The following is a 72,089-nucleotide window of genomic DNA, read 5'->3' on the forward strand; positions in this document are numbered from 1 at the left end:
TGTTGGAGCAGGTCGTCTGACAGCTGGGAAACGTTGTCACCCAGCTCCCAACTCCCATGACTCATATCCATGGGTCAGAGCTTTTCCCTCGGCAAAAAGCCCGCCAAGCAAATAGAGTTCTCTCTCCCTTTCTTTCTGTCTTTTTTTTTTTTTTTTTTTTTGGTTGGGGGGGGGGGGGATAATGAAATAGGATTTGCATTTCTGTACATACTTTTATGCATGCATTGCTGTCATTTATTGCTTTATCTCATCTCTCTAGGGCTATGTGCTATTTGCTGGAATGTCTCATGTGAATTGAATTCATGAGCCAGAGACCCCATACTATCTAGTGAGCTATGTATGACCTGATGACCCAGCAAAGACAGGAATCAAAAAGCCACTGATATTCATAACTGAGCAACTGAAAACTCTGAATAAGAGAAATTAGAAGGTTACGTTTGCTTCTGTCTATCGGGATTACTCACATGATGAAAGCATCACAAACTGACTAAATTTCATTGATTTATTAATTCATTCGTTCATTTATTAACATATTTATTAATTCATTCTTGTATATTTTAATGTGTTTGATTCCAAGTACTTCTTTTAGTCTACTTGCATTATCAACTTGCTTGCCCGTGTACACCTTTACGTAACAACATCAGTTTGCACGATTCATCAGGTTGTACATCACACACCTTCTAGACACACCCAGAGCCATGCACAGTTGAGGCAAATGTGCCTTTTGTGTTACAGTCCCCAAACTGCCCTATTTGCCAATCCACATCGATTGGTTTTTACTAACTCATCCTTTGAACTTCCAATAATCATTATTTTTGCTAAATGAAAGAACTTCAATTCAATTCAATGAGATTTGAACATAAAAATCTGTTACATCAAGTGATTGTTCTGACTGAATTTCTTATGTACATAGACAATAGTGGCAGCAGTGCTTTAGAGAACAGGGAGTTACTATGACACATCTGCAGGACATAGAGTTTATTTATATACATGCTGTATTGACTTCAAGAACTTAAAACCAGCTCCACATTGTAATGAATATGGGCATATTTGATCTAGGCTATCAGATAAGAAATGGCATTTCCGCTGGCATAGGTCTTGGTGCTCACTCCCAAATAGCTTTGGCTGCTATCCTGTTTTTAGCTATCGATAACCTCCTTTGGAATGTGACATACATCTCTTGTCTTTGCTGAAGAAAATAATAGAAAGGAACATTTGCAACTGTAAACCAAGACTATGAGAGGAGGGATTTAAAGTCTGTTATATTTATTGAGTGTAATCCTACACATCAATCTATTCAGCGGGCTTAGTCCGTGTCAGGCAATGACCCAAACTGCTGTGGCAGCTGTAGAGCACTACCAGGATTATTATTTGTATGTGGCCACTCTCTATTTTCATAGATAGTCAGACATTTTAAGGCATGTCTGGACTTCTTGAGTGTCGTTATGATTCATCATGTGCAAGACAAATTTTTCAGCAAAAATATTGTCTTTTATTTTTACTTTGACATGATTTATATAGTAGGCCTATGTACTCAGTGTTATATAGGGCTACATTGTACACATAAGTCACATAATCTGGCATTCTGAATTTGTGAGATGAAATCTTTAATTTTGCCCCTGTATTGAAAGTAATGACATAGTCATGTGATCAGTGTATTTATAACAATTTAAGGTGCTCTTAGAGTGCTACAGTTAATAACTTGCTGATACGAGTGTAGTAGATGGTCGTAGCTTTAGTGCTATTTCCAAATTATACTTTTGCGCCATTGCTTTCCCTTGAGGTAGTCTTATTTGGCAAGTGAATTGCATTGTATCTTTTATATAGATCTCTGAACCATTAAACATTCCACAGAATTCAGTCAGAATTCCTGTGATGAAAAATTTGTTCACAAAGTCGGCCATGTTCCTGTGTGATATAAGAAAAACATGGAATATTTACAATATAATAACCCATATTGTCTGAGCATGGATAATTTATGAACTCTTTTTACAAGTACCAATTCTTCATCAAATGGTTGTATGTTAAACTGTATCAAGGACGTGCTTGCTTGTCTACAGAATTTCTATCTAACCCTCAATGCACCTCAGGCAGCACTATCACAAAGCACTGTCCAACTGCTATTTTAGCATGTATGCCATGTTGTTACAAGTATGTATAATTGATGTGTGATGTATTTTGAGATGACTGTATTTCAAGTATGCACATTACGACTTCTGAATGGCTGGTGATGCAATCCACGGAATGTGTCAGCTGTGCTGACAGATGTAGGCCTATGTCTGTGAATTGCATAGGAATAATGTAACTTCAGGAGCGATGAGCAAGCATGGGGTGTGGTGGGAGGGGGAATACTGTTCCTGTGTCATCTAGTTTTGGCCAGTTATATAGTCTAAGTGTAACATGCCACTCCTGTAGTTAGTTACAAATGTTTGTAGCAGTGTTTCTGGCCTCATGTACTGTAGGCCCATTACAAAACCATGAGCTCCCCCATACACCCTCAGCTGCATTTGGAATTAATTGGCATGTACATGTAGTCATCACTGCATGGACAGCCAGGCCTTGGGTCAATGGCTTGCAAGCTTTGCTCTATTCAGGAACTACCTTCCTGAAAAATTATCTTATGAATGAAAAACAACAACAAAAAAACCCTAATAAGGCACAAAACAGTCAATTATCTGTTTTCACTACATCTGGAAAATTGCCTCCTGTTTCATGGCATGAAGAACCGTGATCATAATAAGCACGGTGCAATATTAGTATTTATGGAGATATGACAAAAGTCATAATTTATGAGCTGTCATGGGATTTGACTATGCAGGGGAAGCTGATATGTGGTAAAGTGAGCAACAGACTTTCATCTCGAGTGTCCTTGAGCAGTAAGTAGTATGGCAGTCTGGAAAAGTATTGCACTCTGGACCTGAATGCCAGTGGGTGATCAATAAGGTATTGACAGCTGAGACCTGAAATGCCAGTTCACTCATATTGTGGAATGTGTCTGCAGATGAAATGTGCAGCAGTCACCTCATACCGTGGCCCTTTTGCTCCATGCTAAAAAAAACAACAAAAAACAAAACAAAACAAAAACTTACTTGACCTCTTTTTTCTTTATTTCTTTCTGTTTAATACATGGTTGATGTGGATGGTAGAATAGGAGGAAGTGACAAGCATGAATTACCCTATTTTGTTTATTCTGGCAGTGTGTATTAGTTGAGGATTCTTTGTTTCAGTGAATATGCTGGACAGCACTGATTGAAACCGACTGGTTCTAAAAAGATCAGCAGAGCAGTGGAGTTGCAGCATAGTACCACATTAGGGTGTAACAACCATATATTCCCAAACAGCTGTGCATGGTGGTTAAAATTGTGGAAGAATGGTTAAGGACTGGTCCTTTTTGATCAAATTTCCTCCTTAGTGGAAGATTAAGCATGGCAAACATGAGAGGATTATATTAGTCATGCGCTGCGAACAAACAAAAGGATTAGGGTATTCATGCTCAGAGATGCGCATGGATTACAGCCTTTCAGTTCCATCTTTGCGTCTGGCAGAATGAAGGCGTTACTCACTATCTGTGAATGGGGTGAGGGGGGGGGGTGGGGGTTGAAGATGCTTACCTGCTTCGCCAGGTCATTGAAGTCATGTGGATTCCGTTTGGTGCGTTCACATGACTTACAGCAATTCTGAGTGTAATATGTGCCTCACATGGGTTGAGTATACTTAATTTCCAACCTTGTTTTATGACAATAATTTATGATAATATTCCTTGACATTAAGTTTACGTAACATTGTAATATACAAGACATTTTCCCAAACCTGCCCCAATGGTCTTTTGTCAAGGACCTTATACTTTGAACAAGTGAGTGGTCATTCATTTACATGCCTGACAATGAGTTTAAGTTGTCCTTGGCAATGGGCAAATGGGTATGAAGCATCCAAACATCATCAAAAACCGTATGGAGAAGAAATTACTTGCCCTGACATATTCTACCTGTATTGCTAGAAGTGCAGTACATTGAGTATCACTACCACATTTTCTTTTTAATCATTAGATACAATTGTATCTATGATTATCCCCTAGTCAGAGCTGAAAATTAGGATATTCATATGCTGCACCTCATTAACTTTGGGTAATTTTATGTGCAAGTTATTATTTTCTTGTCAGACTTTGATGCACATGATCTTCTACATGGAATTACTTCTGCAAGAACAGATAAAGGACTCCAGTGCGTAAATTAATGCCAAACACATGCGACCTCATTTACAGTATGGTTGATGCTGTCATGTTGGGCAAGGGATTTGTTTCCGTCAATCCCATCAGCCAAGTGAAATATTGCACCATGATTATCATCTAATCACAGTTCTACAGACCCATTGCTAACCCACATATTTTGAGTACAGACTTTGTCCTGTGCATTATTTAAAAATGTCATCTGTTCTCTGGGATTATGTGAGATAGTAAATCCTTGGATCGTGTCTTGCAATAGCTTACAGCAATCCCTCAATCACATTTTGTGTCTTTTCTGTAACTGACTTTACCCTCGCTAAAACTTCTTGTCTTATCATTTGTCTGACCTGAATAATTTGTCAATTACCTGTCATACCTTTGAAGTTAGTAAACTGACATATCTTCCTTCAATGCAAACATCTCTGCATTATTTGTTTCTCTGTGTCTGTGCACCTAATGTTTCTCTCTTTATTGCATTTTAGTCTTGTTTTTTGTTGTAAACTTTATCGCAGATGTCCCCCACCATTCCTTTGTAGCTTTTCGATAGTGATAATGTTATAATTTACATTGAGGATGAATGTAACATGGCAGTCTGTGTCTCATGTGATGTGAGTAGCAACCTGTTCAGATTAGTTGTTGTGGCCATATGTCGTTTGGCCAGGTGTACATCTCTTTTGGCATCATAAGTTTCATCAGTCAGGCACTGTCCGTAGTAATTTGCCATGTGTGTGCAATTTGTCTTTCCGCAAAGATGACCTCAGCAGGGTAGGATAGCTCACGCACACACCTGTGTGCCCAACACAGCCTTTCTCCGTTGCCTTCCTGCTCGTGTCCCCTGTGATTTCATGCCTAGGACAGTTGTATTGATAATATTGGATGCTATCACGTACGAGAACCTGTTATCTTAGTATGCGTTAGAGGCTGCATTATCATCTTTTCCCTTGTTTGAAACACGTTTCAATACTCACAATAAAAACGCATTTGCAAAGGCCTGAAAGATTGCGAGTTGTTGTGTTTATCATCCCTGTCATGAGTTGAGAAGGAGGCGTTGTCACTGCGCAGCTCAATTGTGCAAAATTACCGGAGGAGCAGAGATCATTTAGTTGACAGCGGTTGACTTGGGTAGGTTAGAGCTTTAAAAACATTTCAAAACAACTTTGCATTAAATTATCTCCACAGAAATGTATGTTTGATCGCACTTATGACTTTTTTCAGCATTTTAGAAAGGCATGACTAACCCCATACTCAAAACAGCTTTGCATAAATTTACCATCTGATCATTTGCCCAAATCTCCCTAAAAGTTGTTTGGAAACCTTAATTCTACATCAGAGTGAGTTGATAAATGTGCCCATAGACAGGCCTAGCGTGCAGATGACATTTTAATGCAAGTAGAAGTTCAAAGGTCTTTACTTATGGACTGCTGTACAACCTGCAAGTTTTGCAGATAGCATGAAACAATTTGACACACTATTGAATACAGGAAGTTGGGTTTCGCTATCAACAAGAGCCTTTGCAGCCTGCAGGTGTCTTATACATTTAGCACACGAAGCATGCCCAGATGGCTTGGCAGTTGTGGAATATGTACATATTCTGTGTGTCTTCTCCGTTTTAAGTATACAGCGTGTATGCGTGATAATATGCAAATGAGCGATATCCTTGTGACATCACATATAAAGCTGCTCATGTGTTGGTCCAAACTGATGACAGCGTAGGTGTGTCTTCATCAGCCCGAAGTTCAAACTAGCGGGACATTTTGCGGTCTTAGAAAATAGCCCGATACAGCGAATGTGCGTCTTCATCAGCTCGAACAGCCTGCTTCGGGAAATTAGTCCGAAAATTGACGCATGCGCACTTTGCAATATTACTCTGCCTGGCTCGCGGTTCGAAAGTGGATTTCCCCGCTCAAAATCTCCTATATCACCGTATGTACGATTCTACAACCAGGGAGGTGAGCAGTACAGCAAATTCTCTCCAAAGGGATATTAATAACGCTGCTCTTTCTTCTGTCCAGTGAGGCATCTTATATGAAATTAACGAATTGCAATGTTTAAACAAATCCAAAATGCACACAATCTGCAAGAATCTTCAGCTAAGGCAAAGTGGACCAGAAGAAGAAGTTAAAAAAAAAAAAAAAAAAAAACAGCTAGCATGCATGGCACTGAGTTTTAATAGGGAGGTGAGAGAAATCACCTCCCTGGTTTTAAAGATGACAACAACAGTGGCTGCGTCTTCACTACACAGATAGCGCGCTATTTTGACATCGGACTAGTTTGGTAACCGCAAGATAGCGCGCTATTTTGAAACTTCGGGCTGATGAAGACACGCCTCATGAGTATAGTTCAATTTGAATATCTCTCAACCTCTACTTCAAGCGCTGTTTTTTTTTTTTTTTTTTTCATTGTCCAAAATAAAAAGGGTTGCAGAATTCGTAACATGTATACCTGATTATATAAATGAACAAAATGTAATCTAAAAGACTGAACCCCTATAATAGTGCCTCAATTTAGACGCCTAAAAATGTTATGCACTGTTGCTGGTATTGTAGATGTCTTCCAAGTACAGAGTGTTATGTATATAGTCAGTGGGGCATTTAGTAGTAAATAACTGGAAGCCGCAATGAGTTTTGGATGTATACCAAGCTCCACTTCTCATATGTAACATGTAGCTATACATTTTGTTACATGATTGTGCAAAATGCATGGGGAATCATTCTTCTTGTAGAGTCATCAAGTGGCAGTCCAAAGAACTGTGATTACATTATCAATTATGTTTCAGTCATTGATATCTCGTTAGGTTCAAATGTGGATATTTATATAAGGATCGTGTATAGATATGAAGCAGTTTATCAGTTTTGATTGTGTCTCCCTTGTAATCTGTAAGTATAGAACACAAATTTACCATGATGATAATCCACCTAGATACCAAATAGGTTTAATACGAAGTGTGAAGATTTTTGAGTAAGAGGGCAGCAATGCCACATATGGAGTTCATTTGCTGCGATAATGTCAACATTAAGTTATGTGTATACAAATTACAATACTCAACTGTTTAATAAAGTTCTCAGATACAGTAAACAAGCAATTTTGATAGAAAATTTGTTACTGTGCTATCACAATAATGGCATGATTTCATGAGTGAGTGGGTCAATCTATGTATCCTACTCATGTCCATGTACACCGTCATAATTTCAAGCTGGAAAAGAAGAGCCGAAAAGCATGGATTCTAGAACTCTGAAAGAGGACAGATTCTGAATAAGAGAGGACAATAACAATAAAGTCAGTAGAAGTTGTCTCTGGAAATGTTGCTGTTAGTTGGATTACTGAGATAGCATATTTACATGCATGTACCCTATGTAAAAATTTATTTAGAAAGAATCTATATATAAAGTGAATTGACACCTGAGAATATGACAATCATAATGAATGCACTTACTGTCAGGGACAATGATTACATCACTTTTCTCCTGTCTGACCCTCTGACAAGCACAATTTTATCTGTGAGTGTGTGTAAGCATGTGCACTTTGATAGTCCTGTGTACGTGCTCATTTAGCTGGCTGGCCTTGATTGTTCAACAAAAGAAATCCAATTTAATCTGCCCGACATATGGCAATAACCAATGTGTACATTATCTGCAGAACACACAACTGTATGTTTAACAGAGGCACAGCTTGACTTGGCTGGGTTTTCCTTCATGAGTGGCCCGGGCTATCTGCACCAATTAATACAGGCACGAAACCCTGGCCAGCATGACAATCATGACGTTGTGCGAATTCATCACAAGTGGCTGACTCTCCTCTTCTGTGACTCATGAATGTTTTATGATTCACATTAAGTACATCCTCGTGGGTCACACACGCGAGGCTCAATGGCGCATCCAGGCACATCCGCGACTTCGTGCCTGTAAGGCTAGTGTCGAGGAATGCAGGGAAACAGTGCACAGGGCATGCAGGCTCAGTGTGATCCCTCCTTGTGATCCAATTTACACTTTGTGTTTACAGTCTATCGAACATATTTCCAAATTAGGACATACTTGATATTGGTGAGGGGCAGAGGAGGGGTCTGTGGAGATGTTGGGAGAGGGGGCTTTCTTGAGAATTGAAATGGTAGGTGGTAGAGTGTCTAGAAGAATGGTCGCACAAGTCTGGAAATACACCTAAACCTTGCAACACAAAGTTGCTTCTTACAATCTGGCTACCTGTCAGATATGGATTCATCTGTCAAAGTGACTCGAAGGGGCTCCTCGGCCATGGCTGACATTGTCTTGCTGCAAGCAGCATGTAAACTCTATGCCAAGAGATATTCCTGCATAAACACGCACTTGTTATTGTTTGGGTATATAAACAGCTTTATTCCAAACACCCATCAACTGACGTTGAACTCCGATTGACAATAGGCATGACATATTTACTTGCTGTGTGCTGTGTAGTATTTGTCTGAATTGTTGTGTCCTTGATGGGCTGTTTGGCCCTGGCGCTATGACAGTCTAAAAATACCTAGAGTTGATGTAGCCTTGTTGGAAAATAATGGGATAAAGAGGCCTGGGTTTCCACAGGGTTTTCTCCTTTTGTCCTATTGACTTCATTTGCTTGAGTTATCAAAGCTGTTTCAGGGCCTTTTAGAACATAGAATAACCACAATTTCGCAGACTGTCATGATAATCTTTGTGTTTTTGCCAAAGTGATATTGGTATTATGATGGTGCCAACTTCTTTTTAATCTTATTTTGTCGCTACCATTGGCACTACATAGAACCATACACACTGGCACTTTCTTTCTTTTCTTTTCTTTTTTTGTTGTGATTAAGAGAAATGCCCAGTTGTATTTTGGTTTAATTGTTCCATGGTCTATTTCATGGCTAAGACATCTTACATGTAAGAAGCTGTAGTGAAGCATGCTGCTTATCATTACTGTATTTATAATTAGCATAATATTTTTGGCTGTGGGTAGTCACGTGTTTAAAGAATCAGTGATTGTTTATTTTGTCTTTTGTGTGTGTATGTATGTGTGTGTATTATGAGAGGAGACGTATTACTGATTGCTGCAAGAGTTTATAGCTTTAAACATATTAGCATAATCCCCATCAGTAATACATCTTTAGGACTGTCGCTAAAAACGAGACAACGAAGATACTCAGGTGTAATTTGGTTGGGAATTTATGTGGTTATGTGTACTTCACATGCTTATAACTTAGGATTAGGAAAGTCAATGAAAAGTGCATGCAGGATGGTTGTGAGATGTCACTGAAGGGGCACTCCCTTGACATGCCTGGAATGCTTGCTTGAGGAAGATGGTGTGAAAAGCATGTTGACCTGCCATGTGGAAATTGAATCTTGCAGGACTAGGCAGAGGGTGAAATGCTATACTGCCTTTATACACCAACGCTGAATAATGAAGTGTACACCATTGCATTGGCTGCAGCATGCATTCTTTTCTGCTGAGAAAGAAGTGCTAGGGGGGGGGCAGAGCATATACTTTCCCCCTTTCTTCTTGCTCTCCTGTCCTTCTCCCTTCCTTCCCTTTTCCTTCCCCATATCCTCTTTTCCACCCCCACCTCCCTTTCTGCATATTTCTTCAGTCACCAGGCAGTCAAGTTCAGGAGTATTGGACCGCAGGCCAGGGTGTATTCAGTTTCGGTTGTAATTAGGGCAGCACAGGGCACAAATCTAAACAAAACATCTAATCCAGGAGCCACAAGGAATTTTCTACCCTCCCTCCTTTTCTACTTGAACTGTATTCTGTCAAATATTGCTGGCTTAGCCGTCATTTTGTGTGCATTGCCATGGAAAAATGAGGAGGTAATTGGATCCAATGCCAAAAAGCATAAGAGTGTAAGTGACAGGAAGGAGTGGCAGCTAAGCATGCGGTAAAGAATGCGTCTTATTGACGAAAGACATGTATCACTATACTATTGTTGCATGTGCTTTGTACACATGAGTCAGTATTGTTCAAGCTATCTTGCTCGTGATGCATGTATCTCTTTGTGGAGTTCCTTCGTAGAGCGCTGGTAAGAAATCACAGACAAAGCAGCCCACTCTCTCTGACCGAAGGAAGAGAGGGAAGGAACATTATCAGTTGACAGTCGTCAACCCTTATTTTTTCCCAGATAGAGCTGTTCGGCTTTGAGGTAAAGTGATCAGGTAGGAAGCCATGCTTTCCTGGCATGGAAAATGGATAATCCAGTACCTGGGCCAAAGTGCATCTGCTTTGCAGTTTCCCCTCATCTTCGAATGCAATTTTGAAGAGGAGTGTTCAGCAGGGGACACAGTGCTGCCTTGTCTGCTGGCCTTGTCCTGTGCTGCAGGCAGCAGAGAGAGGGGGAAAAGAATTGATAGTGCATGTCAACCGTGAATGGTCATTAGCGGATCTCAGGTTCAAGTCAAGGACAACTGAGAGCAATAGATTATCAGCACGGCATCATATGGTGTTTGCTGTTACTGCACAGTGAATTATACTGTGCCCACCTTCAGCTTTGTATGACCAACAAAGCCAGAACTCTAGGGTCTTGTGACATTTTGTGGGGTGATCTTGACGATCAATGATATTATTGGCCTCACTTGCAGAAGCTGAGGTTTGCTTCCATTGTCTTGATTCGTCAAAAACATTTGAGAGTGATTTTAGTGTAACCAGAGTTAGAAGCCTTTGTTTGATTGTGCCCTTTACTCCTTGCCAAGCTAGAATTGTAGTCATTCTCGTGATTTGACCTTCATTTTTTGAAAACAAATTGGAGCCAACCTTTGTGTTCGGAAGTCTGTGGGGGGGGGGGGGGGGAGGGAGGAAGAAATGATACCCGATTTTAGCATGGACACTGCACTATGATTGTAAAATCATTGCTAGTGGTATTCAGTGGAGTGAGAAAGGATGATGGTTTGGCAATGCCCCAAACGCTCAGCTTTTATTGGCACATTCAAGAGTTCTACAACATCCCATATTTAGAATAACATCAGATTTGTACCAGCATTGTTAATGTACAGTAGGAAACCTATTTGTGGTGCATGTCTAAAGTGTGCAAGTTTGAATGTATACATTGATAGTGTTTCTTTGTGTTTGTAGCATCATAGAATCATACACATGTAACTCTCCATGGCCTTTGACCTTTGAAATTGCTAGATTGGCTTCAAATAAGAGGGCAATTCAAATATGAAATCTTGGCAGCTGTACGAATTTGGTTTCTGACTTACGACTGAAGTCACATTATGGGTTGTTTTTTTTGGGGGGGGGGCTGGGGGTTGGATGAATAGTAGTGAATAGGCAGATCTTTACTTCTGACAACTGTGGTGTGTGTGATGTGTGAATCATGATGAAAAACCAAAAAATGAGCAAGAAAGATGATGTGGAGACAGGGTAATTAATTGAATGGGACAGGCAGAAGAAGTCGGTACATCAAAACACTTCATGTGGCATCTTATTTTTGGATAGAAACAATGTTTCACTGGTTTCCAGTTACCCAAAGATCCTTGGTATGAATTCCCCCTACGCTCTGGCAGAAAGTGACATTGGAAAACAACAGTTATTCCAGGGCTGCTGTGTGGTGACCCTGGCTGTCATAAGGTCAATCATGGCTGCGGTCTATGGAGGGTTCATGACCATGCCAGATGCTTGATTCCATACACATAGCTGACTCATTGCTATCTCCCCTGCACTTGTCTTTATCGTTGCACAGAATTAATTTTCGTCTGGTGAGGGCTGTGAAGATCGATGAGCCAGTCATTGAGTTGGCAGTGCTTCCATGTAAATGAAGCAGGTGTAAGTAACTACATTATGCAAAAGTTAAGATGACTACATATATGCGCATACACATACTTGTACATGTTGATCCTGGCATGTATTTCTGAAGGATTCCTTTTGTGGTAAAAAATTTTTGATGTGCACGGAAATGGCTCCCTGCTACCTTCATTGCACATTTCCTACAGATATGCAAGGAAGTGTTACACAAAACCATAACAGCAGCAAAATAGACCAGGGCCCTGTTTTATGAAGAGTTGAAATTGATTATATAGGCCTAGTTGATTTCAACTGCAAGTCTATGGCAGACTGTGTGGTAAGGAAATTTATGATCAATCTTATCTTTTGATAAAACGGGGCCCAGAGTTCACTAGCTTTATCAAATATTATGCATACCTGTAATACCAAGATACACTAGTAGCCCTTACACCAGAGTGGCAACTAGTGCTTGCAAACTGCATTACAAACTGATTCTCAGTGCTCTGATGTTAGGATCTTGTGTACTTTGAGATCTGTAAGAGTAGGCCTATAGAAGTAGAACTGGAATCATGCAGATTACCCTACACATATGCAGGATATCACTGAATGGCAGACAAAAGGCTTGCAGTTTATGCTCCTCGTGTGAACTTTTCAGAAGGGGTTATGCTTACCTGAATGAGCAAAGGTCAAATCAATTTACAAGTGGTACTGTAGTATGCTTTGATTTTGTCTGGACATGCTTGTAGCAAGCTAGGCACTACTGGTAAAAGTAGGGTTGGAAGTTATTTTGTGTAGCTTTAAAACAGATATGTTGATGCATCTTTGAACACTATTCAGTGGCACTTGCACAGGAGGCAGACAGTTCAACAAGGAGAGGGGCGGGTTCAGACTTCACAGAGCAGACTTTGCTACTAATTTCGGCATGAATGCTTCGCCATTGTTTCCTTAGAGAATAGCCGTTCCATTTAGAGGACCCTGAGGCTTTGTTATGCACAGCAGTGTTATTTACCCTAGCCCAATGAAAAGGGAGCGGTTAGCAGCACTGGTCCAGCAAGTTTTTATTTCTTTTTTCCCCTTTTCAGTTGGGTATTGTTATTGATTCTGCCAAGAGGGGATATTTGTTTGCAGTGGTACTAGGAGAGGGAAGTCACCACTGTCGATTTTGTGACCCCGTTCGACTGGGCCGAAGGTGCAACGTAGACACATTGACAGCATAGTGTCACATACATTGGCATTGTAGTAGAGTGTTTGATGAGGCGCCTGAAATTGTCATATCAAGGTTTCATATCACTTGTGGCTTATGTGTGTATGCTTTTGCTCTTTGTGCATTCAGAAATGTGTGATGAGCAACAGGAAAAATCAATGTAGGGAATCAAAACCATTGCAATGCTATTAATGAAAGTTATCCCTTCCCCTAAAGAAATTAATGTGGAATTGCATGTGTAGATAAAAGCAGGTCATTGGAGATTCATATGATGGGTGCTGTTTATTCATTCATTTATCTATTTTACCATGTCTATGTCAGAATATTAACTACAGCTGTTGTGGACGTCATATGATTATTCTTCACCCGTGTAGAATGCCCTACAGATATAAATCTATTTGGTTTTAAAACACTGTAGTTTATGTCAGCCATAAGTGGGAGGGCGGCTACCAAAATATTAAGAGGAAATGATAATTTATTGTGATATGCAATGAGTTAGGTGCATTGCTATACAACGTTGTATTAGTGCATAAATTAACTATATTGTTGGACGTACAGACCCCCAAAGTTATGGTTGATATTTACATACAATACAGCCCCCAAACAGAACTGGTCTACTGTAAGATGCATAGGTTCTAAATATAAAAATGGCATCAAATTCTCAATTGTGTGTCTGGTAGATTTCTTGTGTGTCTTCTTTGAAAGCCTGATCAAATTGCTTTAGCTGGATTTTCACAATAGGGGAGTTAAATCTCTTCAGATTCTGTAAAGCTAACTAGATAGTAGAAAAAAAAAGGTCATACAAATATAATCTGTTCATCAAAATTCTACAGACTGGTGGCAAGCAGTGAAACAAAACTGCTATAGTCAGTGCCATTATTCATAGCAGAGAGCAAGAGAGATAACGAAGGTCAACCCTTATTTGCATTTCATTACAAATTATGTTTGCATAAATGGCCACCTGAGCCTTTTGTTGTCATTCACAGGTTGAGTGCAGTGTATGACCTTGGTACCATAGACCCTTTGTAATTGAACAAGGTTTTCTTGCCCACCCTGCTAGGTGACAAACTATTTATTGCACCTGCTGCTTTCATATTTATTTTATTTGAATCACTTGGATTCCTATGTCGATCATAAACTTTTAAATCGCCTAGTGAGGCAAGGCAGGGCAAGCTTTTGTATTGCAGTGACCAGACATTGTGTAGAAAGTCTGGTGCATACTGATCATTCCTTGGCTGGAAAATTGCATATAAATTATTACATTATAAGTATGTTCATTTTCTGTTACATTTTCTGTTACAGGAAATCTGTTCAGTGTTGTTTGTGTGTTAGGCTTGCTCACTTGTGTATCAATGTTGTGGGGGGGGATGGGGCTGGTTGTACATATTGGTCTTGTTTGTTTGTTTGTTTGTTTGTTTGTTTGACATGTAGGGCCTACTAGGTTATCAATAGGCGTTTTCACATCAGCCCGATGTTTCGAAATAGCGCGCTATTTTCTGACTTGGGAAATTAAAAAAATCTCGAGCTTGGATTTTTTCGGGCTGATGTGAAAACGCCTAATGTATAGGAGTTTAAAAGGTTACCACTTCTCATGCATTCTATTGTTAGAGTCTTAGCTGTGTGTATAATGTATTCCACCCCTTCTAACCTTTGTGAGCAGTTCTGTAGGCCATATTAGTGTGATCTTAGGGAACAAATATGTTGCATCAGTATGTATGCACTTACTTGTAGCACTGGTATGCTTACAATGTTACGGGTAAAATGTGTGATGTGGCCACACATTTGTATGTTTTTATCCTCTCATCTGTGTTTTAGTTTTGTCTGGTAAACCTCTTGATAGTGTCATTGGTAGTCACGGAAAAGAGACTTGTGTATTAGATAGAATTGGCAGGGCATGGCGTTCTAGAAGCATATTTAATTGCATGTGGGTCATCAAGAATTGATGGTTCATTATACTGCAACATTTACAGCTACTTGGACTCATCTGTAGACATAATCTAGACAGAAACAAGAACAAATCTTGTGTGTGTTGGATACAGAGTATGGAAAGTGAATAGCAACATACAGTATAGTTAACTAGATTTATGACGAAGCTAGTTGAAGATGAGGCAAATAAAATAATACAAAGAGGGAGAGTTTAATGCGGTCTAGATTTCCTTAGATTCTTATTTCTATCTTGTCTTTGAGATAAGTTTTTGAGCATGCAGAACGACACGTCACGACCCCCATGAATATTCCAGGAGTCTCTCTAATGATACCGCAGCATTCAACTATGCCAACCACGGTCAGAATGGTTGGCTGTGTGAGATACCTTGCAGTCACAGTGTATTTGCAGCTGGCACAACAGGATGCCTTTCTCCCTCGTCTGCCGGCCGTGTCAACCCGAAATTCACCCCCTCGTCGCTGTCAGGAAAAAACACACGTGCCGAAAGGCCGTCCTTATATGACTCATTTATTATGCACCAATTTCTGTGTCGGCAGGGCGAAAAGAGATGACAGATAGTGCAGAGACAGCGTGGTCTTTATTCTGTACACGCATGTATTGGTATTTTAATAGTGGGTTGCTGCAGCTCATTTTGATGTTGTTTTTTCTGTTGTTTTTTCATCATGATTAGCATTGTCATACTGTAATTTGGTTGTGCTGTAGATCCATGGACACATGCGATGTTTGTGCTATGTTTTTGTCCATCTGGCTGTCAGTATTGTAAACGATGGAGTCGATAGTTGGTGATATGTTTTAGCTGTTTTATTTCATATGAAATGATAGTGTGAATAAAACATTCCACATTCAGTCATTAATCATGTCCATAGTCTGTAGACACACTTTGTATCCATGGAATTTTTACATCAATACGTGTTTGTAGCAGTTTAGGCCTTGATGTATTGTACTGTGATATGATCCATAATATTTCGGAATAGAAATGGAATATTTGGAAAGGTTTTTAAGCTCTTTCAAAATATTTTATCGGTCAGAGTTGTTTTTTATTGCTAAGATATATCTCTCACATGACTGTTATTCTTATGATATGTCAGAGTATTCTGCAAGCCACATCATATGGAATCTTGAAATTGTATGGCATGTTGGCTGATTTTAATTCATCAAATTAATTCTTTTGATTTCACTGGTTTTCCCTTATTGTGACGATCACAAACAACTTTCAATATGGCAGTGTAACAAATCAATCTGCATACCTCCCATATTTGTCAAGAATTGTGTGAGTGTCATAATCTTTTGAACTAAATGTAGTATTGTTTCTAGAAGAAAAAAATAGTTTGTAATATGGAAAATAAAAATTGATATGCCATATTCCTCTTGTGAAAACTTGTGAAAACTTGTGAAATGTATGAAAATCTTGTGAAATGTTGTGAAATCTTTGGAGCACATTGATTGCTGATTTTTAGCAAGAGAAGATTGAGAATGGTGTAGGTTGGAATCATTTCAGTTGTTTTCTTTGATTATTACACAATAATTGGAGCCACCTAAAAAAAAAAAAAAAAAAACATTCTTATAAAAGTGTTTGCTATTCTGCAGAATATGTGGATATGCTCTATCATATAAGCTCTGCTTTACATTGGTAGCAGTCCCAGAAATGTCCCCATAGATGATCAACCAACACATGCACATGATCGGCTTCCTCTGAGCTGAGTAATGTTGTTGCATCAGGAGCCAGCTTTTTTATTCCTCTCCCTCTCACAAATCCAATTTCTCTCCCCCTCTCCCCAGGAGTAGCTCTTTAGCTGTTAACCTCGTTGAAGTACAGAAAATGTCAATGGATGGAGGCATTTACCTTCTCCACAAAACTGAACAAAGGAAAGGACAGTTGAGCACCTGAGATGGCAAAGAAAGGATAAAAAGAAAAGAATAAAGGGGGGGGGGGGGTACTGTTTGTGCACTTCCTTGAAGCCAGTAGAGAGGATGATGGTGTGGTGATTGTGATCTCCTTTTGTGTGTGAGCTCTTTCATTTGGGGATGCTTGGGTTGTCACACTGAAATGGTCTTTCATTACAGAGACCACAAGCTGCTTACATAACTCTTCCAGTATTGTGGCTCTGTTCCCCCACTGCCACACTTGGCTGTCCTCCTCACAGACAATTGATTGAGCTGACAGGATTGACTGGAAGTCGATCCAGTCAGTTGGCTGTGTTCAAGTTTGGTGTTATTGTCGAGAGAGGCTGTGGATAATCTTAATGAAGTAGACAGACTGTGCAAGGTGATTTACCACATGAGACAAGAAAATGGAAACGTGAAAATCTCTAGCGTTCATTTACAGAAGAGTTTGTAGATTTACCTTAAAAGCTGTAGTCAATTTCCATGTGTGCACTGACTTTGATTTGAGATAGTGATATCACACAAAACAATTCAAGATTTTTTTTTACAGTAGGATGTAAAGGGGGGGGGGGGGTGGTGGAGTTGTGCAGTTTCGAAGTGTTTGCATTCCTATGAAACAATGGTGTGTTGTTCAAAAACATGCAAATAAAATGAGTTGACATTTTAACGGACTCCAAGGTCTTGTATTGAAAAAGGAGTGGTAGAGATATATTGCTTGTATCACACTATTGCAGAGTTTGTAATATTAGTAACTCAGCAATGATAAGTTTGGGGTGGGAGGAGGCTGTAAATACAATATTAGACCAGTCTCGATGATTTTCATGATATTCTTTCATACAAACTAATGGCAATGATGTATGGAGTTGAAATTATTAGCCATCTATTTCACATGTGTAGATGCAAGTGATGTCCCTGTATTTTGAATAAATAAGAAGCTCTTAGAATTCCACCACATTCTCATAACATACTCTTTATTTCAGTTAGATTTATTCTGCTCTAATCTGTTTGGATGATTTCACTTGAATCTTGTTCAGAGAGCTTTCAGTAAACTACAGTACTCCACAAAGTAGTTTTAATGTCACTTGTCATTCATGGCCGTGATCAATGCGATACCCAGGTAGGCCTATTTTCTCATTTCTTTGCATTCATATGTGTACTTTGCTGCTGTTATTCAAGTCTTCGGTAATTTCAGGCACCATTGCTGCAGAGTTTGTGATCATGATCATGTTTACCTTGGATATTTGAAAGTTTCTTTTTTTTTTCTTGCCGAGCCTATGTGTACATCACAACAGTTGCATCCCCTGCTCAACAAACACCCACACAGGTCTTTACGCACAGAACTCTCGATACATGTGAGATCATGATGATTGCAAAATGCACTCCGGCGCTTGAGGTTTATCAGTTTCTGCCCAGCTAACATTTTGCTTGTGACAGACATTTTCTGTCTGGAAGTCATAGCTGAAGGTAAACTTGATGATAATACTGGTGATGGTAAATTATGCTATTTAAGGTTTGAATACCACTGCTCTGTCAAAATGATTTAAAAAAAAGAATGCCAAGCTTGTAATTTGCATCAGCCATCAAAAATTTTAAATAATCAAGTATCAGAAACTGTGAACCTTGTGAATTTAGTTCTATGGGACTGTTGACTGTGGTAGAGCTAGAAATACAACCGGTTACTGACACAGAAACCATGGGTGGTGGGACTGCCTTTTATTCCATGACTGTTCATTAATCTGTCTTTGCTAATTGATTGCTCTACAGCTTCACCGCGCCATGTGCTGGCATGGTGCCAGCTGCAAAATCTAGGTTAATTTGCATTTCTGTGCAGAGAACTATTGAAAAGCTGTGCAACTGACACTTTTTCCAATGTCATACCTGTTTTTATAAGTTGTATATCAAATTTGGGCATAATTGAATAGCTCAAATTACCGTGTGAGTCATCGCCTAGCTGTGCCAAGTATTCATTGTGCGAAGATGACATGAATCTGATGTACTTTTTTATTGGTATACTGGATTGAAAAATATATTGTATGCATTGTACCCTAAATTCAACACAGATTTGACACAGCTTCATTGTTGTGTACCTGCAACTCACAACATGTGCCAAAATAAGTAGATTTGTGTGGGTGAATAAGCATATGTTCAGGTTTTGCCAGGAATAATGAACCCTTCTAGATGTTCTTTGCCAAGATATTAGGGGGTGGGGGTTGGGCAGAAGGGGAGTAGGCCTAACTGAAGAGAGTTAAGACTGCGACTTTTGACTCTGTATTTTGAGGGAGATTTAGTTCATTTGATATGTTAGCAGTTTTTAGTTGAAGTTTTAGATGGGGGAGAGGGGGGCATGGGTTGACAACTCTTACAGCTGTATATCAAGTTTTTTAGTCTACCTCTCTAGACTCTTGTAGTGAAAACTAGGCCTGGCTCTGAACATGAAGCCACTTCAAATTTAAGTTTTGACAACAGTACACTGTACTTTGGGATTTGGCTACCTTGTCAGTATACTGTAGGTGGCATAGGCCTGTATGGCAGTATTTTATTTGTTCAGTACTACTACATCCCCCCCCCAAAAAAAAAAAAGATCCAATCTTTGTGGTTTGTGACTCTTTAGTGACTTTTGTGATAATGTTAAGCCCTCTATTGAATGATGGCTTAGAAGTCTGTCTCTCTCTCTGTAATAACTTGTTGAAATTTGCAGAACCCTTGAGGATTTTGTGCTGTCTCATGATTGCTGTTGATATCAATAACACAAAAGTGGGCATTTTTGCAGTGTGGAAATTTTCCTGCATTTTTGAGCAATCAGAAGCTATATAGTTAGCAATAGCAAGAAAATGAAAGCACACACTTTTTGGTTTTTTGCGTGCCATATCTTCCAGTATTTGATGGCCCTGATTCCGCAGATTTTAAAGTAAGCGAAATTCATCTTACCTGGCTGAGAACGAAAAAATTACTCATGCAAAAAATATCCACTTTACACACAGTACTGTAAAATCACAATGTAATGTCTGTATTGAGAATGTATCTTGATTGAATGAAATCAGGTTTTGTCCAGCATATTCTATTATGTTTAGTTCTGTGCAATAATAAACTACTTGACTATCAAAAAAGTAGCACTAATGGATTTGCCACACAAGTGCCAACATTTCTGTTCAGTCACGTCACATTTTGTCCCTATTACAAATGAAAATGGCAACTGCTTTTTTTTTTTTCAATTTGTCATCATTCAGGCAAACTTTTCATGATGCGAACAAAGGAGTCTGATGCTTGCATATTGGATATGATGAATGTAGCAGGGCCATTTTTCTCTGCCAAACCACAGGCACCAATTTGGAAGTATGTTATCACGTGCGGGCTAATTATTAAACACAAGCTGTTTGTACTGAAGCTTAACATGCTTTTAAGCTACCCCACTTGCAAGTGATGTTTGTACTTTCCTGTGACCCCTTGTTTTAGACCTGCTTTTGTTTTGCTGATCATAGATTATTTTAAATCACTGACTCAAACCTCAATTTTTACATTGTTACTATCTTCTGTCTCTCTCTCACACACATACTCATGCGCCACACACACACACACACTCAAAACACACTGACACATAACATGTACACATGCATAGAGTCTTGATAGAGAACCCATATTGCAACAAATCATAATTGCCTGTGTCTATGTGACCTTTATCAGTGTCGATTGTCAGCCTTGTCATGGGAATTTTGAGCATCGTATCCTGTTGGGGTTGTTTGTAAATTGTAGTTTGTATCAGTCCAGTGGTGATGCTCAGTTTTCATTCGCTATTCCAGCAATCTGGTTTTGTCTAACTGTATCACCTGTTCATAATTATTGAGTGACTCTCTCATTTCTTCAGCATCTTCTTGATATTACAGTGTATTGCTGTACAGATTGCAGCAGAAAATCCTTCTGTTAATCACATCAGGGGGGTCTGTACAGTTTTGCAGTTGTATGACTGGCTGTGTAGGCCTAATTCAATTTTGTACAACTACCATGATTCGTGCTTGTCATATATAGCAGAAAACTACATCTCTAGGCTGTGATGTTTCGGTGTGTTAAAGAATGGACCCTACAGTACATAGGGTTCATGGTAAAAGCAAATAACACATTGACAACAAATGGCATTGCAAAAAGAAAAAAATGCGAATGATCGATGAAACCTCAGAGAAACGAATAAGAGTGCATATAAATGTCCTTCTCTTGCCCACCCCTGTAGAAAGCACCATTTTCAACCCATCAATCTACTTGTGTTATTCATAGATTCAGGAGATACAGCTCTGGCTAGCACTTTGATTTTAATGGGGTACATTGTATCAAGGCCGTCTGTGTTGTGTACGTGAGCTCACCCCTCTAGCTGGCTCTGTACAGCTTATAGTGGAGAATGCTGCTCAGGACTTGGCTGTCAGTGCAATAAAGCTGCCACAGGGAGGAGTGGAAAATATTTGTGTAGCGTAGAGTGACATTGGTCATAAAAGCGCTGAAATAACTCTCAAGGGCTACAGATAACATCTTTTCACCCATGACCTCGGGTTCATCAGGAACATAGTGGAGGAGGGAAATGAGCTGTGGATGTTTGAGAGTTTGTATGTGTGTTTTTTGGGAGGAAAGGGGGGAGGGGGGAGAAAATCAGCAGTAGGACATTATCATTGAAGGGGAAAAGTACTAGTGACCTCATTCATACACTAAGCAAGGCAGCCAGGCAGCCAGCCAACTCACCAGCCAGCCAGCTTTGCCACGTCCCTGGGGCGAGGATTTCCTCATAATTTACAAGACAGAGAAATTTCTTAGTCTGGGGAGCGATGAATGGTCATTGCACACATACTTGGCATGTGTGGCAGACACCATGTTCAGAGAGTGACCAAGATGAAACAGTTTGCCATCTGCTCTCAGCTTGGCTTCAGTTAAAGCAACCCATCTCTTTTATTTATTTATTTATTCGTTTATTATTCAGAGGGTGGGGTGGGAGACTCTTAAATGTAAGTGAGAGTGAATTTTCAATATGATTTACTTTCTGAGCTTGTGCAATCAAAATAGTGAAACTTCATATGTGAATGTGATAGTTAATCAATTTAACTTTTTTTTCACTATTTTGTACTGTTTTATTTCTAGTCCATTTTCTTTTTTCAGATTTTTTGTTCTGAATGATCAGCTGTATATATTTCAGGAAATCACAAGAACATTTTTCTTAATATTAAGTAGACTTTTTTAAAACTATTTTTTTATATTATTAATGGAAAAATGAGCAAAGAAAATGGGATTCCAGCGGGAATTTTTTTTTTAAAATTCAGAGATGCTGTGCAATTAATTTGCTCTGAGCATGCCTGTCGATGGTGTATTGCACATTGAACAATGAAATCCCAATGCCTCATGTAATAAAACAGCAGTAAGTAGACAGAACTGCAGGAAGCTGTTGATATTGTAGAATAAAGACTATGTTGTATTCTTGCCCCTCTGTTATTACTTCTCTTATGTTGCTTTGTCAGTCAATTGGTTAGGAATTAGGCCTAGTTGTTTTTGAAAGCATTTACATGTATAGAGCATGTTTATTGATTGATTAATATTATCAGATTGAAGCAGTTGTTTGTCCAAACCTACATGTGAGCTTGTGATGTATATCTCAGTGCTTCCACAAAAAAAAAAAAATTGTGATAAATGCTGTATGGGTTCCATGTCTTATATTTTGTATTCATTTGTATATGACAAGTTGAATCACAATACAGTTTATTTGGCAATGTTTCTGCTCTATTTGCAAAGGCAGAAACAGCATTTTGAAACACTGATCCAAAATGCTGTTCATTGGGGTACTGTTGGACGCTCAAATTTTTTCAAGCTCGAGAAAGAGTCAATTTTTTGGAACATGCACTGTGCATTGATGAAAAACTATGAACCCTATTGTTGTGAGGCTGTTCAGCATATGTGTCTACTTCATGTGAACCAGAAAGGTGTCGGGATGTCAGAATAAATGTCTTTTTTTTACATGAGTTTGCATTTCCAGTGCATGCTTACCTGTTGAAAATGCCTTTGAAGAGAATCGCATAGTAGGATTGTAGATGCCCCTTTTTGTGCATTTTGAATCAGCGTTTTGAATCAGTATTTTGAATCAGTATTCATATTAAAATGAGTTTGGATGCAACTGTCTTTTTTAGTCAGATAGGCTATGTTTCAAAAGCCTGATTATGGCCCCAAAAAGTTAAGCATAACTACACCCTTTTATAGTGTTTCAAAGGATCCACCCTCTCACTATGTGCCACTCATTGGACAAAGGTTACATTGATTGTACCATAAAATCTCTCAACAGAACGGGAAATATGGAATGTGGTAAACTATTGAAACTAGATGTAAACAAAAATCTTTTTTTTTTTTTTTTTGGAATAGTCAAGGTATGCAAGTACATGGGAAAGCTTGAAATGCTAGTAAACACTGCCAAAGTGCACAAGAATGTACAAATACACCAGCTCCCATAATCAATCTTTAATACTCACACCAAACAATGCCATATTTGTCAAACAATCAAATCAGAGTGTGCAATACAGCGTAATGTTTACATGCCAAAGGAGCAGTACAGTTCAGATAAAGACATTGTTGCACAGTATCCCAGTTTCATTTTGTATTGTACAACTCTGGCATATCAGAAATATTCAATAATTGATTTGGCTTACTCAGGAGGCGCAAATATAGCACAAGGCCATGCTGCAGTTGCAATAACAAATGAACTCGTAGGTGTAACAGCCATCAGTATTCTTGTAGTGTTTTATTGCCAATGTGAAAATGTTGTATCCTATAAAGTAATTTCTGTGTGTGCTCCTGATCTTCTATTACTAGTAATTTCAGGCAAATTGTGGACTCCAGTACAACTGGAGAGGGGGGGGGGGGGAATATATCTACATCCCCTGTCACACCCCTCCTCTTTTTTACTCTTCCTGTTTTTTCCAGGGATGAGCTCAGAAAATCCTGTGTACCTTGCAGGCATGATAAGAAGGCTTCCTGCTTGTGGGAGACCCCCCACAGGATGAGCCTTGACATGTGCTACTTCACCAATTCATGCAGAGAGTGGTGACCAAAATAGGAGTAGCTTGGAGCTCGCAGAGGAGATCCCCAGGCCTTGTGTTAGGTGTAGTGGATTGAAAGCAGGAGAGTAGAGGTGTGGAACTAGAGAGAAGGGGGGGGGGGAAGAAGGTGGAAGGTCGAGCATAAACACTATGCTGCAGCACAAGCTATGGAAGGGTATCTGTATACTTGTATTCATCGTGCAGAATCAAAAATTGTATCTTTGTAATCAAAATCAGTTGGCAGGTATTGGGTTCTTAGTTGTTTTCTTGCGTATAACTTATATGCGAATGGTTCATTATGTATGACAGGGAGGTCTCCTCGGGCATGCCTTTTGCGTGTGTGTGTATGTGTGTGTGTGTGTGTGTGTGTGTGTGTGTTTAACTTGTGTTTCCTTGACCAATACTTTGCCTATGTATTATCCCCTGTGATATCGATTAGTGAACTAATATATGATGCATAATTGATTATTCCGTAAACATATTTTAAGCCGTAGGATTACCAGTTGAAGTCAATTAAATGATCAACAAGATGATTCAGAAGTGGGATTACTGTAAAACATGATATATTCGCGGCATGAAATTTTCACGAATTGCTACTGACATTCAATGCATGTAGTGTAGACAAAAGCTTTCGCGTGCATTTTAATTTCGCGAATTTTGGTGCTCGCGAAATTCGCGAAATTAAAATGCACGCGAAAATTCCTCGTTTTACAGTATGTGGATAGGCCTATTTGTAAGGTGGACTGCATCATGTAAGAAGTTTTGCTTTTTTGATGCATAGATATGTGCTTTATCTTTTGCTAGATTATTCATATTTCAGTCTGTTGGGACCTTTGTTGAAGTTGTTGTCTTTGCGAAGACTAAAGGCGAACATAAGGAGAAACTACAGCATTAACAGATCCCCCTAAATGCACTGTAGGTGTGTGTCAGGCTACACTGATTTATTTCATTGCCCCTTCTCTTGTCAACTTGTTCACTCTGTTGGTGATTAATGCATCTTCATTGTAATAGTCAATCCTTTTTTTCTATTGTGCTTCTTCATTGTCTATTATGTGCCACATAGCGATGTTCATGTGTTTACGACTGAGGTGAGCACGATTGATTTCATGCGAGAGAAATGGAATCATGATAAAGCATCGTAATGTACATACTGATAATCTGTGTCTTTCAGGGTGTACACGGTTGTTGATCTTGCAATCGCCTCAGCTGTCAGCACATGAAGGAAGGCTTTCCTTCAAGCTTTTATTCATCCCGTGTTCGTTCGTTCTGCCTCACCATCCTCCCCTTCAGAAAATCAATGCCCCGTGGAAAAGTCGGGAGGGGAGCCTGTGTGGCGACATGCAAATTTCTGATTGATAATGGCCGACCAAGTCCTGCCATGCCAGGCAATAGGCCATGCCTAGCCCTGATGGGAATATTCATGAGGGAGAGTTAGAATTGGGTCAAGCGTGTGGAATCAATCGCTGTGAGGTCCCCCCCCCCCCCCCAGAAGTGATGAATGTGCACACATATAATATTCACAGTAATTAGTTTGCTCGCGTTTTAGAGACAATTGCAATATTTAGCAGTTCTCTTCTATCCCAATCCACCCCCACCCTTGGAAAAAAAACAAAATGTATGCATGAATGAGTGAGTCATGGAAATATTGTGGACATGACTGAATGCCAGGGAAGGAAGTGGGAAATTCTGTCAGTTTCATGCAGTTATGTTTCTGGTGTATTTTTTATTTCATTTTTGTGTGTGCATACATTGGTGCTGCTGAGTCATATGTGCCTGAAGCAATCATCAGGGATGCTGTGACAGTGTCATGGATAAAGATAGGAAATTATTATGTGTACAGTTGAGGGTACCAGCTGATATTCTATCACCTACATGCATTTTGAGTTGTGTCCTTTGTGTATGCATTGTCTCTTTCTTTTTCTTTCTTCCAGTAGACATTATATCACACCATTATATGTTTCTCATCAATTTGATATATCATTCCATTCAGTAATATAATAGTCATTTAAAAAAAAAATTCCAAAAATTCTCACAGTGTTGAAGGTATGCAATTGGCAGTTGTTTCAGAGGAGTGAGAGATAAGAAATACTTCACACCACTGACCAGCTCTGTACATTCCCTGGGCAAGTCAAGCTTTTATGTATAGATGCTTGGCAGTTTCATACACTCCAGAAATACCCCTTCTTCCTCCACAACCCCTTCCAAAGCCCATTGGCAGTTGTCATTGCATGGAGAACAAGGGAAAGCTCATAGCAAAGGATATCTTTCTAGTTTTCATTATTGGCTGTACAAGAGTGTATGTGTAATTGCACGGTCGACATGAAATATGAACATGAAATATGAGGGATCTTGTCATACTGTGAAAGTTGTTATTTTCCCGAGGTTAGATTTTTGTGAATTTTGCAAATCACTGTCGGACCACAAATTTGACAACACAGGAAAATATCACCATATGCGTGAGGGTTATAGTGCACTTATGATAGCCATGGTGTTGAATCACGAAAACAACATCGTGCAAAAATGTCTGTGACCTCATTCGCGAAAATATCTGTAATAAAAAATAACAGTTTATACAGTAATTAAGTCGTTCTTCTAAAGATAGAGTAACGATATATACGTGTACTAACGCACTGTACTGTCTGTGTCTGTTGATAAAGTTGTGTTTTGTGCATGTGTGTGTATTATAGTTATAACAAATTTTTATACCAAAAAAGTTACTTTGACTGAAACAAATATGTCAGACTGATGAGCACTAGATAAGAATCAGATATTTCTTAGGGAATTATGGTTACTTTAACATGAAGGAATTAGATTACATGATGTTCCGCTAGAATGATGTTCTATTTGGAAAATATAATTGATACGTCTTGTTGTGGTTTCGACACTGTTTGCGTAACTCATATTTTTGTTGTGTTGTATTGAAAACACAATTTTTTTTATCATGACGTATCATAAAAAGTCACTTTACAAATACTGTTGTGATGTAATATTGTGCTATATCATTGGTAGGTCTGATATTTTGTAACATAATTCAACTAAAACTATTTTCATGGAAATGTTCTTTGTGTGTATCGCTGTTTACATAAATTGCAACCTCCTCCCCCCCCCCCCAAAAAAAAAGGAAAAAAAGAAGGGGAAAAGAGTCTCCCAGAAAACATAAAAAAGCAAAATACTTTGTTAGTGTAATCAAAATGGCTGTCTCTATTGATATTGCCATGCACATGTATCATTTATTGACATTCAGTCTTGCATTTTATTATCCAATTTTGCTCAAATTTTCTATATTATTCTATTTGCTGCCTTGTCACTGTCTTTTATGCCTCCAATATGTAGATTTAGTGGCAAGTTATTCCATTCCAGTGTGAAGAAGGAAATGGATATGTTTACTGTACTGCAATGTAGGCTGTTGCCGTGTGAAATAAACAAAAGCAAAATGCGCAGTTCCAGAGTTGTTTGTGCAGCACCCCGAGTGCAGGGCAGCAAGTGTTGTTGATAACTTGCAGAGTGTCGGGGTCTCCCGAGGCCTCTCCATGGCATTTCGGTGGAATCCGCCTCGGATGACCCCAGATTGCATTCTTGGCATTAGTAGACCACTGCAATAACTCCAGCCTTGCCAGTCAGTGTTCTGCGATGCCGTTGCAACAAGTCTGGGGAATAGGCCGGCTGCAGAATATTCATATCATCTGGGATGGAGGCATTCATGTGTCCTTGAGAGGATTCCAAATCATTCGTTGATCTTTTGAAGAAAAAAGAAAATTGTATTGTATGTGTGTATGTGAAGCTATTTAAATGTGGTATGAAAGCTGAACTTGTAGCCTTTGATAACATTTGACAGTGATATCTATCAAATTGCTGTCATATTTAATAACTGGTATAGTGGAGCGAAGATGTTATTTGTTTTTTGCTCCTTTAAAGATTGCTCTCTTCCCCCACCCCCCTCAAAAAAAAAAAAATCAGTAATATAGGCCTATACTGATCCATCCAAGGAAATCCCAAAGTGGCATGATAGTGAAAGAATGCACCTCACTGAGGGTAGTGTGTCTTCAAAAAATAAGGATAGTGTGTCTTGTTTGATATACGCTTTCCATATCAACTGGAAATCCAGTTGTAAAAATGCAATACTAAACCTGACCGTAAGATGGTGATGTTAATTTTGCATGGATATTCTCTTTCTTCTCCACCCCCCCCCCAAAAAAAAAAAAAAACAACAAACCCACAAAGTGTGTCATGGCTTTAAGGCTAAAGGGTGTGTACAGTTCTGGTCGATGTGAGGATTTAGCTTTTAACTTGTTGCGAGATATTCAGAAACCACTCTATGAGATGTCACAGAGCATGCAATTCTAAGGGGTATCAAAAGTTTATTTGATGAAAATCGGTTTTGAAGTGGCCGAGATATCCAAAAATAAGGTGAAACAAAGAGATCCTAATAAAGTTAGGGCATTTAGTCTTTTATTATTATCACTTTTTTGGATATCTCAGCCATTTGAAAGCCAATTTTCATCAAATAAACGTTGAATCCTTCTTAAAATTACATGCTCTTTCATATTTCAAAAGAGGTTTTTCATTATCTCACTTAGGAATGTTAAAACCATGAATCCCCACCTCAACCAGAACTGTACAGCCCCTTTAACAGTGTAGGGTCTGCTTGAAACAGATTGTGGAACATTTTTACACAAGTCAGTCGGGCTGATTGCCATTCTGTGTTTAGTCCTGTGGGCGTTAGGCCTATATTCTTGCCTCGATAATGCGATTCATCGGGTTTGGTAATTACTGTCTCAGGGCTGCCATTTTCCTCCGCATTCATTTTGTGCAACAAATTTTTGAGTAGCCCACTTGCTGCCAGCAAATTTTTTCTTAAATTGTGTGTGTGTGTGTGTGTGTGTTTGTGTGTGTTGTGTGTGTGTGTGTCCATGTGCATTCATGGATGATACAGCCATGCAGACAGATCAAAGTGTATCACAAATCAATTTGGGGTTTGCCGCCACAGGTGCGCTCTCCTTCTTCCCAAGAGAGAGCCTGAGCTGACGTGGGAAAGACTGGAACATTTCATGTGTAACGTTCAAGGAGAAATTTTGCATCAGTGGACCCTGACTGCTATAAAATGTGTCTTGATACAGTGTAGTGCACTTAATAAGTCCTACTTTCTTGCCTATTTTTATATATCAGTAGTCACTTGCATGCTTGTTTGTATTTACTGGTTAGATGTGTTTTATCCTGGTATGCAATTGCTTTAATTTTTGTGCCAGATAGCACTGCAACCCATGTCTCCCTTTTAAACATGGACTTGAATGGCTCAGATGGTTTAGATGGAATGTATTTGCTCAGAATTCCTCGATTTGCACTGGTCAGATTTGAAGCTCTGTTAGTGTATGTTTGTTTTCGGTCTTCGTCAAGGCCTCGCCATACATCGGGTTGCAATACATTGGTATGCATTTGCGCGTGGATGCTGCTGCTTTAGATTGTCATCTATCACCTGATTGGAAGAGAGTAAAAGAAAACAACAACAACAATAAAAAAGCATGGAAGTGAGGTGGGAAGAGAGAGAGAGAGATACATCGCTATCTCTCTTCTTGTGTTGGAACCTTGACAGTGAGCGCTGCAATTAAACTCTGAATTATTCAAAACGGGAGTGCTCTATGATGAGCCAGGGAAATCAGAGGCCTCCTCGCCACAGACGAGCTTCGCACTTTGCGTAATGTTGGTTATGAATTAGGAAAGAACTGAAAGCTGGTTTGCTGCCAATATATCACGTGTGGTGTGAGGTCAAGGACAACAGTGTATAAGCAATGAAAGTGATGAACAGAGTAATGTTTTACTAAATTCCATTTTTTTTTCCTGTCTCATATCGGAAATTATTTTGAATGAAAGCAGCAAAACACAGTTTAACATTTGGAAAACACTGTGAGGCTAGTTTGGATGTTACAGTAGGTCAAAAGCAACAACAATGCAACACCTCATTGTTGTGCTGTTACTGAAGAGTGTTTTTCTCTCTGATTTTGCACACAGAAATGATAAAAAATGTGTGATTTAAGACTATTGTTGAAAATAGACCATGAAATAATGTCTGAGGGCATCCTGACATTTCATTGATTGCATCTTTGTCAGGCATGCTTGTGTCTCATTCAGCCTGACTTTTTTCTAGTCTGGTACAAGTGTACTATTACAATGTATGAAAGCTTATAATTTTAGATGCATGTATAATACCAGTTACTGTCCCCCCCCCCCCCCCCCCCCACAACTTACTACAATTTACACTGACAAGAATGTCTCATTGTGTGTTGGCTGTATTCATTTTAGGGTCTTAGGTCAAGTTTTCAGAACCCTTTAATCATATTAAGTCACTGTATGACTGTGAGTATATAGAGTTAATGAAATACAGATCATGCAAGATGGGACAAAATGGAAAGAGACAGGCAAAGGCAATATTCATCCGTGATGTAATGTCCAATTAACCTAGTTTATTCAATCCCTTTTATTTCTCCTTCTGATTTAGCCACTGTTTGTGAGTATACTGGTAATATATCATTTTGTCAACTGTGCTACTACAAAGTGATTCAGGCTTGAATAAAATGAGTTGAGTGAGTGACAGCACAGAACGGTAGCTTGACTTAGACAGGGAACAACTTTGCCAGGATATGAACCCCCTTTCTTTCCTATAACTTTTTAAAGACGCTGCTGTGTTGAGTGCTAGCCAAGAAAAACTGACGTCATCGCTGAGAGCGCCATGGGCATTGTTGTCGCCTCACAGACGGAAATGCAGACATTTGTCTCTAAAAGTCTGAAGGGGGTGGAGTGGTACTAGTGGCTTCTTTGGAGGGGAGGGGGTGGAATGGGGTAGTGATATATGCAAAAAGGGGGGTGGTTATTTTTGGGCTTGGGATTTGATATAATATTTGAGCTAAACAGCTCTGAGCTTCTGTGAGGTCACCGACAGTCACTGGCTTTTGTTCGCAGAGATTAGCAGTGCTACTTTGTGGTTTTAAATCAGCAGTTTCACTGAGACCTGTAGGATGACCTCAGAGTTGTTGGAGCTTCTTACTGCTATTCAGCACCAGCTGAGCCTTTTGCATAAGAATTCAATGAAATCCCAGGCTTAGTGGGCTGAAGGATGTAATAAGAATGTATTGGGAAGTTAATTTTGCTGTATAAGAGCCAGGCAATGTAGCTTCAAGGTTGTTGTTTTTTCCCTGTTTTCATGTTTTTTGTGTTGTTGGATGGTTGGTTAATTGTGTTTAAAATGGATATCAGTTTCAAGATTGTTGAGTATGCATTGAAGATTATAGGCCTATATAGTGCCATAGAAGTCTGTCAGTCTATTAAGTGCATAATGAGAATTCATAGAAAGTGAGGAGGGATAAGACTGCGCTGTTTAAAAGTTTCTCTGACTCTGTCACCTCACCTGGCCGACCGTGAAAAATTCATAACGTGAACATTTCTACTTTTCAGTACTATGACAGATGATATGGAAATGTGTATCCGCGCAATTACCCCCATGATGGCAATTACCCCCACCCCCCTCCCAAATACTGGTTAGTGGTAAGGTTAGAGTAAAGATTAGGGTTAGGTTTAGGGTTAGGAGTTTGGGTTAGGATTAGGATTAGGTTCAGGATTAGGATTAGGATTAGGATTAGGGCCAGGGGAAGGGGAAGGGGTAATTGCCCAGGGGTTAATTGCCCTAGACCCATGGAAATGATATGACTCCTAATTCCTAAAATGAATATAATATACTTTGATGTAAAAGTGATGTGGATTCAGTTTGCCAGTTTTACTTTGCCATCATTAGAATTATAATTTTTTTTACATTTGCCCATACATCTGTCAAAACAGGAATGCCTCATATTTATTCTATTTACTTATAGGGCCTAAATTATTTCTTAAGGAATGTTACTGTGTGATTGGTGTCACCTGAATATGATAAATTTGAAGATGTCTGTGCAATGATTATGTCCCAGCCCTCTTCAAGATACTGTTAAAAAGCATTCTTCCTCTCACTTCACATTTTTATTATATTTCATCCACAATGTGGAAGTTTTAAGGATAGCATGATCAGAGTAAAGAACAGCAGAATTCAAGATGTAATGACTAATGCATTATTGTTACATTTGAGGGAAGTGCAAACATCCATGTCTCTAGAATTCCATAATGCATGAAGAAATGTTGTGAGGCTGTTACAACAGCAGCAATGATAAATGGTTCTCAAAATTATAGCTGGCCGTATGGAAAAGTAAAGTGCTGCCACAGACATGTATCAGAATTGATCACAAAGTGCTGCAAAGTGCAGAGCTGAGAAAAATAGTGAAATGTCACTGGTGGTCTAAATATCTGATGGTTGTGTTTGCAATTACAGTGATGCTTTTCATATGTATTCAGTGTTTAAATGGGGGTTTGTTTCATATTGATATTGAACTGTACTATTATAGAGTCAGGGGAAGGTACAAAATATGGTAAGTGATCTAGAATGTAAATTACAAGACTTTTCATGATTTTATCACACTCTCCACCCCCCCCCCCAAAAAAAAAGTATACTTATAGGCCTATATTATATAGGCCCTACAAAAACTGTATACGTGTAGGCCTATATGTTCACCTGCGTACTGTGCTAAAGAGACCCATTCCAACAGGTGAAGATAAGAGATCTTTTGGCAGGTGAAAACTGCCTTGTGTGTCCTGTGCAAACACAATCTATTGACCCATTACAGTGTTTGAACAAGGGCTGTAGACTGGTTGAGATGCTGATCTTTTCTTCTTCTTCCTTTTCTTTTTTCTTTTTTTTTTTTTTTTGTTCAACAGCTAGGTTGGAGAGCCACCTAGCAAACAAGGGGGTGTGTTCTGCATTTCTAATCCTCCACACACCCATTAGTGGTGGGTTCTTTGTGCACATTGACCATCTCCTAGAGCTTGCAAAGCAACCTTGTTGATAGTGCATCAGGAAAAATGTGGAGTCTTGTATCTGGCCAAGTCACATGTGTTATCTGTCCTTGTACATGGAATTTGATAATGTTGTAAATATAATTTTGCTATATTCTCATGGCCTAGGGGTGAGAAGTACATGCAAAATGAATTTGAATTTGTTTACCTTGAGTCATCTATAATGTTACCTGTTTACATGTTGTACTCTCTGTGCGCTGATCATGAGTAGCATAATATTCAGTGAATGAAGAAACAAACTTGGGTCAGGGGAGGATCTTGTCCATACTTGCAGAGCTCACCTATTTTTCGCTGCTGGTAGATTAATGTACATCCGTCAGAATGGTGAAGGGGGAAAAACAGCAATGAAAAATATACACATCAGAGTTTGGGGAAATGATAGTGATTTCAGCAGAGTTTTTTGTATCTTATCCCTTTATCAGGCGTTGTTATTAGTCAGGCATTGCTCCCCCTTCAAAGAAAACCATTGCCACAATTGTCACGTAGCAACTCGTGTAAATGTGTATTAAATGTCAAACATTACATGCACTGTCCCCTCCTTCTTTCTCTCTCTCCCCCTCCCCCTCCCCCCTCTCTGTGACCTTAACTTTATGTGACAAGAGGATGTGTGTAATATTGCACACACCCTATTAGCGGAGTTCCAAGAGGTACTGCACGTTCACTTTGGTAGTGCACTGTACCATGTATCCACCTTTCCCATGTTCCTGTGTAGCAACCCCTCTGCCTAAAGCTACAGCACTGTGACAACAACAACAACCAACAAATTATGACTGGGGAATGTAGGTCAGGGGCAAACCCTCAAATGGTTGCAATTCCTCCTGCATGCAAGCAGAGCGAAGGAGGGGAGGGGGATGATGGGAGCAGGGGTAAATGTCATCTTGCTGTCAGGGGTCATATATCACTTTGTCTGGGATGCCTGCCTTGTCGTGGCCGACCCTCGGTTCCAAATTAAGGTGGGACCTGCAGAAAAGTAAATAAAAAAAAAGAAAATGGTCGTCACAAATGTAGTGTAGCAGCGATGATTCATCAAGAAAACCTCTCCCAGGAATTGATTCATAACTATGCATGTCTGATTCACTTGTTTAGAAAAAACAGACACTTCTTGAACTGAGCAAAGATGCAATATACATGATGTCCATGGTTTAGGAGAAAAGAGAAGAGAATGGAGAGGAACATTTATTCCATTTTAACTTTCATTTTTCCTCCATTCCTAGCGTGATCAATTCAAAGCCACTAGCAGAATTCAAATGAGATTAAATAATGCATTATTTTCTGCTGAATGTGGCGTCACTAAATTCACAAGATGACTGACAGAACCTGAGCCTGTAAAAGGTTAAGATCAGACATGTGTAAAATTCGATCTTGGTGAGATAAACGTGTAGTAATGTGTTCTCCAGTTTTCTTCATCTTTTTTTTTTTTAATTTTCAGCACTATTTTGGGTAATGAATTATAACAACTAGTAAGAAAGGCAAGTTGTGTCTGGTGAGTTTTATATCTTGCATTTGTGGAAGGAGACTTATGCCTACATACTGTGTTGTGGTGTGTGTGTGTGTGTGTGTGTGTGTGTGTGTGTGTGTGTGTGTGTGTGTGTGTTTGTGCTTTTGTGTGTGAGTGATCAGAATTTGCAGTTTACATTGCCAAGAACAAGGCTGGATTAGCATGCAGTGCAAACTGGGAAAAGTTTACCTTTTCGTAGACTGGACACTTTGAATTGAAGATGGATGTCTTTGTGTTGTAAATGCTGGTTCTCATTCTGTGTTTGATGGAATTCCCAGTCAGTTCGCACTGAACCTCCCTGCCTGCTGTCGCACTCTGAATCATTTTGCTAATTTCCCTTGGGCTGCTCCTCTTATTCTTCTTCTCTTTCTCTTCTTTTTTTCCCCCTTTCCCAAATCACACAAAAAAGGGCTTGCATCTTCCTAGTTGTAGAGTGTTTGTGCTTAATTTCATTTATTCCCCCCCCCCCCCCTCGGCGTATGCTTCTTCAGAGAAAAAGCCAGCAAGCTACCCACATTCAGCTTTTCCCACTGACTCACTCCAGATTGGGTTTCAGAGCGAACTCGCAGGCAAAGTTCATGGGATTTTATCTCCCGCCGCACATACAACATGCATTCCTGTCATAGTTTCTGATCAGAGCGAGTAAAGGCTCAGGGGAAGTTGACTGCAGGCACAGCTGAAGGCTACAAACTCCTTCCTCTCCCTATCCCCCATCTCTCTCTCTCTACTCCCCCTCCCAATCTTCATATTTTCTTCTGTCAAGATCACTGCATTAGCTGATTTGATTTCATTATCTGAGGTTGAGTTGGGAATGTGCACTGCTGGAATGTGCAACATGTGAGCCTATTTGGTGTCAAGTCTTCTCTCCCCCCCCCCCCACCTTACTCTCACAATGTAATCAGTTGGTCAATCAATGTAAACATACACACCTCCAAAATCATACTGTGTTTTTCTTTATTTTTCTTTATCATTGCCTTCTTCCCAACCTGTAGTTGATGTGACCATATTTGGTTTTGTGCTGTCAGTGTATTAATTTCTTCTTCCTGTCTACTTCAGAATCATTACGGCTATGATCAATGAAAATAAGTTGGGTCAAAGTTTGACATGTTTTTCTGTCTGCTCAGATTGGATATCCCCCCCCCCCCCCAATCTACAAATCAATTAACAAAAATCCTGAGGGAAGGGATAAAAGGTCTACAGAGCATTGCATTCAATCAAATTTCCCTAGAAACTTATTTCTTGAACTGTATGGGTTATTAATGTCTACTAGTAGAAATGTATGCATTGCACACACTTAATTCAGAGAACCTGGATGCTAGATAGCGTTTGATATTTAGAATGCATTCAGCAGAAACTCAGGCAAGTCCTTTTGTGTATTATGTGGATCTTACAACGGCTTTTATTCAAAACGCCCATTCTATCATATACGATAATGCCTTGGTATTATGTGGTGGAGCTCTGTGTGAGGATGTCTCTTAAGAGATAAACCAATGACCGAAGGTCACCCATTGGTATCATAAGAATAAAGAGCAAAGGTGGATATTTTCAGAGGGGATAATCACCGAACACAAAAAGCGTTTCTAATGTTGGGGCACGTGTTACTGATTATGTTTTTGTATATTCTCCCCCAACTACCAAAAGAGCTCAACAGTTGGTTAACCAAATGTGAAATGCAGAATGCATTTCTCATATTAGCATCGCCGCTGAAATTCTGCAATTGATGCTCAATCCATTTCCTTCGCTTGCCCTCACCCCCTTTGTGTCCATTGTGTGATGTCGCTGTGGTTTCTCAGACCACAAATATTTATTATGTCGAGTCACACAGCAGAGGGGGGAGAACCCAGCAGTGTAAATGGTCTCAGGGGCTGCTGCTGTGGTGTCGATCTCGAGAGAGTGCTTCCTCGTTCAGCCGACTTGTGAATTAGTTTTCCCAGAAGCGCAGAGGGCATTTTTCCATTACCTCTACCTCTTACCTGCTCAACAGTAGTAGCTGATTGCAATTTTTTAGTCTCTCTGGCCTGCTCAATTCTTTTACACCCCCCCCCCCCCCATGAGAGCAAATGCTTTCTCATTGTCTATCAATTCACAATGGCTAGTTGTCCTCCTGAAGGCCATCAGCAGTGCTTAGAGTGATGTGGGCAGTTAGACTCGACGATTATTATTCCCTACAAAATGCTGAGAGAAGATGATAAGGTCACTCTTAATAGGTGTATTTTTTTTTTCTTCGTCTGTGCAGTTGAGGATTCATGGAGTCATTCACACACACATGCAGAAATATTTTCAGAGGTCATTCCCAATGGAACAGTTGTGTATATCTTTGATTTCAAGCAGTTTTGTTTTTGTTTGTTTTTTTTTACCAGTTACACGCTATTGTAGTTGTTTGCCTTTGTGTGTATTTTTTTTTTCAGTTATTGTACCTCTTGTGTTTCCATACTAATGCATACATCTCTGTGTACACTGCTTACTTTAGGTCTTTTTGATCGATGTTGTACAAAACTCCCCAATCTTCCAAGATGTAGGTCATCTTTTTCCTTTTTTTTTATTAGGGAAGTTATTTTTAATCATATGATACATTGTAGCTGGGTTAATGAAAGGAACATGTTTTAATCACACCTGTAAATGGACTCAGATCTCAATTTTCAGTCATTAATTGAACATGCTGACCAATACAGCATAAAATGTGTATGCTCGCACAGGCACTCACATGCTTGGAATATGTTTCTGTGTCTTTGTACATTTTCAAGGTCATATAAAAATGCTGAGTCTGTTATTCAGCTGTCTGACATGAGTATGAACAGCAGCGGATGATTGCTTCTTTGTCTCTGAAATCCCAATATTGCTAGATGCAGATATTAAGAGATACCCCACCAGCCACCCTGCGCCCCCCCCCCCCCCCCATCTTCAAAGATGCCATCTCATAAAGTTTTGATTAGTGGGGAACGGGGTTGGAGTGGCTATGGCGGCTAGAAGCATGGGCCGAACCACGCTGTAGACACGGCTGTCTGTACGAGATTGGAGGTTGATAGAAAATAGGTATGATGGAACTAGAGCTGCATGAAATTGTTTTGGAAAACAAGTAGAATGTAATTGGATGTTGTGTTGCAGACATGTTCTGGTATGTTCTGTGGAGGGGGGGGGGGGTGGAGGGCTGCAGGAACGTAGGCAAGAAGCTGCACTGTATTATTCACTGATGTTACACTGATATACATGGAACTTTCATACTTCATTGTGCATTTGAACATAGTGCATTTGAACACTTGCTTTAGCCTGTGGATGAAGCAAGTGCCTGTGTGGAAATAAAAGATATGAATGAGTGAATGAATGTTTTTGCTTTACCTTTGCTAAGAATGTGTTCTTTTCATAAGTAGCCTATTATTCAGGTGGAGTCATATGTACTATCCCTTAATTTTTATGTTTAATGATGAGCACCCGCCAAAACTAATGTCTTCAAAATGTACCCATAAGTCAATGTTCTTCAAAAGTGACTACTCAGCTACCTTCTCATTTTTTAGTTGATATCTTTAATGAAGCTAATATTTTTGTTTGGTGTTTAGTAGGGAGCTGACGGACGAACTTCATGTACACATGTTTGTTTGCATGTTTGTATTTGGCATTCACATGTTCAATTTTTATGGGGCTTAGCAATAGCCAACATTGCAAAGAAAATGCTTTTTTTTTGTGCAAGGAGATTGTCAGTGATGGTACAATTTCCCATTATGATTGTAAAGGGGAACCTAAACAAACAAAGAAAGCAAGATATTTTTGCAACATGAAATTTTCACATTTTTGAGCCAATGGCTTTCTTTTCGCGGCATGAAATTTTCCTGAATTGCCACTGGCATTCTATGCATGTAGTGTAGACAAGAACTTTCATGTGCATTTTAATTCCGTGAATCTTGGCTCTCATGAAATTCACAAAATCAAAATGCATGCGAACGCTTTTGTGGTTTAACAGTAGCCAAATCCTGTTGGACAGATGCCAATGCAATTCTAGTGTTGATCTGACAGTCAGTGAAAATGAATTTAACAGCATCTCTTATGATCAAGCAAGACTTGCAAGAAAAACATTTTGAAAGAGTCCTTTAATCTTGGTGAAGTTTGTACAAACTTGTGTACTTTTAACAGCCTGCACAAGAGAGACATAAGCACAAGTGCCAGGCAATTTACTGTATAACCTTGGAGCAGGCGATGTCATATGATGAGTAATGTCTATCTAAAGAGTTCATACACAGGGCGACAGATTGGCATTAATATTCAGCACCCTCACAATTGTCTGACATGGGGGAAATTATGAGCTGACTTTGGAATGAATGAATGAATTATTCACCAGAGTAATTGAGGGTTACCTTTCATTCCATTTGCTCTTCTTATCACTGCTATGTGGGGGAGGGAAGGTGATGCATTGGTGGAATCAATTCGGGTCATGGATTTAAAGAATTATTTGTCTATGAATATATTGCAGTCCCCCTTGTGTGCTTATGCAGTTGTTTGTTTTGTGGTGTAGTGCAAGACAGCATTCTTACCACATGTTGATCTTCCCAATTCTTATTTCTGAGAAGCACAATTAAGTATTGCCTAGAAACTAAGCTATTGTGGAATAAAGAATTGGTAGGCTGTCTACAATGGTCATGCCAGTTTTGTATTCAGGACAATTGTTTGTGCGTGTGTTTGTGTCCATGTGTGCGCATGTGTATGTAATGATCTATGTCCTTGGTTTCAATTCCAACCTCTGAAACATTTAGTCTGTAGATTGTGAGCGTGTGTTGGTTTGTTGACTTTTGCTAGTCTGATATAAGTCCTTGGTGTGATGATAAGGATTATGAGATTTTACTTTTGCCAGACTTCCTTTATTTAAAACTTTAAATGTTTGTCTTGACTTGTCTTCACTTTCAGGTCTAAAATGGTATTATACTATAGAGTAGTGATGTGTTCCTTGAATGTGTTTTGGAATGTAAGCATCTGTAAAAAGCATGACTATAATAGGATCTGTTTATTTGGAAACTACTATTGGAGTGGCTGGAACAGTCATAATTTGCATACCTGTGATAAATTACTTCCCTGTTGTATTCCGTCCTTGCTCCCTGGCTCCCTGCCTGCACCTTGCTCAACAAGTAGTCAATAATCTTCATGGCCATGCAACAAAGGGAACCTTGTTTAGATTGAATGACTGCAAACAACAAAAAAAAAACCTACCCATACCAATACACTCCACACACATTGCTTGACAGCACACCCAAGGGTCAGTGACTGAGAACAAACACGAGCACATAACAAGGCATTGTACTGCACACACACATACACACACACCCCCACACACCAACACACCATGTGAAAAGATGAAACACACACAAGCACTGACACACTCTTGCTGGGAGAGCAAATTCAGCAGACAACCAAAAGTAGTTCCGGCAGCCAGCCGGGTTCTCTCTCTCCCCCTCTCTCTCCATCTCTGTATATTTCTCTCTTTCTTTCTGTCGCCTGTGGATCTCTCCCACTTCCATGGCAAAGGTCAATCAACAAGCGAGGGAGCCCTGCATAGGCCTTGTGGCTGCTAAGCGCGCAATGTGTGTATAGGGATGACATTGGCAAGCTAATCCTGTCTGGGATTGTTATTGGGTGAGCATGGTATGATAATTGGCTTAAGGCAGAGGCATCTGATACTATCAGAGGTATTTATGATTGATACAGTACCAAAGCCTGTTTGAGATATTTTTTTTTTCTCTTTTTTTGTTTGTTGCTATAGTGTAATTCATTCAGAATTCTTGCTTTTCCGCTTAGATTTGCTTGCATGAATATTTGCCATGATGTGAAAATAGAAGTGTAGTGAGATCACAAAAGGCTTGCTTGCCCAGGCAGGTCTAGCCTGTGTGAACCAGCTGAGCTGTATTGATTTGAGTTCCAAACACTTTTCAGTGTGCCTCTGACCCCATTGTGTTGACTAGAGTGTGGTTGCTAATATTGATTCACTCATAAGTGGATACCACTGCAATTTTGTTCGGGCTTCCCATTCATTCTAGGCTAATCAAGGCCGAGCAATTTACAGAGCTCTCTCTTCGTCTTCCGAGTAAAGCGTAACTGGGCTTAATTCAGGCACTGATGTGAAAGCGTGCTTCTATCCATATTTGTTCTCCCCCCCCCCCCCCCCTTTCATCTCTTTACCACGAACTGCCATGATTTTTATTTGAACATTTTTAGCTTGGTGTCAATTGATGACTACTGAAGCTAAAGTGCCTTGTTCATTACATCATGAAAGAGTCAGTCCATTAGGGCAGTCAATGTACATTCTTCTTCCGTGCACCTCCCCCCCCCCCCCCATTTTACTCTCTGACGAACCATCAGTGCTAGTTTAAACGTCATCCCCAGTCGTATTCCAGTGACGCTCCTTAGATTTCAATGTGTATTGATGTGGTTTGCATAATGAACAGCCCGCTAATAAATATATCCAGTCAACCTGATACAAGTTTCTTGATATCATGCTCATGAAACTAGAGAAGTATTGGAATAGTGTAATGCAATAAGTGCACTTTAATGCAGATGATGGAGTGAGTGCAAGTAGAAAAGTTGGTGAGTTGCAGAAATATCAGTAGATACAAAAGGAACTCTATCTTGCTCTTCTTAAGGAGATAAGAAGTGTTAAGTTATGAGATATTTTTGTCTGTATGTTGAAATAGATAGCTCGGTTGTTTGCATAGTGTAGATTATGTTGATGACAGAATCAGCAGTCATACATAAGTTTGCAGATTTTTTTCTGTCAATCAGTTGCAAGGCAAAGTTCATTAGCTGATACATCCATGTGAGGAATAATGTTCATTATCTAGTTATATCAGGCGTCCTGCTGTTGAGTAGAAAGAAGCCATAAAAGTTTATATTGCATGTTGTGCTTTCTATTCTCATGTATGGTGACTCTCATGTGACAGTCATGATATTGGCCACACTTGTCTTAAATTACACATAATACTTTTTATTAGATGTTATATATTTTGTTCTACCCTCAAAATCAGTTGGTAGACAACAAGTGTGTCACTGCTCTAACTACCACATTTAGGAAATGATGGGTGGGGATAGGAAAACCAATCAACATTGTTTCTGTTTTTATTATATCTAGATGAGTAGTAACTCTTTGCTGATGTCTAGGGGTCACTAGGCAATGACTACAGCATCTGTGAATGGAAATAATATAGCAAGGAAGGAGATGAAGGTCTATGAATGTTAGTCACTGGACTTGAATGTAGGTCCACGTGTATGTCACCAACTTTACCTTTTCTTGAGTGATAGTAGTTGCCGCATGACTCAACATATCTTGTGCACACTGCTCCAACAGGAGTTCATCCCTTATTGCAGCTGTAGAAAAAAATACAACACCAACAGATCCTACCTTTGAATGTTCTTAGTACAAAACAGTTTAAGATTTTTTTTTTTTTTGGTAAGGGAGCATTTTCAAGGTCATGTAATTAAGACAGTTTATTTGTGGTCTCCACAAGATATTGACATTCATGAAGTGACTTTGGATATATATATATATATATATTATAACTTGAAGTTTTTTGCCTGAGTCGGACACAATTTTAAACTGATTGACATGTTTTCATTTAACAGGTAAAACAAAAGCAAATGAATGTTTGCTCCGAGTTGATTTTTCCTTTAAAGATATAAGACGACCAAAGTATGCACAGTGACTCAAATGGATAGTGTGATTGTGGCTTTCGCAGGTGTCCAGATAATCACCACAAATTACTTCTCGCTCTGTGATGGGGGAAAACTTGCGCAGCTTCCTGCCAGGTTTCGTGCCATATCCTGTTGTCCCTTTTGTCTAAAGTGGTTTGCCAGCAGCAGTGATTATGGCTGCGGCCTATGTGACAGAGAGATGGCAGTCATTGCCAAGTTGTGATTTGTCGATTCCCCGAGTGAAAGCGGTTGTCAAATGACTTCAATTGCATACTTTTTACTGCAGGGTTATCTCGCTTGACTGTTTTGATCTAGCTGTGTAGCATTGATGAATGTCGTTGGATGATGTTTCTACACTAAATGGATTCATAGAGTGGTAACTATGTGTGCTTATAATCTCATGTATATACATACATGTACATGTATGTATATCTGTCAAAGATGGAATGTTTGATCTGAATCAGACAATAATATGCAGGACTATCACTTATTTTTGTACCTTTTCTAAGATGTGTCTTCATGACATGAATGAAATGCATTGAATCAAAGTATTTTCTCAGCTTTCAACAAGAGGCATACAAATTTTGCAAGACTTCACAAATTCCCCAGAAAGAGAGCAAGTTTCATCGTAGATGTGCACCTTTTTTCCCCCATGACTGTATTTGATGGTATTGTAAGCTGTAGGCCTATAGTGTACCTTTTGCATTCAAGGCAAAAATACTTAAGTATTAACTATTTGTTAAATGGAGAGAGGAATAGGCTTTTAGCCTAATTATTTGTACTGCGTTTTTATCGCTATTGGATATGCCCAAGGCTTTGATGTGACTACACATTGTACTCATGTTTTTCATGAAAGATTTTGTGGCAGAGTTTAATTAACAACCCAAGGGATAGCAACCTGTCAGCAGTCTCTTGTTTTTGTTTTGTTTTGTTTCTTCAAATATTAACATTATGTAAATTAGTAGTCAAGGCTAAGCTAGAAATGTAGGTCCATTAACCCTGTAAGGAAATGGACTGCACAGAGCAGCTATGCTCTTTGATATTCACTACTAGTATATTCAAGGCTCAGCCGAACACGGGTTTTTAGATATTCTCAAGAGTTGTTCAGGAGGAAAATTGATTGAAATTAATATCTTAGTTTTCAAATCCCTGCCATTGTTAGTCCAGTAGCATATCCAATTACCAAACACTAACTTACATGTAAAAGTTAGGTACTTATGTGTACTACATGTAAGAAAAGATTTCTTCTGTAGGTCGCCTACATATAATGAAGAGGGGGACAAAGTATGAAAAAAAAATGCATGCATTGCAGTTATTGCTTAATAAATCAGATACGTACAGTTCTGGCATTGATATGATGAGAGATAGAAAGGGAAAAAGACAGAGAGAGAGAGAGAGAGTGCAAGGTTAGAGTTAAGCGGAAATTCACAGAAATTATTTACTGGCAAATGTGAAGGATGAGTTAGTTCACAACGCGCATTTGTTGATATCCCAATCATTAAATTGGTGTGAGAACATTTTTTTTTTTTTCAATACAAAGAGGGAGTGGCCATACTAATGCTGGTAGACTGGGTGCAATAACGAGCAGCGGATTTATCGGAGCATGGTGCGTCTCATCAGCACTAATGGATTATATCACGCTGGGCTAATCGAAGGCTACAGACTCCCACTTTCTGTGCAGCCATGTGCCATTTAGGAATCCCCTCTCCCCCACCCCTTTACCATTTTCCTATTTCTTCATCTCTCTTCATGTCTGTATGCACCCAACAAGCACTCTTCCCTTCTGACACTTTGTCATTTCCTGCTGCCTAGAAACGCGGCGCGGCGGGCCACCATCCAGAATGGAAAGGTTGAGACTACAGCGTGGAGACAGATTTGAGCAAAAGAGAGAGAGTTCTGGTGTGAAAATGATTGTAAAGAGATGATGGAAAGAAAGGAGGAGGAAGAGAAAGAGGGGATTGGAGAAGGATTTGTAGATTTGAAGTGGAATTTATTTCATCAACACATCACTGCAATGTATTTCTGTGTGTACCACTAAATGTTTGTAAATTATGAGTGGTTAGGAAAGTGCAAGACAGATGACGCATGTCTTTGCCAAGGGAGGAGGGGAAAAAAAACTGGAACCCAGATCAATCTCGTCAACATGTGATTTCAAGCGCGCTGCACTAATACGCTTAATTCCCCTGTTCATGGGAAGTGAATAATTGGCAGGGTTGTACAAACTCTATAAAATCTGCACAGTCTGTATTCTCTTCCCATCCGTTTCATTGAGGGGAAAAAAAAATAGAATGTGAAAAGTTCTGTGTGTGTCACATGTAGCCTGTGTGATTATTTGTGATATTACCACTCATCTATCCTGCCTTCCATGCCCTTTGCTAATTCCCAGCTAGATGAATACAGCCTCTCCCTCGACCCCTCTCCCCCCAGCTCCAAATTCCTCTATTGATCTCGCTATCATGATGCGAGAGGTCGCCTGTAATGGATTTCTCCTGTGGAGGTGTGTGGTAGCACCACTTCTGTGAAGAGACACTAGCCAGCTTGAGTGTGGGCTACCCCTCTCCACACGGACTATACACAGCTCCACCTCCCTCCATGCCATGTATGTGTGTGTGCCCCAAGGGCATTCAACTTGGATTATCGGTGTCATGTAGGCACGCTGGCTGCGATGCTGGCTACTAGGGGAGTTTTCCCTCTCTCTCGTTGAAGGCTCCCGCAGACTTCTACGAATTCAACCGCCATCTTTGTGCTTGTCGTCCCCTTTCTCTACTGAGTTCTTTGCCTCACCTCTCTTGTGTGTGCATGTGTGTCTCTTACCTCTGCTGCTGCATCTGTGATTGGATTCTTGTTGTTGTCCATGCCAAGCATATAGACAGGAGAGAAAGAAAGAGAGAGAGGGAGAGAGATCTTGAAGGATATCAGTCTGTCCACTGTCGTCTGTCGTCCCTACTCCCAGTCGAACGCTGGGAGGTTTTTGTGTACATTTGCTCATCTACACAAAGAGGCCTGTGCTTTTAAGTACTCAGGTAGGCAGAGCTGCATTTTCAGAAGAGTAGCTTCTACTGTGCCATGTGTGTGTGGTCAACTTCTTGAGCCTCAGTGTTAATTGATAAGGAGTTGTCATGTACATCTCCCTATCCTCTCCCTACATAATTATATGAGTGTATGTATGTTTATAGTGTGTGGGGAAACGCAAGATGGAAATATGATTGTGTGTGTGTGTGGGGGGGGGGGGGGTATAATATACACAGCACTATAAAGCAAGTTTACTGTTTAGAGGTGAAGTGTTTGTCAAACCCATGGGTGTGTGTGTGATGGAGACATTCTGTTTCTTCTTGTCTGTGTCTGGAACAGTGGAAGTGAATGTGTCACCTCGGATATTTGCACCTCTGAGGCCGACTGACAATCGCACAAATCAATAGTACTGTATAGGTCTAATGGCATACTATGCTGAGAAACTCCACTAGGCTTTTGATCTGTTCTTGTTGAATCGAGTATTGATAGACTGAGCTGATGCGTAACAATTCTCCGACAATGCGTGGTGTGTTTGTGTAAGTCTCTCCCATGGAGGTCTGTCATTGTTCAATGTTTGTCGGAATTGGAGCGGACACACATAGCTATTGATGAGTAACTGATCGACACTATTGCTAATGATTGCAACGTTACCCTAAAAGTAGAGGCACTACTGATAACATTTGTTTTCAAAAGACATCTAAGGTAGTCGGTGTCTTTCCTGAAGCAGGTTACTGTAAAACGAGGAATGTTCGCATGCATTTTGATTTCGCAAATTTCGCGAGAGCCAAGATTCAAAATTCAAAACAAAATTAAAATGCATGCGAAGGCTCTTGTCTAAACTATATGCATTGAATGCCAGAGGCACTTCGTGAAAATTTTATGCCGTGCAAAAGGCCGTCGACTCCAATTCGCGAAAATTTCATGCTGCTAAAATATCATGTTTTACAGTATTGCGTACGTAGGATACGAAATAACTACTTAGACATATCATTATAATGGATTCTGGGAACAAATGTTTACAAGAATTTTGTATGCCAAGACAAATGGAAAGAATATTCCCTCTGCTGATTTAACCCCCCTCCCCCCCCCCCCCAACAAAAAGAATAGAAGCTCTGAATTCAGAGATTATTTTCATGCTTGAATGTAACACTTGAGGTCATATATAGGCATGCACATAGGCTTATGATGTGCTTCAGGTTTGTCATGCACCATCTGTTTCTTCCTGATGAAATATTTGATGGCTTGCATATATAGGGCCTATTGGTCACAGAATAATGGGTTGGTAAAGTTTAATGCCGGTTCGAAGAAGGGATTTGAGAGAAAAGGATATACAAAGATATTTCCAAATAGGTGTGAAAATAACGGAATTTCTATCATTGCACGTGTGGAACTCTGATTTTGTGAGAGGGAGGATGAATAGACTCTAGAGAGTATGACGTTGTGTCCATGAAAATTAAACATTAAGTTTGAAAACAAACTGCGTGGTGATGCATATGAGGCTAGTTTGAGAGAGGCAATTGCTGAAGACAGCACATTTTATCATCACCAGAAAGAAGAACATGAATTATGCAGGCTGTTATCGTTCCAGCATACATAATGAATTAGCAGGATGTGGTAGACAGTAAATAACTTATCATAGTAATTCATTGAGCTTGACCTAGTACAAAGAGACCTTCTGGAGCTCTGGTGGTCAGTGGTAGGTCAATGACATTTCTTTCATGCGGTCAGTCATGAATTATGTAGAACTCATATCTGTCAAATACTTGCATGGCCCTATAGCGTAGTCAGTTGTGGTAATGAAAGGGGTGGCCAGCAGCTGATTAGATATGATTTTGTACCATTACGTGAGACTGCTTTGATGTCTTAGAAAATCTTGAGAGGGAGGGCTTTATGCTTGAATGCTGTAGCGGTAGGGGAAAAGGATCTCGTCAAATTGCAACTGAGTTAAAACAAAAAACAAAACAAATATTACCTGTTGTTATTCATTCATTCTTTAATAGTGCCTCAGTGTGGTTTTGCTCAAACAGAACTTTTATATCACAGTAGATGAAAATAATTGAGTAAAGTTTAAGTCATAGAAGTCTCTTCTTATGTTATGCGTTAAAGTATCGTATTCCTGTGATTAAAGCCAAGATGACTGTCTTCATGTTCCAGTTTAGTGCAGAATAAAATGTGCAGTGGAAAGTCAGAGAGAGAGAAAGAAAGAACAAAAAGAAAGAACATCATGTCAACTCTAGCTGGGAGGGGAGACAAAGCTCTTGCACAGGCCACAGTATGTCAGCTTGCATTGAGGTCCGTTTGCTCATGATTCATTAACCACATGTGAATGCCATGTAGAAGGCTACTCCATACAAGTGACTCACTTTAGCTTTGCCGCCTGACCTAGCTGTTTCAGTTTTATCAGGATCTGTAGGGCTAGGGGAGGGGGAGGAGGAGGGGGAGAGGGAAGGGAGATGAAGGAAGGTTTTTTATTTGGGGGGGGGGGGATGGTAGAACACGAAATTTGCCTCATCCTAGGAAATTAGACTGTGTAGCCAGAAGAGTGTCATTGGGGAGTTTTTGAAGGAAACTGGTCAGATCCTGTAGTCTTGAGCAGGAAAAGTGCCATAGGTTTGGCTTTCAGGGATCACCTCAAGAAGTTCTGAGAATAAAAATGCATGGACAGTTGTGCATAAACTGCAAATATGCAAAATTCTATCGTGGTTTAACCTTTCGATTCTTTCTCGTGATTATTGTGTATGTATGACCTATTTATCATGTACTTAAACTGAAGCTCTAGTCACTCTGGTGAAACTTGTCAAAGTATAACTCTCCATGAATTTTCCTTGTCTGTTCACACTTTGGCAGCCACACTGAAGTTTCAGTCCTTAGATTCGCATGTGCAACAGAGCAGAAAGGATGCCCTATGAAAACTAATTTATTGATTACGTAAACAATGCGCACACATAGTATCCCTTTGAGAGTGCACTGCACAGGCACCACCGACAACCTGGTCACATCATAACAAGCCTGTGAAATTTCAGCTGCAAGTGTTCAAACTACACAAACTGAAAGGCCTCATAGAGGTTTGGGAAAATTTCCCTAGTTTGAGTGGAAAGCTTTAAAATACAACAACTTCCATCAGAAGTTTTCAGGAAGTTTGCAGTCACACTCGCAAAAAATGGTAATTCTAGAAATGCCATCCATACAAATAAGCATACATTCACATGGCATCGAAGTTATTTTTATTCCGTTTCAGGGGGAAAATATGTAGACAAGTCAAAACATTGTAATATATCTTGTGAAAAACAGGTGGTGATTACTGATGTGAGAACATTTAATATAAGAGCATTGTGTTTGTGTAGTTGCTTTATCTGTTCTTTTCTCCAATCCAATAGTATCCAGAAAGTTTGCAAGTCTTTATAATCAACTGTTGACACAAATATCTGGGAGTTTCTCTTCGAGTGCATGGTCGTTATCAACACTATACACCTTGTTAAAGTAACCATTGTATCAGTCTTTTCCATTGAATGCAGTATCTTATTTCTTCTCTGAATGCAGGTTTATGTTGAAGTGGACAGTCTTGACTGGGAGAAGCGTGAATGGCTGAAGGTACAGGACGAGTCCCACCAAGCCTTCTTGGTTGAGAAGAGCCTCGTCTGGGGTGAGCGCATCGATCCTTACGCTAGCAAGCCCAGCACAGTCCGCTGGCCCGCTCTGGTAAGTCTTGCATTTGATATATCTCTGTTGCTGCATCTGTAAGATGTTGATAGTTATCAATCATCAACAAACTATTGTGAAGATTAGGGTTCAAATACCAAGGTTGTCTTAGATAAATTTTCATTGTTTTCACAAGATTGACTTAGGGAGGTGAGATACATACTTTCATGGTATGTGTAGCAGGGTTTAGTGTCGCAGGGTGATGAATTGGATGTAGTATTTACTTGCAAAATTTCTAAGACACTGTGACAGTACTGTACATGAGTGAATGAATGCATTTTCAAGACAGTGTGTGTCCACTAATACCCCTTTCAGGTAATCGTGGATGCGGATAATAGGAGCACTAAGTCGTAAAATTTTGATTACATGAACGGGAGAGGAGTAAAAAAGTGTGCATTATTTTGATGCTGCTATTATCCGCATTATTGCAGCATGAGGAGTTGATCGAGAATACATGAACACGTTTTACGACTTATGCGGACTAACATTCCACAGTTCGGTCAAAGGTCACTCGATTTCCCGCACAAACGCTGATTGCTGAGCTTGAGCGAGAGCTGTGCATACACGTGAGTGTATATCACCGGAAACATTACGTCATTATAGAGGCGTGCGCAGTAACCATGACAAATACTCCCGTCTTTCGCACCGTTATATGAACGGGCGCTCGTAAAAGTAGTGCCACTTCATGGGATATATGAACGCGATTTTGATTACTTCATCCGCATTATTTGGATGCGGATAATTGAACCGCGAGTACCTGAAAGGGGTATTAGAGGCGGATTGAGGTGAAAATTTATTCCAACCACGGGTGGAGCTAGAAATAAAGAAGCTGGAACTCTAGAAGGTACACATGTTTGGCTACTAAAATTATGCCATGCAATCAAAATGGATGATCGGATCTGCACAAACTGGCAGTCTTAATTGGCATCGTGCGCAAATGAAATATCTATGTAGGACATCAGGGTCAGGTGGACTTTTGGCTCTAAGAAAGCCATTTTTTATCATCATGAGACCTTTCAGTTTGCAGGAAGAATCAATGAATGTCAGTGATTCAACTGCATTCACATAATTAATGTGGAAGTCTGATATGAAGGGTAAAATCTCTTGATTTGAACACTGTCCAGCTTCTTATGTTCTTCCAGCATTAACCAAAATTTTCAAAACCCCTGTGAAAGCCCTCAACTACGTAGTAGGCTTTTTATATATTAGATTTACATCCATTTTGCCACATCCTCCATTTGCTAAATGGGGACGCGATAAGGATGCCAATTCATATTTGAAATCATTTAGTCATAAAGAGGTAAGATCTCAATGCACGTATAATATATGCCTGTGACTATATCTCTAGTGGTTGATCACCCTGGCTGTTATGGGCCACCCAACTTTTCATACAGGAGGCAGTGTCCTGGACTTTGATAGATAACATTTGATAGATAACATTGTCCCAATTGCTCTAATAAAGTTCAAGTATACATAATTATGATGGCAATGGTATAAAGAAACTGCTGATGTAGGGCTTCTGGTTAATGAAAAAAAGACCTCCCCCCCAAAAAAAAAAAATTAAATAAAATAAAAAAAAAAAATGGTTATGGCCTATTGCATTTGGTAACAAAATTCAAACACTTGTCAGTAACCTGCCAAAATATCTTCTGAAAAGTGCTCGTGGAGTGTTGTACGTACATGTGAGACAAAGATAATTTTTGTGTTTACTAAGAATAATTACGGTCTATAAGTCGATAGTTGAATTGTGCAACTAAGGCAATTTCTTGTCTGAATGTTATTTATTCAGTTGTGTGAATTACTTATTTCCCCCCCCCCCCCCATAAGATCAGAAAAAAAAGTCTTGGACTGTCAGAAAATTTGTTTTCACTCATTTAGTATTAAAAGCTATGAGAACATGGACTACACGTTATTTTGTTTTTACTAATCTTTCTCTGTGGTCCTACAATTGCACAAATATGACATGTGATACATAAATATGCTGCTTCACTCAGTAATTTGTAAGATGGTAATTTCAGGCGTGATTGCATACTGGTGTTGTTTGGGGGATTTTTGTTTTGTTTTGTTTTGGGTTTTTTTTTTTTAGAGGATGCAGCTCTGAAACAATAGATTTGTAAGATCGCAGATGCATTATCTTTACAACCACGCTTTGGTAAATACTTAGGATAGCTTTGTAGGTTTGCTTTGTGAGGAAGAACATTGTCAGAAGATATGTCCGCCACCAGTCTGGTTGAATTAGTCGCGCAGAAAGTGACTTCATGAAAAAGGCGAGGAAGGCCCCATTACACTGCAGAATTAGTGATCAGGGCCGAAAATTGATGTTTAGGGGCAAACAACGCAGTTTGCCGCCGTCAACGGGACATCCTCAATTACCAGTGGAAGTTGGCGTACCTCACAAGTCGGTATGTTGAGGAAGTGTGCCAGAATACTGCGGAGCACGGCTTGACGATGTGTTGGATATGGGGGGGGGGGGGGGGGGGGAACTAAAAAAGAACCTTGTTTTGAGTCTACAGGCTGGCTTGGTAGTTATTGCATTAGATCCAATATGAGGCTGGCAAGGTAAGATTAGGTCAGGGTCTGGGGTATGTGACAAGGGACTCATATTTCAGTCCGTGATCCTCAAGCTTTTCATGTTAGTAGCAGGTATTCAATTCATTTTCAATTCAATTCATTTATTTTCATACTTCTCATTTATGAACATTACAACAGAAACCAGACAAGTTCTTTTACCTTGTGAACAATGTGCAGAAAACAAACAATATACATGGTGATAACACAGTAATTACATGTAATGATAACTGGTCAAAATCGAAATCGAAATGGGGTTGATCAAAGAGAAGTATGACGGGACCTACATGAAAGCAAGCTTGTTTGGCTGTAAGCCCCGAGTAATCAGTGTTTGTGAAAAAGAAACGGAGAACGGATAGAAGATAAGACCAGAATGATGATGTAAGGTTGCCAAATTTTATGTAATAAAAACGAAGAAGAAAAAGAAGAAGAAGAAAAACAAACAAACTATACATTAATATGAAGTTACTGTGACCGAGCCATCATTATTATACAGCCTACTTTGGTATATATACTATAAACTATTGTTGCATTAAAACTTTCACCAGGATATGATCAGTAAGACACAAAAAGTAACATGTACAACTATTAAGCCATTTGGTGCCTGCCGTCAAGCTCTGCATAGAAGGTTAGAGAGGGGCAGAGGGAAAGAGGAAGAGAGGGAAACGAAGTAGAATGTGGAATTGCTAATGATGAATTCAGAGAGCCCGATGGCAAGACCCTGAATGGAATCTGCAACGTGTTGACAAAATGTTTGATTGGACAATAACATACCACAGTATTACATAAGACATCACGACTGTTCAGTGTCTGCAAAATATGCACTCAATAAAAACTCTTTTAATTTACGTTTAAGGCGCATCTGGTAAACTAGGGACTGCGAGCGACGGAGAGCGACACTCAGCGACGGGGACATATTGCGAGAACAATGAAGTGCGTCGCAGTATGTTTTTACTCCGTCGCTAAGCGTCGGTCAAAGCACTACGCGCCCTCATTTTGATGATACCGCGACGCTTGCCGACGCTTGCTGACACTTGCCGACACCCTCAAAAGAAGCTGTTGATTATTTCTATGTTGCGTGACCTCCGCTCACGCAAGTGTTCGTTTTAATAGTGCCGACGTTTCGGGACATGGCGCTTGAGATGTAGCGAGATTTCTGAATGGTCACGGCCAGTGCTCAAATTGAATAGCGAGCGACATGTCCAGACGCACCTCTCCTGATTACAAATGATGCTCGTGATAGCCCGACGATGAGCGACGTGTCCCGACGCTTTCCTTTGTCTCAACATTGGTTATGAGTTGATTTGCGTTTCGTTTTGCTATGAGATAGTGAAAAGAAAACGTATTAATGGGGTGTGATCTCACTGAACGGGGAACACTTTGAAAGTAGCGATCGAAGAGGGTTTATGAAAACACATGTAGGTCTACACTCATACGCGAATGTATGCCTCAATTAGGCAGCTCCATACATGTAAAATTTTGCATGCATGAGGTGAGATCTTTTTTTATTTGTCAAGTGACTCAAGAACTAAATACAGTGTATTACGAAGTCGTCCTATTTCTCCCGTAGGAAAAAGTCAGATGTTTGCCGTTACTTTTGGAAATGAACAGCGGCAACAATCGGCTCCGCAAGATGCTAAAATTAATGTCAGATGTTTCATTTTAATTTTGGAAATGAATAATGGTAATATTCGTATGATACTAAAACGTCGGATGTTTGTTTATACTTTTGGAAATTACTAACGGTAAGATTCAGCTCCATACGGTGCTAAAATTGATGTCAGATATTTGATTTTGCGATCGGAAATGCATAAGGATAACATTTGGCTCCGGAAGATGCTGAAATAAATGTCGAATGTTTGCTTTGACTTTCGGAAATGATTAACAATAATATTCAACTCCGTACGATGATAAAATAAACGCCGCATGTTTGCTTTTACTTGCGAAAGTAAATAGCAACATTCGGCTCCAGAAGATGCTAAAATAACTATCACATGATTGCTTTTACGTTCGGAAGCGAATAGCAGTAATAATTTGCTCCATACGATGCTAAAATAATTGTCGGATGTCTGCTTTTTAAATTTCGAAATGAATAACAGTAACATTGATTCATTAAAATTGATGTTTGATGTTTGCTTTGACGTTCGGAAATGAATAACAATTATATTCAACTCCGTATACGATGATAAAATAACTGTCTAATGTTTGCTTTTATGTTTGAAAGTAGATAGCAATAACATTCAGCTCCGGAATATGCTATAAATGCCGGATGTTTACTTTAACGTTCGAAAGTAAATTAGCGATAACATTCAGCTCTGGAAGATGCTAAAGTAAATGTTGAATGATCCCTTTGACGTTTGGAAATGAATACCAGTAATATTCAACTCCGTGTGATGGTGAAATAAATGCCGGATGTTTGCTTTAATGTTCGAAAGTAAATATCAATAACATTCAGCTCCGGAAGATGCTAAAATAAATGTCGAATGATCCCTTTGACGTTCGGAAATGAATAACAATAATATTCAATTCCGTACTATGATCAAATGAATGTCGGATGTGACATGCTTTTACTTTCGAAAGTAAGTATCAATGACATTCGGCTCCGGAAGATGCTGAAATAAATGTCAGATGATTGCTTTTACGTTCGGAAGTGAATAGAAGTAACATTCTGCTCCATACGATGCTAAAATAAATGTTGGATATTTGCTTTTACATTTCGAAATGAATAACAGTAACATTCAGCTGCGTTTGATGGGAAAGTAAATGTCTGATATCTGCATTGACGTTGAAAATGAACAACAGTAGGCCCTACTATTCGGCTCCGTACGATGCTAAAATAATATTGTCAGATGATTCATTTCACTTTCGGAAGTGGACAGCAGCATTCGGCTCCGTATGATAATGAAATAAATGTCGGATGTTTGCTTTTAAATTTGGAAATGAATACCAGTAATATTCTGCTCCGTACGATGCTAAAATAATAAGAGATTGTTGCTTTTACATTTGGAAATGATTAACGACATCAATCGGCTCAGTTAGATGCTAAAATAGATAGCGGATGTTTGCTTTCACGTTCGGAAATGAATAAGGATAACATTCAGCTCCCTAAGATGCTAAAATGAATGTCGGTAGTTTGCTTTTACATTTGAAAATGATTAACGGTAACATTCGGCTCCGTATAAGGTGCTAAAATACTAGTAAATGTTGCATGATTGCTCTTACAATCGGAAATGAATAACGGTAACTTTCGGCTCTTTATAGTGCTAAAACGTTAATGTCGGATGTTTTAAATGTCTGCAAATGCTCCCACTTTCTCATTTCAAACGTAAGTTTTGACCACCTAAATAGGCATCAACTTTTAACTAACTAACAGTGTGTGGGATTATTCCGAAGGTGCCTTAGTCTGAAAACTCTTAATCCGGCACGAAAATGTATTTATTTATTTATTTATCTATCTATCTATCTATCTATCTATTTGTTTATTTTATTCATTTATCTTTTGAGTTTAACAACGTTGAGAATATCGACCCCCGTTTCGTTTTCGAGTCGACGATTCTTCAAAAAACGAAACTTTTTCCCCCTTCGTCGATTTGGGATTTACGAGCCTTCGGAATGACTGTAACTATGTTTATTTTTTTTCAGTCGATTCGGGGATGGGGGGGGGGGGGTAATTCAGATAATGAATATAGAAGGGAGTGAAAATCTTGAGGCAAGAAATACAAGTAAGTGAAATGCTCAGTTTGATATCGTTAATTTTTTTTTTTTGCGTGATGTTTGTATTCTGGAAAGAGTCACGTACTTATTCCATTGGTTCGTTCCTCCGAATCTTAGCCTTCTGAATAACGAACTTTAAGTATAACGAACTGTAACTTTATGTTTTGTTTTGTTTGTTTGTTTTTCAGTCGAGCAGTGGAGGGGGAAGGGTAATTCAGAAAAGAAATATATAGACGGCATCAGGGAAAATTTTTAGGCAAGAAATCAGTTTCTCAGTTTGACATTGTTAATTTCTTTGCGTGGTGGTTATTATTCCAAAAAGAGTCAGGTATGATGATACTAGGTGTACTTATATTCCGATGGTTCGTTCTTCAGTATCCGAAAAACGCAAATTCCATGTTTGTTACTATAGTAATCTGAAAGTGTACTAGGGTTTGTTAATCCGAACATTTTGTGACATTCCGAAGGTTCGTTAATCTGAAAATGGGAAATACGGTTCGTTAATCTGAAAACGAATAACGTGGTCAAAAATTTGTTTTGTTTTCGGATTAGCGGCATTTAGAAAACCAAACCTTCCTTCGTTTTTGAATTGACGAATCTTCAAAACAGCAACGCAATTTTGTTGTTGCTTTTATTTTTTTTTTCGAATAACGAGACTTCGGAAATTGCAAACTTTCAAAGTAACGAACAGTTACGATCTTTTGTTAATCATTAAAGCGAGCAGTGGAGGATAATTCAGAAAAGAAATATAGACGGGAGGAATAATCTTTGATTGATGATGATGTTGGTCATGTTTCTGAATGTTTATAGAAAAAGGCTGAGTGATCTGAGTGATGGTGATGATAAGTTATTACTAATGCGAGTGTAAAAGACAGCTTGCTGAACATACTTCTTTCCCTTCCGGCCCATGAATGATGAAAAAAAAAAATACATACACCTCACAACAAAAAGAACCACGTGCTAGCAACCTTCCTAAAGTTAAAGGGGAAGGCTAGTAACTGATCAGTGGGAATCAGTTGAAATGCTGGGAGATGATTGTTCCAATCCTTATGGGATTCATTCAAGAGTTCATTGTATATCTATTGTTGTGTGAAAATGATTTGCTTCAGAACGGTCTCATATTCAAGTAATGTGCAGATTAATGCTCCGTCACTGACCAGGGACGCTAACCTGGAAGCATTAAACTGCACATTACTTGAATATGAGACCATTCTGAAGCAAATCATTTTCACACAACAATAGATATACAATGAACTCTTGAATGAATCCCACAAGGATTGGAACAATCATCTCCCAGCATTTCCACTGATTCCCACTGATCAGTTACTAGCCTTCCCCTTTAAATCTAGACGTTCATTACCAGCAAAGGGGAAAAACACAACAGTAACTGAAGCAAAGAGATTGTGTATGCACTCTCTGGCATTACGAGAAACTTGACACCCCACCCTTCTCCCCTCCTTGTGGAAAATTTCCACAAAACCAGGTGCCAGACCCAAGGTGCCAGACGAAAGAATGCGCGCACTGGAATAAACCGCGTGTAAATAGCCTGGAAATATCGATCGAAGAACTATAGCTCATGAGTTGTCATCGCAAAGATCATGATTCTAATTATAGCCTTTCTTTTGACCGTTAGTAGAAATATCGAACAGTTTATTATTGTGTACTTGCTTGAGTATTTTAAATGTTTACTGAACTACAAATTGTATAGGAAGGGATTGGTTACTCACAGAAATATACGAAAGGCCTCGTATGCCCACACAAATTCACTACGAGTATGTGATGCAGCCACTACCCGGTTAGACAGCAAAATCCTGACAATTTCACGCTCAAAACTACGTATTACTTTGGAAAGTTTGAAGGAACTTCACCTACGAACTGTGAAGTTATTTGGCTATCAACATTCGTTCGTTTTTGTTTTTTGTTTTGTTTTTGTTTTTTCCTAGCTTAAAAGACATGATTTCTTCGTATGGAACGTAAACAGTTTAGCGAACATCGTTTTGGCAGACTTTGTGATATCAGTCAGGGGAAAAGAAACTCGAATAGTTAAGATGTTTAGAATCCAATAAATAACATGAAAAAGCATGAAAAATAACACTTGACTATGTTTTATAGTAAACAATAACTGAATATACCAAAAAAAATTTGCATTGAAAGAAAGATATTATTCAGAGGGGTGAAGGTTCAGATGCGAGTTTCTTCACTTTGTCTCCCTCTACAAATTAAATTTGTTAAGATCGCAACTGCTGATCTGTAAATCCACTAACATGTATACATCGCGTACAGTAGCTCAGTACATACACACGTAGTACTCGAGAATCTTTATACATTGTAATTGTGCTGCTGGTACACAAGCTGGACGATACTATTACTAAGGCATACTAATATGTCGTATTGTTTGTTAAGTCAATTTTTTTTTGCGGACTAGCCAAAATTAAATCAGGGTAGTGATTTGACAACAGTAAGTGAATAAAGACAATCTGAACTTACTCGTTGCCCTATTGTGATGTGGAGCGAGTTTTACCTTGCATTTTAAAAGGCGAGTTTTCTTTCTGTTAGAAATCATGTAACTGATCTCTGCAATATTAATGTACGAGTAGGCCCTTTAGCTTCTTACTTAGTCTAAACACGATTTCAGTCGATTTTGCTATTAACAGTTCAAGTTTTTGCCTTTGTAAACGGCATTCACTGGTGCTTGCTTGTTTGCTTGCTTGGTACATTTCTGTCATGCGGCTGGCAGTTCGTGACTTATAATCTCCACCTCTCTTTTACGGTCAGCAACGATTTGAGTAAACAAATTCATAGGGTTCATCAACAAGATGGTGCACATCGTGATACAATGCGTATTCAGCAGAATCAGCACATTGGCATGGTGGCATAGAAAATTAATGAACAAGCACTAATCTTTTTTCTTTTTTTTTTTTTTTTACACATCGCACTGTGTCTTGCAAGGAAGGTGTCTCAATGACCCCTACACCACAGACTTTTAAGTACATTGTACAGAGTAACTTTGATACGCCTCGTGCGAACAAAAGACGGATTAGGAGGCAACTCATTCACTAACTACCCAGCCCTGTCGCTGCATAGTTCTAATTGCACTGCGTCTGGTCGGGCTTACTAGCAATTCCCTCAGAAGAAGGTGACGGGCACTCTCCACAGAACTTCTTTAGAGTTCGGTGGAGAGTGCCCGTTTCGGGACAATTTTCACAACAATTTAAGATAATTTGTGACTGAAAAAAAAAACCCACCAATTTTGGGAATGAACTGGATGATGGCACATTTGCTCCTGCGATAATTGTTCTTGCATGTATTTTGTGCTGTGTAGTGGACCCCTCAGTTCTCATTTTTTAATCCTTAAAACGTAACTTTATAATTCCAGTATGTGTGCATATCTTTGTAAGTTTGTTGTTATACCATTGATTGTTATATGATACTTTGTAATGTATATATGCTTATGATTGAATTTGAGATTTACTGTGTGTTATGTTTTGTGGAATGAAAGAAAAAAAATGAAAATGAAAATGAGAATGAAATAAATCAAATCAAATCAATTCAAAATTCAGAAGGTTCGCTATTCTGAAGGTTCGTTATTCCGAAGGTTCGTTGATCCGAAACACGCAAATTCCCTATACCTAGAGGTTCGTTAATCCGAACATTTGTGGCGTTATTCCGGAGATTCGTTAATCCGAAAATTAAATTCGGGAATAACGAACCTTCGGAATAACGAGCTATAACCTACTTAGTAGCACGTAAGGGACTATCACAATTTGCTGAAGGTCTCAAAGAACGCATTTAAGAGAAGAAAACGAATCACGTTTTACTTCCAAATCCGTAGTATTTAGAGTAACTTTACACTTCATTAAGACATTGTAAGATAATGATTAATCTTCTCTTCTTTGTTTGCCAGTACAGTGTAGCGCTTTCTATTCATTAAAAAACAGCAGTCGCCATTCAGAGAGGGACGCCTCGGGACGCATGATGACGCACATTCAAGCAGAGAGCAAAATAAAATGTGATGAATTATTGTATGCTGTGGCGACGGACATCCAGTCGCTGGTAATCCAGAATGCGTCCGGCATGCAGGCATTCTCTACTTCATTCCGGGTCCACGCATTCTGCCTGCACTGAGAATGCCCTATTGTTACTCCCCTCAGCCTTGTGAATAGAGGCATTCCGTCGTATTCCGAGAATGGGGATTATAAAATCTTCTATTCAAGGCGTCCGGAATGCGTCCGAGAATGCAGACGCGTTACTGAAACCATTCATACACGAAGAATGATAGCGGCCTCGTGCACCTCTACTATTGTCTTTGACCTTCAAAAGAACGACACGCCGCCCTGTTGCGTTGTGAGAAAGAAAAGTCGCGCCATATTATTATACACGTTGTGTTTCAGTGTGAAAAAAAAAATGAGTAACAGTGTCTCTGGAAACGGATTTCTAACACAGAGATTTTGTTTTTGTTCGATTTTTCTGTGTGTTGGTTAGTTTGTTTTTTACGACATAATACTCGTCGCCTAAAGTTGCGTTTCGTACCGCAGTTCAATACATTCGTATTTTTTCTTGCCAGATTGAGACGCCAACCCTATTGCTAGGAGGTACCTACCAGGCATACCGTCAGGTCTCGACACTAGCGGTGGCCCGGGGCCATCAAAAAACGCACGTCGGGCACCAAAATTTCATATATGAAGATTTTGGTGGACCGATCGGGCCACCACGTAAGAAAAGTCGGATGTTTGCCTTTATACTTTTGGAAATGAACAGCGCTAACAATCGACTCCATAAGATGCTAAAATAAATGTCGGATATTTGGTTTTATTTTCGAGAAATGAATAACGGTAATATTCGACTTTGTATGATACTAAAATTAATGTCGGGTGTTTGCTTATACTTTTGGAAATGAATACAGTAAGATTTAGCTTCCTAAGGTGCTAAAATTTATGTCAGATATTTGATTTTGCGTTCGGAAATGAATAAAGATAACATTCGGCTCTGGTAGATGCTGAAATAAATGTCGCATGTTTGCTTTTACGTTCGAAAGTAAATAGCAATAACAGTCAGCTCCGGAAGATGCTAAAATAAATGTCGAATGATCCCTTTGACGTTCGGAAATGAATAGCAATGATATTCAACTCCGTGTCCGACGATGAAATAGATGTCTGATGTTTGCTTTTATGTTCGAATCTGTATAACATTTACCGCCGAAAGATGCTAAAATAGATGTCGGATATTTGTTTTTAATTTTGGGAAATGAATAACGGTAATATTTGACTTTATATGATACTAAAATAAATGTCGGATGTTTTCTTATACTTTTGGAAATGAATAACGGTAAGATTCAGCTCCGTACGGTGCTAAAACTAATGTCGAGTATTTGATTTTGCGTTGGGAAATGAATAAGGATATCATTCGGCTGTTGAAGATGCTGAAATAAATATCGCACGTTTCCTTTGACGTTGGGAAATGAATAATAATGATATTTCACTCCGGACGATGGTAAGATAAATGCCGGATGTTTGCTTTTATGTTCGAAAGTAAATAGCAATAACATTCGGTCCCGGAAGATGCTAAAATAAATGTGGAATGTTTCCTGTAACTTTCGGAAATTAATAACGATAATATTCAACTCCGTACGATGATACAATGTCACATGTTTGCTTTTACGTTCGAAAGTAAATAGCAATAACATGCAGCTCCGGAACATGCTAGAATACAATCCATGTCGAATAATTTTCCTCTCTGTAATTTGCCCGTTTGCTTCATGGTTGTGAGGGTAGCTCGTTAGCCACGCTGGTTTGTAATTTCATATACAGCCCTGTCGCTTTAAAAACGCTTTATAATACATTATAGGTCCTGCAGTATAAGATCAGTAACTTGTAATCATTCGTAGTAACGTAGAATGCGTTTGTATTGTAGCAACAGCACTGATTTTCGTATTATTATTCATATCAGTTCAATTCTGTTTGATCCAAATCCGGTTAATTTCACATGATCGGCATTTGATGACAATTGAATATGGAACTGTGCAAAAGTATAGGAGACAACATGCTTAGCAGACGATTCCTCCTTTTGATTCCCCTCTCCCTGTCTGATTCCCTCTCAGCTCACTTTGATCTTTCCTCTCCCCAGCCCGCCCGACAAAGAAGAAGTTCAGTACAATACAAAAACAAAAACAAAACTAAACTAAAACTAAAACAAACAAACAAAGGAACATGTGCTGGCAGAATAAATGGGAATGATACCTATGCCCCAGCCAGGCCAAGCTTGTGGAAATTTCCATGAAAGCAGAGTGGATCAATCAATAAGTTAGTGTTGCCTGCCAGCAAAGGAATGCGCGTATGCATTCCTTCACACCCCACCCGTGTTGTAAACCACGTGTAGATATCAATTAGACAGTCTGGCCTGGGAGTGGGAGTGAGCCAGGGACATGTCTCTAGCACTAGTCTTGAGTAAAAGCCCCTTTTGAGTTCCTGTAAACGTCATATGATACTGTTTTGTCTTTCTTTTCGCCTAAAAAAAGCATATAGCGAACAGACCTCACCTCCCTGATATCACAAATGTTCACGTAGCCATGCAAAATGATTGATTTATCCCTTCTAGGCGAAAACTGAATTAAATGTCCTTTGATAGAAAAATTCGAAATCTAGCATGCCTGGATAAAGACTACCTTGGTACCTTCGCAATGTACCAGGCCAGCTAGAGCCACGTCTTCTGTTCGATCGTTGAGAGCTAACGAAGGAAGCAAAACGGTGAGCTAGTAGTAGCGGCATGTACGTAATATCATGCACCTCACTGGTGAAAGCGTGGGGCTGATCGAATGCATTCTGGAAGACAAAGGCTGTGAACCTTGGCAAATTAATCCTGTTGGTAGTGTTACCGTTAGGTTTTAACAGACAATAGAGAGATTAGACAAAGTCACCCTCATTGTTGATGCATTCTCAGTTTCATTCCGGAATGCCCGGCTTATTTCTAGGCCCTGTTAAGCTGAGCATTCCCAAGCGACGGCCGGAATGGGTGTGGAAGGCGCGCATTATCGAGTGCATGCCTGCGCCACTGAGATAAAAGGTATTCCGAACGCATTCTGGAATACCAACGAGTGGATGTCCGTCGTGCCTTGACAGTAACAAAAGTTGTTGGGACCAGGGCTCGCTGGCCCTGTGAGAGATTTGACTTGCAACTGCAAATAAGTACTTTGTACATGTAATACAGTTTTGCCTAAAACTTTGCGTTGAATTAGAAACAAACGCAAATTGGCATTGGATTAGTCAAGGTTGCGTTCGATATTTTCCCTACGAAATCGAGCGTCCGCTTAGCAATGAACTTGCTTGCAATAAAATGCAAATTTGCGTACGGCTCGCTCTCGGGCGGGAACTTACATTTGTTGATGCTTTACCTCTCACAACTACTGAAATTTCCCAAGCTCAGTGCAGTGCTTAGATTATGTGCATTATACCACACGCTATAACACATAATATTTCATGCGTATTCGGGGATTTTCGGATCGATATCGGGAGTTGTAGCGAACGAGTAGCGCGAAACGGTAAATTCGCGATTTTTGTAAGCATGGGGCAGCAATTCTACCTTCATACTTAATGCCGAATTTGGTTCGAAACTGCACTGCTGAGGAGCTGAATCATGTCAGAATTCATTTCTGTAACCTAGAAAATCAGTAAGTGTAATTTTCAGGTCCGAAACAGTGCGTGGCCCCAAACCCTGTCCTATTGCCGATGGCTCATCCGCTTTGTCTGCTAGTAATATGTAGCACTTTCTATTCCATTTGATTAGTGAAGGTTGCGTTCGATATAAATATTGCCTACGAAATCACGCTTCCTTTTAGCAATGAACTTGCTTGCGTTTAAATGAAAATTTACGTACGGTGCGGGGACTTGCATTTGATGTTTTAGCTCTCGGCACAAGTCACAGCTGTGCTTCATAAAATTTCATCTCAAGCCCAGGGCGCAGATTGTGTGCCCAAGTATACTCGGACGCTGCACTACGTACACGCACGCGTATCGCGGATTCGGATCATGAGTAGCGAGCGAGTAGCGCGAATTAAACGGTAAACTGGCGATTTTTTAAAGCATCAAGCAATAGTATATTTATGGCATTTCCTCCTTAATACTAATTGCCGAATTTGGTTCGCAGTTGCATTGCTGAGGAGTTGAATCATGTCACAATTCATTTCTGTATTACCTAAAATACATCTGCACATGTATCAGTAAGTGTAATTTTCATGTCAAAACAGTGCGTGGCCCCAAATCCTGGATTGCCGATGGCTTCTCCGCTTAGCACTAGTAGTAGCCCTTTAGCTTTCTATTCATTACGAAACAATAGTCGCCATTCAACGAGGGACGCTTCGAGACGCATCGGGACGCATCGGGAGGGTAGAGGGAAGGAGCTTATTTTGCGGACGCAGCGAGACGGCCACCAGGTAAGCTCCTTTTCGTACATGCAACGGTCCATTTGTGAGGGCTCGTCTTTTACAAGTATACTTGGGAGTTAGCCGACGCTTTGCGACGCTCGGCGGCGCCCGCCGACACGCAGTCTAAACTAGTGATTGTACGCCGTCGCTAACCGTCGCTGGGTGTCCTTTGACGTCGGAAATTGAAAGAAATTTGCAGAAGCGTCGCACCGCGTCGCTCGCCGTCCCTAGTTTACCAGGTGCGCCTAAAGGAATATAAAAACGAGCAGCTTGTTATTTCGGGGGAGAGGTCATTCCAGTATCTAGGGCCCGTATACATTATCGTTTTTTTAGCGAAAATTGTTCGAGTACGTGGAAGGTGAAATGCGTCACTTTGGCGGGTAGGATAATTATGAATCAAATAGTTTTTTCTGAACATGCTAGTAAAAACATCCGGTAACTCGTTGGCAGAAAATTTGTACATAAATATGCCGACGTTGTAACTGAACAGATCTGATATTTTCAGTATTTTATTTTTCAAAAATAAATCGTTCGTGTGGGACAAATATCCGACATGGTTGATATTTCTGATGGCACGTTTTTGAATACGGCACAGTATATCAAGAAGATTTCTAGTTGCATTCCCCCACACAAGAATACCATAATTTAGGTACGGAGTAATCAAAGTAGAATAAAGATTAAGCAGAATTTGACTTGGAAAAACACTCTTAAGTTTATTAAGAACACCCGTATTTTTAGAAAGAATATTACTTAAATAACTAACGTGGGATTTCCAAGATAAATCACTATCAATAAAAAGCCCTAAAAATTTTATACTACTGACTTGATTTAATTCAGTTTCATTAAACTTAATATGAAAAGGAAGGGTTTTAAGACTATTGCTAAAAAGCATACAATGAGTTTTATCAATATTAAGTGACAATTTGTTGGCGTATATCCAAGATTGCACAGATTTAAGTTCTTTATTCACTGTGTTAACAAGAGTATAAGGATCTCTGTGTGTAAAAAACAGATTGGAGTCGTCAGCAAAACATATAAAGGAAAGAATTGGCGAGGAACTAGGAAGATCATTAATGTACAAAACGAACAATAGTGGGCCTAGTAAGGAGCCCTGTGGAACACCACATGAAATTAACTTTAACTGGGAATCACGGCCATTTATACTCACAAATTGTTTTCTGTTTGATAAATAAATAATCTAGAGGTAAATAATCTAGAGGTAATCAACCCCCCCCCCCCCCCCAAAAAAAAAAAAAAAAAAAAGGAAAGAGAAGATGTAGGCCTATTATTAGTAACCCTGTCAAATTGTGGTTTCTAGGTTTTTACAAACATTAGTAATTGGCCAGCATTCTTTACATACAGGTGCGTAGGGACTGGCAGTATTCAAAACCCACAAGATTTGGAGATTATTTGCCCAGCAACACTTACAAGGCTCTTTATAGTAGGAACCACTGTGACTGTAAAAGTTGGTATGCATTCTGCATTTTCAAGTTGTGAAAATACATAAATAGGGGCCTATATTATTTTCATCACGCCAGAATTCAATTTTGATCAATTGGCATTATGTCTTATCTGCTATTGCACACATTTTTTCTTTCTTTTTCATGTCTTTATTTCATAATCATGTTATTATGATTGCATTTTGATATTCCATCAGCGTAGCGTTATGAGGTTCTGCATGTTTAAAAGATCTAGTTTTGGCCAAGTTATGAATGGGAAGCATTGGAGGTCAGGTCAGCTGAAAGTAGGCTGTCGTTAGCAACCAGTCCCCTGGGATGATGAAAAAGAGATGACCAGTACAACTTTATGCAGACTGTCTTCAGAAATGTACGAACTCAACACCTTCTGCAAACCAATCAGACGCAGCACACATGGCTGTCGGGCAGTCTAATGACTGTCGCAGGGGGGAAATTTTTGGCAGCGAGTTTACCAGTCAGCGAGAGGGGAGAAAAGGGGGGGGGAGAGCATCTGCGATGAATGTAGGATGAAGGAACGGTGTCATTTAGTTCGCTGGGGGAAGGCATGATGATGGGAGTGAGAGCTGAGCGGGCCAGCGGTAGAGGGGGCGAGTGGCACCAAGATGCATCACTAGGATCACAATGATGAGACTGACATTTAAGAAGCCATTTTCCACCGCCTGGAAGGATGCCATCAATTTGGGACTGGAGTGGTGGGAGATTCGAAGATATGGAGGGGCCAGCCCAATTCGGGGCCATGGAAAGTGAATGGTACATTTTGTTGTTGTTCACGTTCCCGTCCTTTGTTACGATGCATTCCTCCCACTCCCGTTGTGATGTTAGAAACCATAAGAGACACTTCCCAGAGGTTGAGCTGTTCTGTGCATGAAGATTGCAAACATAAATGTAGATGAATGTTGTACAGATATGTTAGATGAGCTTACTTCTTAATGTCACACACTTGGTTTCTAAGGCGTGACAAAGCATCTCAAATGCTCTTTTTTGGCTGGGTGAAATTTGAAATGTGATCTGATGTGTTTGTGTTTGATGTGATAGATAAATGGACAGAATATGACAGCAAGCATTTTTCTCTCTCTCTCCTGCTCTATGACCTTGTCTGTTTTTGAGGGCCCTTTCCATGTGTTGTGATTACTTACTAATCATTCCCTTCCCTGCAAGTCAGTAGTGAAAGTTCAAAACCTTTTCTCAATCAAATAACCAAAGCACCCTCTTTGGACTAAAAGACATCATAGCCTGTCAGATAAACTAATTAAATTGCCCATTTCCGTTGCTAAAATGCAAATAGTTCAATGTTTCTCCTTATTGCCACATCCTCTGCAAAGTAGTACATGTAGTTTGTTTCCAATTTTGCTGTTTCTTGGGGGGGGGGGTGCTGGAGAAGGAAAAGTCTTTTGCTAGAGATTGATGTGCATGAGCAAGACAGAAGACCAGTCTTATAGGTAGATCTGCAGTGTTTGCCTACATCCAAACTAATGACATCAGGCAAGTGTCTATTTGTCAGGCCTGTTTGATTATTGAATTACTGCTTGCAGGGAAGAACTCGGTCAGCGTTTGCAGTCAATGTCAAATGCGCTGTACCCTATCTGAAGTCTAGCAACTCCTGCCATGGAAAAAACAACCAATATCACTCCGTGGTGAAAAGAGAGTTGTAAATAACCAGGCATGCACCTGTCTCAAATTTAGTCCCCCTGGAGTATAAATACAAGATGTGGACTTCGCCTTGCAGTTGCTTTATGGCCCACAAATCTAGCTGTGGATGGCTGAAAATCTTGAGATCTACCGGTTTCCATGTCACTGAGGGCACAGGATCAACCTTGGTGGGAAGGTTGGGGGAGGGGAGGGTGGTGGTGAGAAGGAAGTATGGGGCTGTCAAGGAGATTCGTTTGTTGTGGCATGCTTGTACATTTTCTGAAATAAAACAGACTTGTAACTGCTCCCGCCAGTCTTGTTGGATTACTCTTTTCCTTTATGAATATGACAATCTCTCAGTCCATCTTCATTAGCAAGATGAGTGGCTCATTTGTTGAAATGATCACATAATTATATGTACGTAAAAGTTTAGCCGCGATATCCATTTTTGTTTTTTTTTTTCATTGTGTGCAACAACTAGGGCCTATTAGTATCTTTTCACGATGTGATCACCACTTGAAATATGGCAAATTCTTGTGTGCAAACTTATTTGGGATTGTCATTATTTGCAAAATTGACTAATTCTTTGCAATTATCATCATGTTTTAGGTTTGTGTTAGCCTAAGGAATCAGATTTCAAACAGTTGCACCACTAGTGAAGTAACTTTGTAGAATTCTGTAGAGATGCCTACTTGCTTGTTCTTTGGGTTAAATGTGATACCCAAGATGATACTACATGATTACACGACGTATTTCTAATCGATATTTTCAAATCGAGAGCATCATTGTCAGTATGGGATCATCACATGTGCTTGGAGCACCAAAATTTGTCCCTGCACTGATAATTATCTTTGTGAATGTAAATCTATGTGTGTAAACATAGGCCTATGTTGTTGTTTTGTTTTGCCTTTGATAGACGCAATGATGTAAATGTGACTATATTTATGTCATTTAGAAGGATAGTCTTATGTCAAGACTTTACAATATTCAAGGAGGGGATGAATACCCAACAGATTTATTCGTTATTTTTCTTTTCTTTGGACTGTAATATTGAAGTTGCTCTGGTAAATTAGTTCTTTTTATATTTTTTGCTTAGTAAATACTGTCAGTCAACTTAATTGAAAACAGGTTATTTATATAAAATTTCCAGAATTTGACAAATTCAGGAATTATACGTTGAGGTTAATTGGTTTCAATAGTGCTGTAGAAGGCAAACATCTCGCAAAAAGAACAAGTAACCTTATTTTAGTGAATCCTTATTCTGCTATGTGTAATAGAATACACTTACCTACCAGCAAAGCTCATAGAACAACCCCATCAATTTCCTTGCAGTATTTCCGCACGCGTCCACATTTTCAATACACGGATGTCGGCACTTGACCCAACATAGGAAATAGATGGCTACTGCCACAGCGATACTCTGTCTCTTGCATGGCTTGCGGGGATGCTAATTACCAGTGACCAGGGCCCTGTTTCATAAAGCTGTTCGTAAAGTTACGAACGACTTACGAGCGACTGGTGATCAGTTCTGTTGTGCTATACTTATCAGAATTTCCATAATTCAGCACAAGAACTGATCTCCAGTCGCTCGTAAGTTGTTCGTAACTTTACGAGCAGCTTTATGAAACACCCCCCAGGTCATAGAAAACTCCCCCCCCCCCTTGTGCGAGTAATGAAAGATATGGGCAATGAATGATGCATCAGATAGATTGATTGTGCATAATAGATGGTTTAGGGGGAAACTTGACCCCTGAGAGAGAGATTGTTGTTTTGAATGAAAGCAGTTGTAGTAGTATAGCAGGTAGTCAGTTTGAGGAGGGGGGGATGGAAACAGAATCAAAGAAATGACAAGTATGATCAAATCATGTATGACATCCTCAGAACAACTCCAAAATAGTTCTATCAGGGGGTCACATGACTCTCATTAGTCATGCTCTACGATTGTTTTGAAAGGCAACAATCCCCCCCGAATGTTGTGGCTAAAATAATTCTTCCTGTGACTGGTAATTGACAAAATATAGAAACATTTCATTTTGTGAACAAGGTGATTTGTTATGATGTAGCAACCTATCTAAAAAAAGTGTTGTAGAACAGCAAACCACAATCTCCTGTCACATGTGTTTCTTGTATTCAGCCGGCAGTCTGATTCCATTTTTGAATGCCAGTGGGGAGTCAAAAAAAGAAAAAAAAAAGAAAAAGAGAACAGGTGACTCTACTGCGTGAAGATTGTAATAAGGCCAACTATGTCGGGCAGACAGAATGATGTCATGGCAGGCTATGCGGGTCATTATCAGTCAGTCTTGCATGGAGACATTGGTTAATTGCTCATCATTCATCACGGCATTTCCAGGGCTCATGCAATCTAATTACACCCACACATAACTTTTTTTTTTTGGGGGGGGGGGGAGGGAGGGGAGGGGGTGGCGTGATAGAGGTTCTTGTATAGAATACATACTGTGAAACCAGATATATTTGCTGCATGAAATTTTCACAGAGTGTATGACATTCAATGCATAGTGTAGACAAGAATTTTCTTGTGTTTCAATTTTGTGAATCATGGCTCCTTACATCACGAAATCCGCAAAATTTTCATGCACACAAAAATTTCTGGTTTTACTGTAGCCAGTAAGGGGGGGGGGGGCATGTTTTGCATGTAGTGTGAAGAAGTAGTAGTTGCCCGCTTGGAAAGAGCAAGTTGTAACAGGAAAAGGGGGGCCTCCCATATGACACCCGCAGACTTTCTTGTGACAGCTGTGGTAGACAGGTAGTCGTCATACCAACTGTCTCATCCAACCCTGGCATGTGATAGCCAAGAAGAGAGAAAATGTCAGACCAGGGCTTAGCCTTTGTCACGTAAGAGAAAGGTCGAGCTGAACATCCTGGTTTGTCGCAATAGGAGTAGCAGGAGTCCATTGGCGTTGAATATTCTGCAAGCAGAAAGAAGGTAGTCCCTATGGTTTGGTCTGTGATAAGTCAAGCTTCTGAAATAAGCTGTAGAGGAATAATGATAGATCTGTCAGCAGTGATTGATTTCAAAATAAGATAGTGATAGGTGCAAAAAATTTAGCAGAGCATCAATTAATTGCTTTTATCACTCGTTTGTGACTCTACATTTCTATTTAATCGCACGCCCTTATTTAACGAAAGGACAAGAAAATTCAGAGCAAATAGTATTTCTTACCCTATTTAACTATGCCTGTTGTTCTTCATATTTTAATGTGTCAATCAAAAATGTTGATAACCTTATAAGTATTATACCTAAAGTTTAAGGAGTAACATCTGATCAAACTTGTTTCAAGTTTGGAAGTTGATTGTTGTTTTTACTGAATAGCATTTAGGCCTATACTTCTTTATTTTTTATCCAGGGGTGGCTGAGGCATGTAAAAAGCAAAAGCATTTGCAGTTTGCAAATATATCCAAAGGTATTGAACAGTCTAATACTAATAGGGACAGACAATCCACGTAGCCTTGTCTGGTACATTCGATCATTTGATTCATGTCGACATGGATGGGCTTTGGTGGAATGAGGGTGAGGTGCCTTCAATATGTTACAATGTACAGCATGCGAGAGGCATTATGCATTCCCCTATCCTGTGTTGTGATGAGTCAGTCTGCTGTTATCACGCAAGCGATACCCAGCGTGGCACCATCAAATGGTCCCCTGAATATGCGCGGGGAACAGCACACACATAGCTCATTTCGGCTCTAGGTGGGAGAAATTGGAGGCAGCCGCGATGTTTCGCGGGCATTGGGTAATAACACTTTCTCGGGCTGATTACACACGACGTTTCATTTCCGCGCTGGCTGTCACAAATGTAGGTCTCTCTATGTATTTTTTTTCTTCTGATTCTGGGTACATGTAGGCAGAAGAGCCTGGGAAAGAGAGAAAGAGAAGATAAAAAAATAGAAGAGAAGAGAGATAGAAAGCTTGCACTGGAGTGCACATTGATTTAACCTCGTATGCAGGGATTGATCGATAACCAGCAGCATCAACAAGCGGGAGAGAACTGAGCAGAATTCAGCATAGGCAAGGCAAGGCTGGCTGGCTGTGTGGGCCCTGGTAGGCGGAAATCAACCAGGTGAAATAATTTGAACAATGCATTGAAATGAACCATCACAGGAAATGCCATTTGAATTGATGCTGTCAGGTTGAGGGGGCTGCTACCCCCCCCCCCCCTTTCTTTCCCACCCTCCCATTTCTGGAAGGAGGGGGAAGAAGGGAAGGAGGATGAAAAGATGTATGCAAAAATTATGCTTGCCCTACATACGTTGTCATACAAATGTTGAGGGGTAGAAGAAGGGAGAGGAGTTGCCATGGAAATGCTGTGTGTGATGCAGGGAGACTCTGGACACGTGAAGAGAGCACGGAAATAGAGTGCACCTGAGGGACTGGGATGTGGAACCGAGGGAGCTCTCTAATTTGATAATCCATTGTCTGTATCTGGAGCGAGACAATGAGTATTAAAGTAGGAATATGGATGCATACCACATTTCCCCCGAGATGCTTTTGGCTGTTCCTATTAATAATCGAGGAATGGCCCCCTCTCACTAGGGTTCCGGTCTTCTCTTAACCATATAGTACATCTGGTTACATATGCGTCTTCTTTAACTGATTGTGTGTCTTTCCATTCAATCATTTTCGTAGAAGCTGATTAGATGCTGAGCATCTCTATAATTTAAGGGTGTGTTCATGCTCAATTTGCGAAGGCAGAATCAGCGTTTTGAAACGCTGATTCAAAACGCCGTTCACGGGAGCACTGTTTATGCTCACTTTCTTCGAGCCTTGGAAAGAGCGTTTGCGATAGCTTCGCTGACCTCAGCAATGGCAGGTCATATTGGGGCGCACGCTTTTATTAGCTCACCTGAGCCAAAGGCTCAAGTGAGCTATTGCGATCGCCCTTCGTCCGGCGTCCGTCGTGCGTCGTCCGTCGTCCGTCGTCCGTCGTCCGTCGTCCGTCGTCCGTCGTGCGTCGTGCGTAAACTTTTTACATTTTCATCTTCTTCTTGAAAACCCCAAAACCGATTTTCATCAAACTTGGCAGGTAGCATCCCTAGGGGGTTAGGAACTCAATTTGTTAAAATGGGCACCATGCCCCACCCAGGGGGCCCCCAGGGGGGCCCAAACCCCCCAAAATTAAGGAATCTGTAAAAATCTTCTTCTCTAGAACCAGAAGTGATAGAGCTAAGTTAATACTATGAGTTAGTACATTGATGACTGTAGTTTCAAGTTTGTTCATGGCAGAATCAGGGGTGCCCCCCTTGGGACCCAGGGGAGGGGGGTGGGGAAGGGTTCTAATGGGGCCTAAATTGTACATTTTCATCGTCTTCTTGAGAACCCCATGACCCATTTTCACCAAACTTGGTAGGTAGCATCCCTAGGGGGTTAGGAAATCAATTTGTGAAAATGGGCACCATGCCCCACCCAGGGGGCCCCCAGGGGGCCCAAACCCCCCAAAATTAAGGAATATCTG

This window comes from Diadema antillarum, unplaced genomic scaffold, assembly GCF_040938485.1.
Source record: "Diadema antillarum isolate AM-2024a unplaced genomic scaffold, OU_Dant_1.0 scf00000212, whole genome shotgun sequence".
NCBI lineage: Eukaryota > Metazoa > Echinodermata > Echinoidea > Diadematoida > Diadematidae > Diadema > Diadema antillarum.